Source organism: Perissodus microlepis, chromosome 14 (assembly GCF_051167445.1).
Source record: "Perissodus microlepis isolate ML-2025 ecotype Zambia chromosome 14, ASM5116744v1, whole genome shotgun sequence".
NCBI lineage: Eukaryota > Metazoa > Chordata > Actinopteri > Cichliformes > Cichlidae > Perissodus > Perissodus microlepis.
Genome location: NC_140474.1, coordinates 22812132 through 22882603, shown reverse-complemented (window position 1 = coordinate 22882603; position 70472 = coordinate 22812132). Strand labels below are relative to the sequence as shown.

The 70472-nt window shown below is 41.5% G+C and overlaps 2 protein-coding genes and 1 pseudogene across 10 annotated transcripts in view; 1 reads left to right on the top strand and 2 right to left on the bottom strand.

Moving 5' to 3' along the window:
- The window catches only part of ets1 (ETS proto-oncogene 1, transcription factor), a 34688-nt gene extending 16273 nt beyond the window's left edge, over nt 1–18415 (bottom strand). For 2 of the 3 annotated variants that reach the window (XM_084950767.1, XM_084950768.1), the window contains exons 1-3: nt 18343–18415; nt 16845–16921; nt 13056–13203 (exon numbers count right to left, since the gene is read on the bottom strand). In XM_084950767.1, the coding sequence (XP_084806893.1) occupies nt 13056–13203; nt 16845–16913 (217 nt within the window). In that variant the 5' untranslated portion in view covers nt 16914–16921; nt 18343–18415. Of the gene's footprint in view, nt 1–5103; nt 5498–13055; nt 13204–16844; nt 16922–18342 lie in introns of those variants that run through there. The other variant, XM_084950769.1, reaches the window with a different exon arrangement.
- Nucleotides 18416–31973: 13558 nt separating this feature from the next.
- Nucleotides 31974–62305, top strand: fli1 (Fli-1 proto-oncogene, ETS transcription factor). 6 transcript variants are annotated; one of them, XM_084950593.1, is made up of 10 exons: nt 31976–32171; nt 33859–33945; nt 42969–43180; nt 43907–44058; nt 44927–45130; nt 51726–51794; nt 57458–57517; nt 57916–57975; nt 58819–58866; nt 59021–62305. In XM_084950593.1, exons 2-10 carry the CDS (start codon nt 33907–33909, stop codon nt 59548–59550), a joined length of 1374 nt encoding a protein of 457 aa, XP_084806719.1. In that variant the 5' UTR covers nt 31976–32171; nt 33859–33906; the 3' UTR covers nt 59551–62305. The 6 variants fall into 6 exon arrangements, with proteins under 6 accessions (XP_084806723.1, XP_084806719.1, XP_084806718.1 ...); XM_084950592.1 differs by having other exon boundaries at nt 31977–32171; nt 43904–44058; XM_084950597.1 differs by lacking the exon at nt 51726–51794 and having other exon boundaries at nt 31974–32171; nt 43904–44058.
- A 2199-nt stretch (nt 62306–64504) lies between these two features.
- Nucleotides 64505–68142, bottom strand: LOC146373956 (ATP-sensitive inward rectifier potassium channel 1 pseudogene; annotated as a pseudogene). The gene is made up of 2 exons (XR_014802306.1): nt 68040–68142; nt 64505–66427 (listed from the first exon to the last, which is right to left on the bottom strand). The product of XR_014802306.1 is annotated as an ATP-sensitive inward rectifier potassium channel 1 pseudogene (transcript).
- Nucleotides 68143–70472: the final 2330 nt, after the last annotated feature.

Here is a 70472-nt window from a genome sequence, read left to right as displayed (position 1 = left end):
ATTCTCCCTAGACCGCCATGTTTTCATGTTGCATGCCTCGCATTCCACCTCTGTTTTACAATCGCCAATGTGCTTCTCACAGCTTTCTTGTTTTCCTCTAATGCGACCAAAAATGACTCGCGGTCTGAGTGGCAAAATGGTCTCAGCTCAAGAAGATGAATCGCTCTTCTATTTTGGGCTCCGTGTCAGCTCCACAGCTAATAGGAGCGTAAAACATCTGGCCACATCTTTCTTCCTTTATCTTTTTTATAAAGATATGCACGCTTTTCACGATGCTGTGAAACTTCTCAGGTTTGGCTGACTGTACTGATTGAAAGATTTAAACTAGGATTTTGATAGCTGGAAAGTTACAACTCAGGGTTTTGCAATACGAGATGGAAGTGATTTCAAAAAACACGAGACTAACGTTGCAGTTGTGTAAACTGGTGCTCAAAAATGTCTTATCTCACTCTCTTTAGTTCTCTCTCTTAAACACACACTCACATAGACAAGCATACATAGACAGGGTGTGACTCATTTAGTCAAAGGATGACTGGACGTCAGGGGATATCGTGCTGCTTCATTTGACAATGTGACTGGTCATGATTAAAGCAATGACCAGATCTTGTAAAATTCCTGCTGGTGATTCAAAATGTGGTCACAGTTACCTTGAAACCACACGTAAAACAAATACACGTTGCAGAGCAACAAAGAAGTGTCTGCAATAAGAACTTACGTGAAGCAAAAATAACAATGGTCTACAATCCCAATTTCTATGACAGAATGATGGTGATGAAATGTTTAATACAAAAAAAGTACTCTAACTAACACAGCCCATAAAACACACACTCTGGACATGTGTCTTCCATTTGACTGTGTCGCTCATTACAGGCATCGCAGAATCAAACTTAAACGCCAAGCAAACACCACCCCTCTCTGTCATCTGTTGCTCTGGCGGGCTGGTCGATCTACATACATCTGACGCTGTGGGTCTGATACGGGCACACTCGGTGGCTGTGCCCCATTTGCTCACCTGATTACAAAAGCAGCATGCTATGCACACCAACTCCGAAAACAGGTGTTGTGAAGCAAGCATAGACAAAAGAGAAGAAAGTGAGCACAATGTGGAGCACACGCCGAGCAAAATAAGTTATCCGACTTCGTTGTGGACAGCCGAACATCTGCACTGAAACAAACCGACTACCTTTAAAGACAGTGGACTGATCCCCAAAGCAGGCGTGTTCCTAAACCAGCCAAGTTTCCATTTTATTATAGGAAACACAGCTACTAAATGTGGAAATATAAAACAGAAACTCTGTGAAAAAAAAGATTTTCAAGACAATGTAGAGATCCGTGGGCAGTTGTTGGAGGCCTTTCTGGACAGTGTAAAGCTAGTCAGGGTTCCCTGTCATACTAGTAATGAGGGGCAGAGGACTGTGATAGCTGTAAGCTAATCAACACCGGCGCATAGCCAGTGGCGTGTGGTGTAGCAGGCGTCTAGTCCCATGACTCAGGGATTACAAACTAGGAATGACTGGGGATGGGACAAAGTGCATTCACCGGGAACTCACTACGGTATATACCACATCAAGGGCACGAGAGAAACTCATGTGGTCAACAGAAAGACATGGAAATAGAGGGAGAAAGGGAAAGGAGGGGGGAAGAATGCTAGTGGAGGAATTGAGTCAGTGGGTGGGTGAATGACTGAAAAGAGTAACAAAAAATGCTTGTTAATGCTTTCTATTCCTCTCTCCTTTGCTTTGGTTGTCGGTGTTTTTATGTAATGCAAATAAAATGAGAAGCTGCGAGAAAGGCATTCTAGCCTTTGTGATCTCTTTTGCTTTTATAGCCATTTACTGTAGCCTCATTGGCCACACCTTGGTAGCTCCTCAACCCCTTACTCACCATATGCTTATTATTTAGTCGACTGCTGTCTGTGGAGCTAGCACACCTTTTTTATGACTAAGCTTTATAAGCAAATATTAAGGTGTGTAGTCACGAGGGAAGCATCAAGAAAGACCCACGCACAATAACGGTTTTATGTTTCTATGGGCAACGCAACAGATGTAGGAACCAGTGAATGGTTGGCTGACTGGATGCGGGAATAACCCATTTAATGAAACAAAGTGGCACCACTGTGCAACACTGGAAAGAAAGAAAGAAAGAAAGAAAGAAAGAAAGAAAGAAAGAAAGAAAGAAAGAAAGAGTCATTGTGAAAGCCAAATTGTCACAGGGAGTCCCATTGAGCAAACTGGTATCTGTTGCCCTCTAGGGACAGTCGAATCCCATTCAAATGAAACCTCATGTTAAGTAGGTGAGGCTGGACTAAAGTTTTGATCTCACAAACCAGATAGTCTTCAGTTCGACACGCCAGACATCAGAAGAAAAACTGACCCATTTGCTCTGTTTGGCCCAGTTCATTGACAGACCACATCAAGAGAAGCACAGATCACCCAAACAGCGTTTGCACAGCTGCTAGCCAGCCACGCACACTCAAACACTGGCATATATTACACTGTGCTACTCAAGCAGTGAAAAAAAAAAGCTTATGTAATTCCCTCTTTCCTGACTCAAGCTACTACTCCTCTCGACAGTGCACCAACATGAGAGGAACCATGAAAGAGAAAGTAGGTGAAGTCCTTCTATGAGTCTACTGTTTTTGCCATGGCCTGTATGTGCTTGTGCGTCTGCTGCCTTTTTTAAAGTGTGGATTTGGATGCCATATAAGGTCTCTCGGAAGAAACGTCAGAACTGCCAGTTACAACAAAGTGCAGCATTTTTGATCAGATAAACCTGAACCTTGCCAAAGCTATTTCTATGCTTCTATGCATACCACCCAGCAGGGCATGTTCACAAAACATTCCTGTCTTTCACTGAACCTCGACCTTCAGGCCTGGCAGAGACATAAACAAAACAGGGACTGCTCATTCAGGTCTAAAAACTGTATTGTAAATAATTAACTCTGTTGAATATTAAATCCATCACTGGGCAGCCATAATAAATGTTTCTCAAATGTACTACAATACGCCTGGTGAGGTAATGTTCTACACTATCTTTCAAATTAGTCTCTGTAGAAGTTTCCTCGTGGCTAGAGAGTGCTTTCAGCAACAACAACCCCACCGGCTGGGTCACAACAAAGTAAGCTTGGGGTGCTTCGAAGTGAATCCCGTAACAGTGAAGTAAGCAGTGTTATTTTGGGTTTACCTCTGCGCGAATGACTTTTAAAGAGTTACCTCTGCTGTCACTTCCGTCAAAAAAAGAAAACAAACAAAAGAGCAAGGTGGGCTAGAAACCACTTAAGCCTGTTAGCAGGGTGTGCATGTATGTGCAGTGTGTGACTGCAGGTGTTATTCAAAACAATGCCATAGACCTGACGGGGCTAAAGCTGAGCTGCCATCACCACTTGCTGCAGAGCTGCTTCTCACAGTAACAGTCCAAGAACTTGACCTGTGTGGACTACTTTCTTTCAGTAAGCTGTAAGCAAAGGGCGAGTGCAACTTGGTCATGCCTGTAAATTTGTTATTTCTTATCAGGCTGAAGAACAGCCTTGGGCATTGTTAGTACATCTATCTTGCGACTATGGTAACACCAAGAAGTAAACAAGAACAGTGTGCGTGAGTTTGTGCGTGTATGCATGCGAGAGGGAGGTGAAGAAAGGATGTGTTTGTGTGAAGTTGTGAACTGCTCCTTGGCAGGCTTGGCTTGACCTGAGTGCACCCAACTTAGCGTTAGTAGGAGCGAGAGTTGCGAAATGCTTTTGCAAGATTGTGCTACGCTTTGGCAACAATTCTGCAGCTGTCAGCAGAATTTGCGAGTTTTGTGTGATGTGCATGTATGAATCTATGCTCTGCAGGTATTGACAGCAGGGAGAAGGCGGTTAATGTGGTGAGTCACAACCCCTTAGTGGGTCAGCACTAGCAATTAGTATCAGATTTCCATGATGCATCAGTGCTGCTTGCTACTCTGCTAATAGGTTCTCTGCACCTGAACTGCAAAAGCACAGGGGGATTGGTTAATGTAAAAAGCTGCTGAATGCAAATCCTGCAAACATGCCACCATATGCTATGAAAAAAAAAGATAAAGAGAGAAGTGAAACCACGCAAAGGTTTAAACCCCAACACGAAAACAGCTTACAGTTGCGGCCTCCCCTGCCTGCGCCCTGGACTACCCCTGGAGCGATCCAAAGGGTTCTGGGCAGTGGAGTTAAGAGAGAGGCAAGCCTCAGCACTGCAGATTCATCACCTCAGCCTGCCTCTCCTGATTTCTGGAAAGTCAGTTTCAGCCACTAAAGGAGGAGGTGGTGGGAAGGGAGGCAGAGAAGAAAGGGAGAAAGAGGAGGCAGTTTGGTTGGTGGGTGAGGGGAGGGGGTTATTAGGCACCACTGCCTGTCTCCCATGCCGGCTGGGCAATATGCCTTGGATTTCTCCAGCATGGCATGGAATATATGGGTCAGTGTTAGGTGAGATCAAAGCAGGATTAGAGAGATAGGGTTACCATCTGTACAAAAAGAGGAAATGTGGCAAAACTTAACTCGGATAGCTGTTCATGCTTGAGATCATCAGAGAACTGTCATAAAACATACAGCCTGTCTTAAAGTGGCAGCTACACACATACATAAACAGTAAAAGTCACACTGCTGTTTGCATGTACTAGTAAAAATTGCCAATGCTATGCAAAGCAGCACGCTTTGTGATGACTGATCACAAATGTAAAAAGTCCAGTGTCCTAACTTTTTTTTTCATATTAGCACATCATCACATCTGAAACAGTCACACCTGTCAGAGCCGGATTTCTAGCAATACGGAGCACACACACACGCACGCATGTATGCATACAGTACAGTCTATTGCAAGACTCTAGACCCTCAGGCATGATTTCATCTTTCCCAAGTCTTGCCTGTAGAGTCCAATATTGAGCAACCAGCAGCGCCTTCATCAAAGAAATGCGTTCAGGACGTTATGTCCCTCTCTCAGCTCATCTACTTGTTCTCGAGAATTAACAGCGTGCTTTACTGTGAGCGTAATCCGAAGACAGCCGCTTGTGTTACAAGGAAACATTGAGGAGTAATGTACAGTAAGTCTCGTGTTAGCTGTCAAAGCGCTCAGAAGAGTTGAGATTACTCACCGTCCATTTTTTCAGCCTTTATGATTGTTAACGTCGGTTTCATATCGACAGCTGCCGTCATGATCATCAGATCAGCGTGAATTAATAACGCCGCCTCCCTCTTTAATTCTAACACCTCCAAAAGCGCAATATATTTCAAAGGAAAAAAAAATCTTCTCCTCCTCCTCTGGCGTCCCGATCAGTTCTTGATTTTGTAAAAAAATATATATTTATATAAATATATAATATTCTCCTCTCACACTAAAAAAAGAAAGGGAAAAGAAAAGAAAGAAACGATTCAGATTATTTTACTCCTAACTTATCTTTCTCCCTCTCCGGTACACACACTCCCTCTTTTCCTCGTTCTTTCTTACTCACACACTCACTCACTCACTTACTCCCTCCTCTGTATCTGTGGCTATGGGCGTTGCATTTGTGAAGAACCAGAGTGCGACGACAGAGAAGGGGGCGGTGACTGGGAATAACTTGCTAGCTGATTCACAATTCAATTACAAGGACCCCCCCCACCCCACCCCACCCCACCCCACACCCACCTCTTCCCTCTAGACACACCCCCCCCCCCCCACACACACACACACCAGCTCATGTGAAAGCTGTTACCTGTGACCCCGAGCAGCCTACATACGTCATCGCACGCACTTGGCGCCTTGCTCTTGATGTTGAGAAACACGCTGGTGATTTGATGATGAACATTTTAAATATGTATACACATATTTTTAAGAGAGACTAACGGAAAAAAACGTCTTTATCACCTAATTTAGCATGCCAAAACATTAGGAATGAATTAATGTTGATCTATAAATCAGAGTCTGAGTTATTAAATCAGAGTTATTAAATGACTGTGTGGAAATAGTATTTCTACTAAAATCTCAAAACAAATAAGCTATATAGCTGAGATGAAGTTACTAAGAGCTAAAAGAACCTGGACTGTCTCTGTCCTATATATAGGCATCCTCATAACTTGTAACTCACCCTCATAAACACCTCAGAGTATTTCCTGTTCAGGTTGCAGAGATCAATAAAAGTCAGCCACATCTGTGTTCTTTATGCTGCTGCAGCACAGTCATAACAAAGTTTGTCTTTACAAACAGTTGCCCTATTAACCTTTATTGAAAATGAAGATATAAAAATAAAATAAAAATAAGGCACAAAAGTAATGCGAGGTTTAGTTGTCTGGATGTTTAAATCGATCTGCGTTACCGAGACCGTCAATGAAAATCTAGTTTGGGAAATGCAAACTGCTTTTTCTTTAGTTTTCTGCTTGCTTTTTTTTTTTTTATCTGTCAATAATCAGGAACAATGACCATGCCTCACTGGAAATTGAATCATGTATTTGTTCTGCTGCTGAAAAAGAATAAAGACAAAAGAAAGACTGGGCTTTTTGCCACAGTAGGACTCCACTCTTCACAAGCTACTACCATCAAGGAGCACCTCCCATGGCAACAGAAGCTGTAATAACAGATGATTCATTTTTAACCAGGTTTTGTAAGAAATTTAAAATGTAAATAATTTTCTTTAGGGCACATATCCCACAGCCAGCCCCATCGTAAGAAACCTAGTTAGAATGAATCAATGGTACATCCTATGATGCACATCCACACGATACATCTGTATGTCTTGTACACTTGTACGTCTAAATGGGACGATCTGGGAGGAGGCTGGGGAGCCAGGGATATTGATCACGCATGGATTTTTTTCAACTGGTGGTACTTCACCGACTCCATTAGCAGCCCTGGATCGGGTTTCATTGCCCTGATAGGAGCCTCATCTGTGAGGAGTGCTGGTGGGTTCTGCGGTGAGAAAAGCTGCCTCACCAGGGAGGGAGGGGGTGCTGGAGGAGAAGAATGGAGGAAGAAACAGTAGCTCTCCAGCAGTCAGCACGTCGGTCTCTCAAACGCTCTGACTGAACCTCTTTGTCTTCTGTTAATGAACTCCCTTGTATCTGTTCTTAAAAGGACAGCCTGGGTCCTTTTGTGCCTAAGGGCAGCCATTTAGAGTTTAATGGTGTTGCTGACTAATATCTGGGCTGGTGACACTCTGGATGATTTTCACTTTGTTCCTGTCCATCTCTATTGGTTTACATATTTTGTTAATATTTCATTTGATTTTAGTGGTCTATTCATGCTGAAACGTGCATACTAATTGGTAAACTAATATCTTAATAATAATCCTGTTAAAAAGTGATTACAAAAGCTCTTTAAATTCTTGGCTCCGCTATGCATCTGAATATATTTATATTATGTTAGTACATTGTTGAGCTGTTTCTCAGAGCAGTGGCCATTGCCTTAGATAGTCTGGTGTACAATGACCCTTAAAAGCAAGGCGAACAGCACTCTGACATGAGGAAAGGTTAAATGCTAAACAATCAGCTTGTCATCATCAGTGGTACAAGCTTATTATAACACAGTTTTGAACAAATCTGAATTCCATAAGCAACTGCTAAAACAATCATGTCATTTTCTTTTTAGCAATAAACATGAAACGATCGTCTCATGCATGTACAGTACCCCCAGGACACATGTCCTAGATCAAACAAGTTTTGGTTGCAGTGTCTCTTTTTCTTCACCTGGCAAATGCTGTTTCCATGGTTTTGACAGTTAGCTGCCTTCACTCATTTGTGTTGCTGTATAGCACCCCCGGCAAAAACAGCCTTCTCTCTCTCTCCTCGCTGCTGCTTGCTGTCAGTCTCTTACTGGCACATCTGTGCTTTCTGCCTGTCTATAATCCTCAGATGTAACCGTTGCACCTGCTACTTTTCACAGAGTTAACTGAAAGGTTATTTGATTTAGAGCAATCCATACAGCTGTCAAGTGATATTTGTCTTTGATGGCGGCACCCTCGCAGTAGTTGCAGGAGCCTTGGATGCTCTGAGGCTTTCGATGTTTGGCGTGTGCATTCTCACACATTTACAAACGTGAAGTCTTAAAAGATGACCGGGATAAAATCCCAAAGTCCCAGAGAATGTCTATGATCTGATGGGTATGGTATGTTGCGTGAATAGAAGCCATTTAGCATGTAATCAGTCAGTCATTTATTTACAGCCACTTAAGCACACACACACACACACATATGGGACACGCACACACACACACACACAGGGCAGACAGTCAAACAGTAAAACAGTGGGGTCCTTGTGGCTTCTGTCTAACAGCTCAGTCTCAGCTCTATCTGTGGTGGCTGCTGTCTGAAGGTGCCACAGGCTGGATGCACTCCTGCTGAGATCAGAGGGTTAGCTGGGACAGGAGTGCTGTGTCCCTGTATGTGTGAGTCTGTCTCTGCTCATAGATGTCTACTGTGCTTGTGCACATCTCTTTCTTATGCCTCGCATTCCAAAATCTTTTTCTTCCAGAATGTGTTTGTGCGCGTGCATGTGTTTTTGTGTGTATGTGTGTGCGCACACGCAACTAAATTGTGTGGATGTAAAGTGCACTGGGAAAGTAGCAGGGCCTCCCCGAACAAAGGCTCAGCTCTTTTCTGAACAATTAGCTCTGCTAAAAAGGACATCTCTCCCTCCATTAGCGGCACCACGTGCCCCCCATCACTCCATTGTGCAGATAATTCAATTATCCCCACCCCCCTCCGCGTCTCTTTGCCTCCCAGACCTCCCTTTACTTGTCTTGCATTCTTCTCCCTCCCTCCCTCCTCTCCGTTATTAGCACAGTCTCGCAGTCTGCTAGTCCTCACAGCTAAAGAGATCATACATCAGTGTTACTCTATGTTTCATATGAAAAATGAAGGTTGTGTATCATAGTAAATAGCAACGCCCAAAGGAATGGTCCACTCAGTTAAGAAACAAGCAGTTGTTGGATTCTTCTTTTTCTTCCTTTGCTTAATTGTTGTATAAATTCAGTTTATATTAAAATGCTAAAGTGAGCAACTGACCATTAACTATTACAAAGAGGACTTGACTCAACAACCAACGCAAATTACGGGATACGGTCAGAGGAATTCACTTTTACCGCTGCTGGTAAAGTACGCTCATTGTTGTTAAAGGCTCTGCATATTGCTATGCTCACGACATAAACATTAAAACAATGGGAGGTCTATCACAGGATTCATTAGAGCACCACCTTTCCTGGTGAGCTGGCATCTGTTGCATCATCACCCCCGTCAGTGATTGCATGTCTTTCAGAACTGCATGTTCTCCTACTGAAGTGGTTTGTAATTAGTCACTGCGCTATCAAGAGGAACTTACCACACGAACACTTCCTAGAAATATGGCCTGTAGAACTCTGGGAAAGGGAAGTTTAAAAAATGATTGGTACTTAAAAGCAGAGCATTTCCAAAAGAGAATAAATAAATAAAATTAAAACGCTAACAGGGAAGAAAGCAATCATTTTTCAATCAGGGTACAATGCCAAAAGCTGTAGGTGAAAAGGGGAAAAACGCATTTCTGACGATCTCAAGTGATATTTTAAAAAAGCATTGGAGGAAATGGCTCATCAAAGGAGAAGAAGCGAAAAAATAATTTCAAGATTTCAGTTAACCAAAGCAGAACTTTGAATTATGGGATAGAGATTCCAGAGTGGCTCTATTGTAAACTGTGTCTCAGAAGCCTAATGTGGAAACTCATTCAAACGATTCAGACATCTAAAAATAAAACTACAAATGTGCAGTGTAGTAGAAGCAGATGAACTCTTCACTATTTTTATTGACTTGCATTTCTTGCTTTAGCTCTATCACCATGCCATGCGCTTCAAATGTGCACAGTCGTGTAGCCCATTCCCCCGCAGTTGTCTGCCGCTTTTCCGTGTTTCCACTCTTGTTTTGTTTTATTGTTAGAGGGGGAAGTGTGCGCTGGCCTGATTAGTATCAATGTTTCCTCCTTTCCCATAACCCTCCAGACCCCCGCAGGCTGCCTGTTTACTTTTAGAAAATAAAAAATGGGCCTTCGCCCGTGAGGACGTGCCCCTCATCAGAGGCGAACCCCCCCCAACTCCACTCAAGGCCCCACATCTTAGATCCTCCTCCCCTCATCTCTTCTCCTCCCACCACTGCAGTCCCACTTCTGTGACTTCTCTTTTTCCCTATCCATATTCTCTCCTAAAATTGTACTCCACCCCCACCCCCCCAATTCCCCTCCTCTTGCAACTGTCCAGCTGTCAAATCACATCATATAAAACACAGGCCAATGGTCTCTGAGTGCCAGATCACAGCTGTGTCTGCGTGTACTAAATGGGAGTGCATGTTTAAATGTACAGTGAACTCAGGAGAGCCTGGGAGTGAATGTATGTGTGTGTGCGCCTCCCTGTATGTGTGTGTGTGCCTGTTTCATTGAATGGAAGGATGCTGTAATACAATACACACAAGAGTGCAGGGTGTGAATTTAATGAATGAATACGTGAGTGTGTATCACTCCAGGATGTTGGTGGAGCGTGTTTGCATGTGTGTGATTTCTGTGCCTGGATTTTGGTGAGATTGTGCAGAAATGCACGCTCACTCTTTTTTTAGCACACACACACACACACACACACGCATACTTAACTCACACATGCACATAAAGTGAATTTCCTCAGTGGGCGTTTGCAACAGATCCTTTGGTGTGAGTGTTGGAGAGTATAGAGTAGAGCTGGGTTAGTGTAAACATTACCATGTCATGGCTGTTGTCAGGAAGCAGTGTGTGTGACATTGGGCTCAGGGCCAAGCATGTAACATCCAAAATCCCTGCCTCACATCTGCTCTGTACTCTTTTCTTTCTCACAGTAACACGTTTCATTTTAAACACACCCGGTTCATTCACAAGGGGAAAAATAGTGACTTCAGTTGCAAAATCAGGCTCTAACCACCTTAAAAGACACACAAAATATTTCATCCCAAATATCCAAGACAGACATGACATGTTTGCATTTATATTTATAGCGCCAATGGATTTGTTACATGAATATACATAAAGAAGGGGGTTTAAAGATGTGAAAAAAATAACATAATTTAAAACTGGCAAAACCTCAGTGGTCTGAAAAAGAACAAGTATGCGTTCAAATATGAGAAATCTCCAAAGCTCTGCTTGCACAGCACCAGAAACTTAAAATTGTTTGCACCTGTATTTCTAAGTCTACACAAATCGTTTGCGGGTATTCAGAATTTGCAAATGTGAAATTATTAAGAGAAGTTTCTCTTTGTTTTTTTCAGTTTGAAAGAAATGAGTCAAATCAACGGCTCGGGGTGTGGAGACTGTGTCAGAAGTTATTGAGCAGCTTTTTGAGGTTAACGGCAACTCATAACAGCGTATGGTGGTAGGACAGAAACCAAAGCAGTTCTTATGACACTGCTGTTAAGAGCTAAATGACTCTAACCGCATCTCCAGGTGGCTCAAATGCTCTGAGACCTGCGGTCTCCATGGATTTTGGAGACGAGAACGAGAAAAGGAAAAAAAAAAAAAGAAGGTCAGCACTCGGTCATTTTTTTCCACTTAGCAATGTTTATGTCAATGGTTTAGCGCTGGGAGGAATGAAGTGAGTGCTCCAAAAGAGTGTGTCTCTGTAACAAACATCAGCAAATCCCATCAAATCCTGACTCCCTCTTGTACTGGCGTATGCAAGCATATGCACACACACACACGTACAAACACACGCACATACACTCTCTCTCTCTCTCTCTCTCTCACACACACACACACACACACAAGCACTTAGCCCCCCTCCACCTCTTCAGAGACCAAACCAGAGGCTTGGGAAAAAGATGGCCGCCCTTTGGCCCCCTGTCTTGCCCCTGCATCCAGCTCAGGGAGGTGACGGAAGAAAGCCTGTGCCCCCCAGCACCCCTATCTTACTCCCGTGGCGTGTGTCCCAGTCCAACAGCATCAATCACTTTTGAGAAGTAGAAGAGGCCAGAGTCAAACGCAGGCAAATGCACTGGGAGGAATGTTCCAGTTTAAAATAAAACTAATTTGAAAAACAATGAACAAAAAAAAAACCTAGAAAGAGAGGGCTGTTAGAAGAAAAATGAAGAGCATTTGCCCCCAGAAACAGAGTGGGAGGAAGATAGAGAACGTAAGAGAGGGGGGTATGAGGGTATCTGGTAAAGGCATTGCCCTCAGGGTCAGCATCACCAACATCCCCCGTGCAGCAGACGCAGAACAACAGGCCAAGTTGAGACTCTGCACGCGTGCATGTGTGTGTGTGTGTGTGTGTCCTTAAATGTGTGCAATACTGAAGTTGTGGAAACATAAATCTGCTCCACTTTGGGGTCTCTATTAATAGGAGCAACGCATGTCCACAGTGTAAATCATCACATTTTACTTTTGAAAGCTTGGTTTAAGGTTAGGTTGCGGGTTAGGGAAGATGACAATCAGGTTAGACCCTTGTCCTGAGCTCCCCTTTTTCCCATCTAGCATACAGCAGGGACTTTTTTCACATAACTGGAAATACTCAGTTTTATTTAAGCATTGATGCCTCCTGCATAGAGCCTATGCAGGCAGCTAAGCACATAATGCCCACTCAGCTTGGTGTGAATTTTCCAGACAATTACCTTCACTATTCTGTACCTGGAAGATGATAAGTTAAAGGCTGTCAGCTCTGACTGAAACAGGCATCGGGGTTTGACATTCATGGTGACAATACTTGTGTTAAAATAGCTTTATTGTGCTATAACAACAAAATGAGCAAGATTTGGTGTGCCATGATCGAAGAGATGAATCCATTTAGCATACAAACTCTTTTGGTTGCTCTTTGTTGTTGTAGTGCCAAATCACATACAGGAAGGAATAAAAAGGAGGCAAATTTTAATCTCTATTTTCTTACAGATTACCACTTCTGCGTCTTGTGGTTTCATACAAGCTATGACAATGTTTCTATCAAGCAACTAAGGGTCTATTAGGAACATTAACATTTGATTGTAAAAGGTTAACTTGATCAAAACGCTATCACAATTAAAAATTGTTAAATTATGGGTCCTGGTTGAGAATCAGTTCATAAATACTACATACATTTGACATCAGACTGATGATTTCTTACCTGTAGGACACATTTCACGTCCGTCCGGAACCTCCTGCAGGGGTATATCGTGAGGGTAAAGGGGCTGTGATGGGTAATACTGCTGATGAGGGTGAACCACACCTGGGTGCTGGGTCTGTGGGCCCATTGCCACACCTCCACTCTGCCTCTGGAGAACAAATGCACAATGGAGACAAAATTTAATTTGTAATCATTTATCCACAAGATGACGAACAGAATGTGCAGTTGCATGCAGAGACTAGAATCTTAAAAGAAATCTTTTTAAAAATCACCCAAACTTCTCAAACGAGGGATGGGGACTTTTTATTTGATAAACATTAAATAAATCAGTTAGCAGCACAAAATGTGGTATGGGCTTAGTTTATGCCTCTAACAGTAAGTTATACAGTCTTCCTAATTGTGATTTTGGTTATAGTGAGCTCAGATAGCATAGCTAATGAGGATGTATGTGGAAAATGCTACTTTTAAAACTTCTGTAGTGTGTGAGTGTTAGAATAAAAGATATGGTCAGGGTTTAAAATCACCCAAAATCACTTGAACCCTTGAAGAACAAGAGGAAAAGCCTGTTGTTTAGTGTGTCTTTCCGTGGAATAATTATGCAGCTAAATTTGATGTGTTAACCAATGAAAAATGTTAACGTATGAGCTTATCAATATAGCTGTCCGGTGGCTTTGTCCCAGAGTTTAACCTTGTATTTTGGAAACATTTTTTCATTGTACTCACATACAGATAACCCCCGCAGCTAAATTTGACTCATTCAGTTTATCTTTGCTCTGTTGTTTTATCCCGCTTATCACAGAACTGTTCACGTAAGAGGCTGCACTGGGGGGAAGTCTAAAGTCAGCACTTGGCAGCAGAGCTAAAGAGATATGAAATTCTTTGAGGAAACAAGAGACAGTGGCGAAGAAGATAGCCATTTTTAGTAAATCAAAATCTAACTTTGACCACTCATGAAAAACATCAGGAAATAGCATTCTTTAAAACTGCCGTTTTTCTCACAGGCACATGACGGCTTATATAACTGGATATATAATTGGATATAACTATCCAATTCATCCAGCCTAGAATGAGCTTACATCACTGTCTTATAAATACTGATATACAGTGTTTAGCCTGTTGATGCTGGAGTAATACATTCTCAGCATTCACGCTACAACATGCAATTTATGTTGAAATGAAATTATGTTGATTTCATAGATGTCTCACTTACAGTGTCATTCAGTACAAGACAGTTGACTTTGTAGCACAAGGAAAGAGACTGAGAGCTGCAGCATCCTATGATTTATGTCACATGTGTAAGTGACAGCCCGAGCAGACAGAGTGACTGGCAATCTGATAAGCAGCTCCTGTTTAAGCACTGCACCATTTATCAGTAGCTATCTAGTTTTATGGATGACTAACATGACCAAAGAATCGAGGAGGCCAGTTTACAAGGTTCTTGAGAGATTTGCATTTTCTATCAAGTCAGTCAGCAAAGGAGGGAAAGTTAGATAGGGAAGAAGGGAGCCACATGGAGGATTTATGGAGTAGACAGGCTGTCGCAGATACCAATGAAGATACCATCGACACCATAATATTCTTTCAGCTCATTCAGCTCATGTAGAACAACTTTAAATGTCGGGGTCAGCCTATATTTGGAGGAGCCTGCCTTTATAATGCATGCTTTTATATGGCCTACCTGTTATTTTAGGGACTAAAGTATTGGGAAATCTAATAGAAGTTTAGGGTCAAGTAATTTCTCAGGGGGAAGACTACTGTCGACTGCTGTAAATGAAAATTCATATATTTTGGATGTGGGGCTTGCAATGCTCACCATTTTTGAGTATGAGTATTAGCAGCATCCTATTTGTTTTAATAATCTATGTGAAGCACATTGAGTTTATGTGTAGTGGAATGTGTGAAAATTAAATTTTTTTTCAAAACATTATACCTATTAATCAGTGAGAGCATGACATGCTTACTGTTGTTGCAGAACTGAATAGTCTTTGGTGTATAGGACTTCAGCATTCTTATATAGCATGTATGTGACGCAGTTAGATGTATTTTTGTGTTTGGCCTCACTCCAGTAATCCAGTTAGACCATTCCATGTACAGAAAGGCATAACTTTAGAATATTGCAACATATTTTGCAATATGGTGAAGAAATCTTACAGTGCACATGTAAAAACAACTGAAACGCCCACTGTTACAAGACGCTACATCTGTGTCACAATCAAACATATGTGCACAAACACATACTCAATTACCACCGAGTGGTTTTAAGAGGAAAGCCCTTGCCTATTGCTAGCAAACCAGGCAGATTTAATTAAACATACCTTTGTGTTACTTGAAATGTGGTCTATAAGGGTTCTTAATATACTTAATACAAATGATGTGTTGTTAACAGGTTATAATTTTTTGCACTTTTGCTTTTCTGCAAAGACAAAATGTAAATTTCCAAAAATAGCCGTGTCTGAAATCATACATCCATATGTCCACGCAAACAACTTGGAGTGCACAGATATCCAAAATCTAAATTTGCAACTCACTTTTGAGTAAAACAATGAGTTTTCTTCATATATTGTGGCGGTAATGAGTGATTCTGGGCACAGCCCTTGCAACCTGCTGCTGTTCACTTCATCCTTCATGTCTGGGCTTCTTTCATTGTGTTCATTATTTGTGTGAAAAAGATATGTAAAGAAAAGGACTAATTCAATGCATTACAAAAGGTAAGGTTACAAATGAAACTATTTGCATTTGTATCCATTTCATTTTCAACAAGCTGTGTGATTCTTTGAGTTTTTCTTTTTCTTTTTGCAGCTGTTTTCTGAATACTGCCTTTGTGAAATACATAGAACTTAGATATTGTCTTAAAGAGAGAAAAAAATATCAGAGCCTTTGTTTTTTGCTGATAATTTATGTAAATTCAAGAGAATAAAGCTACCGAGATGACATGGGCTCACCTTTTGACCAAGCTGCCCTTGTATACAGTAGTCTCAATTTCAAAGGCAAGCCCCACCACCTGAGCCAATTAGGAAACAGGGAGAGGCATCATTCTGTGTTTTGTATTAGAACGGGGTGGGGTTGCCATTTGCATGTAACCTCAGTCTATTATCCTAATGTGCTGGCGCTCTGCATACAAATGGAGCCATTTATTTTGCAGCACACTGGCCTTCACCCTTCAAATGCTCACCTGACAGGAATCCCAATGTTCCCAGCAACTGTCTCTGACTTTGTATTCAGCGCTACCATTTGGAAAGTGTTAAGGGTTCTTGCAAACACACTGCTGCAAAGCACAGTGCGGGTGGCTCAGCTGAGAAAAGTGCTGGTCTGCTGGGATTGCCTGACTCCAGTTTGATTGGTTAGTGCCGAGGCTGGAGGCCTAGGTCTCATTATTTACAATATTACTTGCTAAAGAGAAGTACACGGTGCAGGCTTGTTGTGCAACACAGAGGAGCTCGAAAGGGCAATTTCACAGCCGTGTAGAGAATTGTCTTGTTCAACAGCTCTGTTTCCTAACTTTTGATGAAATCATGAGGAACAGCATGTACAGATACAGGCACTTTTACTGCAAACCCTGGTGGAGTGAACTGAAAAAGAAATAGAGTATCCTCCTGTAAGGTGATGGAATCCAGAGTTGCTAATACACTGACAAGAACACCACTCTAATGCTCCTGCACACATTCCTGCACTTAGCAGTTTGCACACACACACACACACAAACGCTCATTCGCTCACACTCGTGGACGGCTGTGTGGTAGGTAGCCAAGGCAGTCTTAACACAGAGATAATTTACGAGGGAGGTCTTACCAGTGTGCCCAGACGGTCACAGGGGTGAAGGGCTGGGTAGGAAGAAACTGGATCCATGTAGTAACTCATCACGGACACTGTGGACAGGAGAAGCAGGGCCTGCTGAAGGGATCAATGTACAAACAGTGCAGGCAGAGAGAAGCAGCCTATCCGTCACACGCTGTTTACACTTTGTGTGTGCAGGTCCGTGGTATATGTGCATGTATGCATAGGTGTGTGAGAGAGGAAAAGCTGGGAGAGGGAAGGGGGTCAAAAAAGAGACAAGATAATACGGGGAAATAGAAATTTGAGCTGGTTTTTTTTAAAAATACAACATCCTGTTTTCATGCCATTTTTTACATTTGTTTTTGATTTACAATATATATTTGCGTTACTTTATTTCTATTGACACGTAGTCAATCAATCAATATCTCACATTGCGCTACTTCATGGTTTAAGTCTGACAGGATGTTATTTTTTTAAGAAAATCTTGGTATGTTCTCAACAAAAATGGATTTCAGCTGACGTAAATCCATCCACTAAGGAACATTTCCACCACTTCTTCCACTGTCTTCCTCCCTCCCATTACACCAGTCTGCCTCCTCCTTTCATCTACCTCGCTTCTTCCTCCTCTTCTCCTTCACCCTCCTTCCTCCTCCTCCTCTCCTTGCCGCCCTCCTCCACGCTTCTGCTTATCACTTAACATTGTTTACTCAAAGCAGCACCAACAAAAGAGACTGAAAAGTGAACTGAAGGACTGCATTAGAGGTGGGTTGTGATATGGGCAGTGTTGTGTTTCATACAGGTCTCATCTTCGTCACATTCATATGTTAAGCAATTTGGCATTTCTAGTCTGTGGCAGCTGCTGACAGAAAGATGTGCAGCCGCTCAATGCTTGCAGATGTTCGGCATATCAAAATAAATAAATTAATTAATTTAAAAAAAAAGATTCAAATGCTTTTATTCCCGTAGAAAGAAAAAAATAGCACAAAGTGAATAATTACTTCTGTCAATCAAACGCATGCCTTTCTTTTAGCCGTTCAAGTCTCTCTGATTTATTGAGAAAAAGGCAAAAAATCAATAAAAAAAATCAATAAATCAATGCTAGATAAAACATTCATATAGGTCTAACTCCATATTTAGTCATATAAAGAGATGCTATTTATATATGAAGCTACATTTCGGAGCTCTGTTAGAAGTCAGTTTAAAGCCCGTTAATTGAAGGCAATTAGCAATCCTGAAATTTCTCTTGTTCAGAGAAAATAAAATAAAACAAAAACGTGAAGGCAACTTTTTATGCGCAAAATAAGTAAAGGTGGAACAGGTCGGAAACAACGCGTCACGCATTCGGAAGAATTCCTGACGGGAAAAAACTAAAACTTTAAAGCCAACACTTTCCCTCTCGTGGATCAAAGGAGCGACGAGCGCAGATAATAACAGCGTCTTCTTATTCTACCACTGACCTGTAAGAAGATGCAGAAAGAAAAGAAGAAGAAAAAAACAACAACTTTGCACTTACCGACTGCGGTGTTTAAAAGTTTCCTGTGAGCGCTGGACAGCTGAGTGTGACAGCTGAGCGGTGGACTGCAGAGATGCTGTACCTGCCTCGCAGCGAATCCCACGGAGGAAGAAATGATATGCACACTTTTAGTCCCTCCCTCAGTCCTACGGTGATCCTCTCCAAATCCAATTTTTCCTCTGTATGTAGCCTTTGGACTTCACATGTGGTTCACATGCAGCCACAGTAGGTGTAAACTTGTAGAGAACCTGTGCTGCCATGTGTAGCTTTTCCTCTATTTTCAGTCAGCTTGTGTTTCAAATATCTATATTCTCTTTCAGTAAATATAATAGTGTATTTTTTTTTTTAGCTAAATTAGATTTAGGTTTGTTTATTTCCTTTTTTTTTTGGTTTGTTTGTTCCTCTTCCTCCGTCAGAGTCATGACAGGGAGGAAACAGCAGGGAGGCAAAAAACAAAGGTTTTGACTATCATTGCAACTGTTGACTTTCCTGTGATGTTGTCCTCTGACACCGTTATTTGTCTGACAAATGCAATTTTTTCTCTCTCTCTCTCTCTTTAAAACAAGAATATCAGATGTCTGAGCATGTGTGTCAAGCAGCAATTTTACATTCTTGTATTATCGTAACCTGGCACAGTATCCCAGACTTCTTAGATCTGGCATCAGCCTAGGCTGAAATTACCTTTTAAAGGAAACTGTGGCTGTTAGATCAGTTTGTCTTAGCAGAAAGCACCTGCATATTTATTTACTGTACATCACTGACCATCATATCATCCTCCAACCTTTAACTGCAAGCGTCGGCCGGTGCATGCGGGACACTGATTAAAGCAGTGGTAGGAACACTGACTGCTCTTCTGTGAAATGAGAAGCCCCCCCACTACAAGGCAAAATCTACATCCACGTGTTCTGATAGAGGATAGTGATAAGTAATCGAGATTGGGCAGTGTTATCTGTCTATTTGCTTATTCATTGCTGCATTTGTTTGCTTATTTCCACGCTAAAAACTCACAAGCTTTCCACGGCATTGCTCCCTAACAGCATGAAGCGCCAGCTCCCCCCACACTGCTTCTTCTCCCCTCTTCTCTCTCTCTATCAGCTCAGCACTCAACACTTGCGAGGCATCTGAAACACCTTGTGGCTCCATGATAATAGCGTGACCTCAGTGCCGCATTTGTTTGAATTAGAAAGTGCACGGTCCAAACCTCCTGACAACCACTGCTCTTACCAGTAAATCTTAAGTCTGGGGGGTAAAGAGGTGTGTGTGTGTGTGTGTGTCTGTGTATGAGTGAGTGAAGAGCTGTGGGGATGTGGGGTGGGGGTCAAGTCCAAGGTGAGAGGCGTGAAAAAGTACCATAAGGGGCTTTCTCAAGACCTCATCTGAATCCCTTGGCGTTCTCAGGGCCTCAGCACTCTGGGCCCCCAGGGGACACAGATGGGCAACACGTCGAGGGCAAAAGGCGAGGGTATGACTTATTGCCATGTGGAGAGAAAAAGCACGAGACGCGCCCCCGTGATGAAACCAAATTGAATAAAAGCGGGGGTGAATGAGATCCAGATCTTCAGCCGATGCCCTGGCAATGCTGTTTCAATTAGCCGGCTCACCAGTTCAAAGGCGAGGCCCCAGATACACTTCTGCTCTGCATGAAGCTACTATCATCACTTTGCCCCTTGCCTTTCACCTCCCCATTACGGTGCCATCTTTTTCCGCTCAGAGCCTCAGCCTGTCTGCTTGCTTTGCTCATGTTTTACATTAAACAGATAGTGAACGCCTTGCCATCGCAGTCGGTGAAAACCATCAGTCAAACAACCTGCAGGATTTTACGACCTTTACAATCACTCTCTTGGTTTGAACTGCATCTGCATCAGCTCTGAATTAAACTTATGTTGGGTTATTTTTACCAGAAGAACAACATTTAATACATTTTTTTCTTGTTTTTATTTGATCTAAAACCATGTGAACTTAAGGTCATGACAGCATTATGTACAACCCATATTGAAACACAACCCCTTATATAAAATATGCTAATATTTATACTGAAATTACACAGTTCTCAAGCATCACTTTAAACTATGTTTTTTCCTTTAGTTACGATACATAGGAATATTCATCATCCTTCTTGTTTTCTTGATGGTTTCCTGTCAGCTCACTGCTCAAGCGCTGCAGCCGTTTGTCCTCCACTGGTATCCCACATCTTGTTGAGCAGCTCCAGACTGAATCCTTTTGTCTCATTTTCTCGTTTTGGATCTTCCAAAGATAGCACTGACAGGTGATATTAATGGTCTTTTATTAGCATCGTCCTGATTGCTACAGATTTTTTGGAAGCGCAAGATAAAAAAAGCGAGGGAGGAGAACAAAAAAAGAAGGAGAGAGACAGACAGAGAGGGAGAATATGGAAGTCCTCCACCCACCACTTCTCACAGGAGATCGCCTCTCTTTGATAGCCTGCCCGAATCTGTTCCCCCCATAGAAACTGCCCTGCAGATGTTGTTGCTGTATGTCGACTACAAAGAAGGAGCCCTTTATGAGAGGAACATCTATTTTGGGCCTCAGCGTTTCCGAGCTGTGGTGCTCAGCGAGAGAAGTGCAGGCCTAATCTTTCTGCTGTTGAAAACTCTGTTTTATTCTCTGCCCATGATATTTTTAGATTAAAGCGCAGTTCTAATGAATAAAGCAAGAATGTAATGTTTTATGACAGTATCAATATGCCATCACTGTGGTGGACTTGGGCCTAGAACAGCCTACGTTGCTATTGGCATCAGCAGACAGAAAAAGGGGTGGGGGGGGGGTGGGGGGCACATGGGAGAGTAACCTCAGTGAAATCACGAATGTGGAGAAGCCTTTGTTTCGGGCCTGACTATACTCGTTTAGAAGTGCTTGTGGCTCAGATTTTCATCTTCAGCCACAGAACCGTGACTTTGTTGCACTGTTGACTGCGAGGCAAAGGTCTCGGGGGCAATATTAGCTCTTGATATTATTTTTAATTAAGGCACCAATCCTTCAGCCAAGTTGTCCAAACAGTTCTAAATAGGCTCTGTAAATCAGACAAACATCCTCAATATTTGATGGGTTGAGAGTGTGCACTATAGCCTCCAGATGGTTTGTGTTTCTCAAGCGTTTCACGAGGGATGGTACGGGACAGCAATCTTCTGTTCGAGTGTGCCTCTTGACAGAGCAAGTTCCTCCAAATCACATGCTGAGTCGCTGGACTTCTGCCTAGGTCTTCTCTCTCTCTCCCTCTCATGCTCTCTTTCCCCGCTGGTCTTCTGACTCCACTGTGTGTGGATTTATCTGTAAGCTATGTGTGTGCACGAACTGTAGCTCTTGCTTTTTTGCCAGTCAATACTTTGTTTAATTAATTCCATGACAAACTGATTCGTGCTGAAGCTAACACTATGCATTTGGTCTTTTACACCCCCACCCAAAAAAAGGCCAGCACAGCTCACGATATCAGGATATCGAGCAGTTGTGTGTGTCATAGTCAAAGCTGTTCAAAGCTAATGCATTCTTTGATAAGTGTAAATGTAATGGTGCTTAGGAAAAACAAATCAAAACACTGATGTTTTACACTAAAAGAAAAAAAAAAGATGGGAGTAGAGTAAGATGAAAGGCAAGCAGTCTGAAGATGTAGGGAGAGGACTAGATGCACAGTCCAACTTTCACTGGTTGATAAGCTGCTGGCCTGGCGCCAAAATCCCCATCCCCACACCCCTCAAACACACACATACTCACACACACATGTTCAAACACCCCACCCAGTGGTGAGCACTGACCCTCACCTCCCTCACAACCACCACACCAACACACACACACATACGCAGCACCACCACTCCAGTGGCGTCTCCAGCTCGCTATCCCTCTTCATTAGTGTCCCAGAACAAGATGCTTGTCATGTAATTAGCAGAGGTTTTCTGAATGCCTGCGTAACGCACGCTCTCATTAGGAAAGCGAGAAAAAAAAAGGCTGGAGCGAGAGAGGAGAGGTGGAGAGGCAGGCCTGGGAGGCACGTAGAGGGAGAGCAATCAGGGGAGACAGATGGGGAGAGAGACGGACAGAAGGACAGGGAGAACACGGGAGGGGGGGGGAAATAACGTGTTTAGAGCAACAAGAAAAACAGTGACTTACATGTCGAGGGGCAAGGTTTCTGACTTTCAGTGTGCCAGCTAGGGACACAACTGACAATTACTGGGGTCTGGACTAAATTATAACGACTTACCTCAGTCAACTGCTATTCTCGTTAATATTCAAAAAGTCTTCTAGAGGTCGTTTAAGCCAAGCCCTCCTCGGTTTTCTCTCAGGGTCATCGTATTTAAATGTGATGTAAAACAAAACAGATAAGTCAAGTATGAATAATGACTATAAGTGTAAAGGGAAAGTTACCTTAGCTGTTGAAAAACATGTAATTGTGCTTATGTTTGAATGACTATCGGCCCTGGTGACCTGTCCTCGGTCTCCATGATAGCTAAGATAGGCTCCAGCCCACTTATTAGTCAAAAGAAACAGATGAATACTGCTGTATTTCCCAGCACCTAATTTAGCAGAAGTCTGGAGAAAGTCTCTAAAGTATAAAATGTTATGATTCTTGTTGAAGCCATATCAGGTATGAAGCAAAATTGTACATGTGTCATCCGGAACATTTGTTTTTCTGGTGGATACTGTACCTGTGTGACCTGAGTTTTCTTCATCTGACACAGGTGGAGCCAGCTTAGAGGCCTATTGTATACACTTAGGCTGGCATCACAGTACTTAAGCACAATTATAGTTCATGGAAGGCTAGGCCCTCGAATTTGGAATAAGGAAAACACACAATACAACCTACTAATCCATAACTGGATTAGAGCAACACCTTTTAGCATGTGCACATCTGATGTATTAACACTTCTTTAAGTGTCCAGCACACTTAAAATGTAGTGATCACATGAAAGTTCATGGAGATGCCCAGTATGGTGTTCCATGAAAGATTTCCTTCACTGCTATTCCTCTGAGGAGCGCTTTGTGTAAGGATAAGAGTCTTGCAGAGTGCATAAGGTTGCCCTATGGGTGCCCTGATAGCATCACACAGTCGATGAGAGAAACACTGTTTTTACAGACATTTGTGTCACGTAATAAATGATAATAAGACAACATAAGTGGGGGTGGGCACTAATAAAACACATATTCATCCTCTTTTAGCCTCATTCAATGCTACAATTCAAAGCCTTTTGAAAAAGAGTTTGGCTATCTTGAAGAAGGGTTTTAATCCTCAGTAAGAGAGTTAAACCCCACGTAGGTGACCAGAAACCACTGGCCTGTTTTGTGAGCTGCTTCTAAATACAAATAAGAGGCAAGCAATTAGCAAAACATCAGCAAAGACAATTACAGCCTGCTAAACAAAGCAGTGGAACATCATTGCACATGTTCTTGGAGACCAATAACCAGCAGTCTGTTGTGAGGCAAATGTTCTTAAAATTTGTTCTCATTTTTTATTAACTGTGCCTGGGACTCGGGGGGTGTACTGAACATAAATTAAGGAAAGGAACTGTTTGTGAAACCTGAGACAAGGTCTGACAAGTAATTTCAGCAGCTGTAACTATGTTCACTGGTGCCATGATTTGTGTCTCTTCATGCTACAACAGTGGAGTGTAAAGTGTATTAATACTATGCCAATTGCAATTACAGTTATTAAATGTATGTCTGTGAGAATAAAAGGGATTTGAGTATGTTTTTGAATGTAGACTCAGTTGTAACTGACCTCAGGTCAGCAGACAGCTTATTTCAAAGAACAGGACCACAGTAACCCTCAGCACACTCAGATATATTTCTGGGAACAGTTAAAGACCTGGCTAGAGAGGCTTATACACTGAACCATTCAGAGATATACTGAAGGGCCAAATCATTGAGACCTTTATGAACTAATCAAAGGGTTTTAAAGGTAATTCTTTATTGAACTGGGAGCCAATGAAATGTCCTCAGTACTGGGGTAATATGTTCAAATTTCCATGTATGAGTGACTCTGCTTCATTCTAAATATGCCGGCAATCCATGGACCAAGAGCCAGGCTGAGAAAAGAATCCTCTAACTTTTGACACATATTTTTCTAAGTGACAAAAAGCTGTTCTGGTGACTTTATTAACATGATCATCAAAACAAAAATCACTGCCCATGCTTCCTTACTGTTTTAGAAATAATTGTGATATATATGAAAAAATATTTCTGTCTTGGCTAAAAGTCTAAAACGTTTCTAGTCATCCAGCAGTTAGTGTCATCAGCGGAGTTTATAGATCTTGAGAGCAAAATAATAGGTACAACTGTATATCATCTGCATAAGAGTGAAAGGAGATGTTTTTATATATTACAGTACCAAGCAATAGCTTGTAAAAGTTAAAGAGCAATGAACGAAGAGAAGACCCTTGAGGAACACCTGTTTTATTTGCGCAGTTCTAAAACTACTTATTGAAACATAAAAACTGCTGCCCTTTAGGTATGAAAGCGGTCGAGAACCTGACTGAATCATGAAGCCTTTGAATTAAAATGTCAAGATCAGCAGAGTCGAAGGCAACAGTGAGAGCAAGCAGAAGTCAGAATGAAACTCTGTGAATCACTGTTGCTCTTCTGGTCACTGATGACTTTGGTAAGAGCTGTTCCAGTTCTATGATTTGTTACGAAACCATACTGGTATTTATACATACTGTCAGTTCAAAAATATTCCTTCTATATTTTAAAAACTTTTTCTTTTTTTTTAATTTGGCAGAGGAAATAACGATTAGAAATATATCTGTAATTATTAATTACCACTGGATCAAAGTGTATGATTACAGCACAGTTACAAGAACCAGGAAAATTGCCTGTCTGTAAAAAACTAATGATAATATTTCTTACTAATGTTATTAATGATTATCTTAATATGAGAACATGGTTTGGAATTTGGTGCTCAGTGCTACCAGAAATAAACACAGAGAGATTACACGATTTTCCTCCGATAACTTGAGATTTGCACATTCATCCTGAGCTGTTTATGAGTGCAACACTATGCATTGCATATTGGTGTATATCAAGGCAAAGCAACCCAATCAGGGATATGGGACCATTAACCAGCTTCCATCTGATTTAAGAGGAAAGCTGTGACATTAGAAGCCTCACATTATGCTGTATCATAGTGCTGCGTTACAATGGGCAAGGCTGTGAAGCCATGTTAAGGGTCATGATGGCTGTCAAAGTGTCTCTGAAATGTTGTCGCCAGCCCACGTAAAACAGCATGGGCTTAGTCACCAAAGGAAATGTCATGTTGTAGATAACCACTTTGTTAATCTGCTTCCATCTGTTAGGTAACTGAGGGCTTGAGTCTGCAAATCTACCTTTGTATTTTGTGGCCACTTTTTGACCACAAAATGCTCATTAGGGTCTTAATACTGATAATAATGCAGCCACTAGGAGCATTGCTGTTCAGCATATATTTAGCCAGTGATGGGCTGTGGAGTAACCTGCAGAGGAGGGGTTATCAGGGTGATGAGAGCAAAGAAGGAGCTGCTTTTCAGTGGCTCGTTTTCAAGGGGTTCTGTGCTGTTTTCAGTCCTTCCCTGAATGTGTGATGTAAATCATAAACACAGGTGTCATTAATTGTCTCAGTTAAAACAAAACCGGAAAAAACTGCTAATTGCACCAAGTTCCTTGTATGCCACAGGTAAGCAATGGTTTGATCCCAGCCAATTTCACTTGACTATTTCCAGAACCAAAGACAGTTTTACAGGGAAGTCTTTCATCTCAATCGGGGTCGTCTCTCATCCACTTTCACTCTTTCAGTCCTGCACACTTAGTCTCTCTCTCTATCTGAGGCCTCTTATTCTCTGACCCACTGCTTTTCACAGCTGTCTTGCAGGTTGGTGTTTCTTTGTTTCTACCATTTCCAACTGCCAGACGCCACTGCTCACCCTCACCTCACTCATTCCTACTCCTACTCCCACTTCCAACTCTTACTGTGCAGAAAAAGGGGGCTATTTTTAGAGCACCGTTGACAGTTTAAGGATTTCCATATTGTGCCCTGGATTTTAAGTGAGGAAACAAGCTGTTTCTCTTTTTGCCCCCCCTCACTTCCATTCATTTCCTTCTCTGCATCCTCTCTTTCCATCCCAGTTACCCCTCTCTGCAAAACGCCCTTGAACCAACACACTTTCTTTTTCTCTCGCCCTCTCTGTAACCGATTGTCAACATTAACACCATTACCGCTCTCTCACCTCTCTCCTCACACCTACACCGTTCTCTCGTTTTCTCGTCTTGGTTTGTGCTCTTCCTAGCAGTGAGCTTTTTTTTCCCTCTGCATGTAAACTGGGCCTGTCATCTTCAGACTTCTCAAGCCACTCTGCTGTCTGTATGTTGAGTGAAGACACTTTCAGAATTAATACTAGCTTCTTGTATGTGCCAGTTTTGCCACGTTGTGAAGGATTTTAGCTAAAACTACAAACTAGATACAAGAATACACCTCAGTTCACCTACCTAGAAACCTCTGGAAATTATAATTCTCTGTGTAACATCAGGGACTAACATGGCAGTGCTAGCAACACACAAATACTGGTTGTGTAGTTGACCTTCTGGTATTTTTTTTTTATTTTTTTTTTATTTTTTTTGGCAATGCTTAAATCAAATCTTTGTGATTGATACAGAAAAAGTTTCAAACACAAGCCTGCCTCTGCTCGTGTGTGGAGCTCTCCTCTCCTCGCACTTGTTTCACGGCTCAACTCTGCCCTCTGTAGTGTCTCCGAAATGTAGCCACAGTAACCTGTGTTTTTGTCCCCTTTTTCTTTTTTAGCCGCAGCAAGCCACAAGCCACAAGTCTGTTTGGATTTCAATCAAAAAGAAAAAAAGAGTCCAATTTTAGTGAAACTAATGTGAAATTTAAAAAAAAATGCACAAATCTGCACTTTCTCAGAGATTACCTGACACCCAACTTGAATGCCATCGTAGTGCTGGCATAGCCACCTACTGATTCTGCGCCTCTCACCAGCTGTCTCAAATAGCCCTCTCCATATGTTAACGCTTTACGCCCCAGATACCCACGATGACAGCGTCGCTCTGTCTCTTTAAGACTTACATGGAATGCTGTGGTTTTGCCTAGGCGTTTGGGGTAGTGCCCTCACCGACACGTAAACACAACCCTGAAAGTAGCTCTGACTCATTCTCCCTGCGTCCCATTTCATTCTTAGATGCTTCTTCTGGCTTTTCTGTCAGTGTGAGGATTTTCCCCGTGCCTTCACTCTGCTTCTCTCCTAATATTTAGAATGAAATGACCTGGAAACGACATTATCGATACATAATACACTTATGGGCTATTTTATTTATTTTTGATTCTACACAGCAAAATCTCCAGTGTTAAATTAACACTAGAGAGTGTCTATATGGGTCCACACCTCTGAGTGTTAAATACAACACTGTTGAGTGTTAAATTAACACTTTTGACAGTGTTATATGTTTAAAAGTAACCTAGTCAGTTTTGAAGATTAACAATGGCTAACACTGAGCAGTGCTGATTTTCTAACACTGGAAAATAACTCAAAATGTTAGAAATATTCCAGTGTTAGAAAATCAGCACTGCTCAGTGTTAGCCATTGTTAATCTTCAAAACTGACTAGGTTACTTTTAAACATATAACACTGTCAAAAGTGTTAATTTAACACTGGAGATACGTGGTTGTTTGTGTCATGGCTGGAAAAGGAGGAGACTGTTGTTATCTTTGGACTCAATAACCCCACAAGTTCTGTTTTTTAAGCTTCAAATAGTCCAGAACAGGAATGTCTTATCTTGCAGATGCCAATATCTCTTTTTTTTATCTGTGCTAACACACATTTATATAAAATACTGCCTTTAGATAAAAGACATTTAAAAGAAAATCAATATGAAAAAAGTTATTAAGACAGGAATAGATGTTGTTTTAATAACAAATCACATCAGTTTACTTAGAAGATTTCGCCCTTCCTATCTCCTATGATGAGCAACTGTACCAGAGTGATCAAGAAGCCGTCACAAACTTGAGCTACAGAGCCCCCAAGTGGTAAGAGTTTGCACTGCCTTCCCTTGTAAATAGGATCAATAGGCAGGCTCCCTTTATTAGATCCAGATTTGACCGTCTGAAGCCACAGATGAATGATTTTTGTAGTCTGGTGAGCAGCCCACATCGAGTTCAGCCTGTCAGACATGTCTGGGGGGACGTGGGGGAGGAACGAGAGAGACTTGGGCCTCAAAGCATTGAGAATGAGGGACAGGGGTAAACCCTAAACCTGAGAGCTCAGCTCGGACTAGCAGCCTTCCAGGGAACAACACTTTTCTTATTGAGCTAGTGGGCCAGACCCAAATGAGAGGTGACAGCATATTCATTTCACTCAGTGTTTTTCTTTAAGGGGTTTTTAAAATGCTGCTGAATGATGAGTGGTCACAGGATTTATAGTTCAGGGGATGATTTAGGCTTTCTAAATGGCACTGCTTTCCTCCTGCTCTCACTCTCCCAACTGTTTTTTTTTCCACAGGAGCTGTCATTTTCAGGGGCTTTATTTCAGCCTCGTGTTGTTCATGTAGGGATGACTCCCCCCTTGGCAAGTGAGACTGATTTAAAATGTAAAGCGAGCACCTTGGTTTCCCATGTCCTGTCTGGACTATAGAGGCAAGGTGTGCCAACACTTACGGCTGAACTGGCATGGGATAGGTGGTCTGGAAGACCAGTGTGTATGAGGTCGTGAATTCAGACCAATTTGTGGTGTTGGGAAAAGCAATTATGTGGACAAGGTGTCTCACAAAAAGACACCGACCACTCTTCTTTTGATTAAACACATACCAGAACACACTGTGTGAAGTGGCAGCGTGCGTTTTGTCTCAACACCACTCCCAAGCTCTGGTCTCAGCATTATTCCCGGGAGCGAAAATACCAAGACTGAACAGGTGGGGGTCAAATAGTTGAAGTATCAGTGCTTTTCTCCGGACCCGACGAAGGGGAAACACATCAAGAGACATCGGGAGGTCGTTAATTTATAGGGACGCTATTACCTTCATAAATGCTTGGCTCATAAAATGACTGCTTTGCTTTAATTTAATACTTCCCCTCTCTAATTATCACTACACACACGTGCACAGAAGTGGGCTGCTGTCTGCTATGGACCTACAGAATGCAGCTTTGTGATTGTTTCTTTGTTGTTTTCACTCCACACTCTGGTGCTGGTTTAGTGTCTTTGCCCTTGCAAGCAGCTGAAAAGAAACTTTTACTTTCTCCTTCCTTCAGCTTGTTTTATTCGAGAATCCAGAGAGGGTAGATGGTTGAAGTCTTCCCGAAAGAACCTCATCTGTCACTTTTCACATTTTGCCATCTCCTTGCTGTTGTTCAGCGTACTCACACACACACAGGCATACACACACATACACAAGATACATATAGTGGCTTTCACTCTTTTGAACATGAGCCCAGTGCAAAAGCACCGTTCCACGTCTGGATCATAAGTGCCTGGGAGCTTGCGTGAAAACATTTGAGGTTCTGCCCTGCCTTCCCTGGTGCCACACTGCCATTTTCTCTCTCCCCCAGGAGCTACAAAAGAAAGGTTTGGATTGGACCAATAATCTCCATCTTCAGATCATCTCTCAGTAGCCTCTTCAGCTAAATAAATAACTCATTACAGTTCAGAGCGAGGAGCTTCATTTACTCTGAGCGATGCAATCACAGATGTCTGCAGGTTTGCCCGCATCATCTCAAATAAAAGTGTTTCTGTTGTGAATCCCAAGAGAAGAGGCGCTCTCAAATGTTAACATACCAGTGCAGAGCGAGGACTAGCAGTCGACTGCTTGTGGCAAAACTGCTGATGGCAGATTGCTCGGCACCGGCGGCAGAGAGGGGTTACGTCTGCTTGCTTAAGCACACAATGAGATTCTGTTTGCAACATTAGGGCTTAGATGCTAAACAATATTAAAACAAGACACATAAAGCTGCCAGCATGTTTGCCTGGACCATTAGCAGGAGGCATAATGAGCCACATTACACATTTACTATCAGTCTCAGGGAAACCCCCCCCAAATAAACAACAACAGTGAAAAGTGCAAGATAGCGCAACACTATAGGTGTAAAACTGTCCCCCAGTGTTAATATTTGACAACTTCTGTTTCCTGTTGTTCACAAAAATTTGATTTCAGTAAATATGGGAGCCATTCAGTGTTGATTTGAGAGTGAACAAAATAAATAAAAGCCTGGGCTTTCTTTGGACTGAGACAGCTGGATGTTAATAAAACCCTGCACTGTGCAGCATATAGATGCACATATACTCTGTCTTTGTTGTTGTTGTTGTTGTTTGTCTATTTCTTTTGTAAAACTGTAGTAGCTGCTGTTCAAATGTGTTAGAAAAGTCTTCTGCTGTACCCTGAGGAAGGCAACAAAGCAGGAGCATGAATGCCATTTTTCAGTAAAAAGGATGTTGGGATTTCCGCCAATTGTTTCGTGCTGGGAACACTATTATCAGCGTTGTTGTTCTTAATCACTGCATTAGGAAACGGTGCAACAAACAGAAGGTCTAGCCGGTGATGAAAGACGACCTTTTTACCAGATGACCCCATCACTGTAAAAGAATGAGTGAAGGCGCTCGGTAGGCCATATCTTAGCGTTTTAAGACTGTTTTCGGACGCCTGTCATTAAAGACGTGTCAGAAAAAAACATAAATGTATTTATTTTCGTGACCTCGTTTTATAGCCTGAAGCAATCCCATCACAAAAGTAGGCTATGGAGGCTATGCGGACATTACACCTCTGCTCTGACAAGTATGTAAGTATGTTACAAAGTATGAGAGGTCTTAAAAAAGCCGCATCAGATCCAACATTTCACACTCATTTTAAGCATATCTTATAGGCTCTCGCACGCAACAAGTTACAACCAACTTCTCTGTTTTACTTTGATTGCCCTGCGTGAAATAGCAACCTTGATGAGGCTATAAAATGCTATGGTTGGGCGACTTTCCTCACCGTGAATTGCCCCCACACCCTTTGGAGGACTCCGGGTCGAAGATGAGGGCAGAGACGTGAAGGAAATGAATTTAGTGAAGCGAGTGGGGTCAGATGCAGGAAAAGGAACTCGTTTTGCTGTTTTATTCCTGCGGGGACTGTCACCGTGAGGACAGAGAGGAACACGAACGGAAAAGCTACTCCTGAGAGATAATTGATTATTAATATTAGCATCAGTATTAATAACTGGAGGGGTGCTTGTTTGTGTGGCAGAGGGAGATTTCCTCACTAAGTCAGTTTCTTGTGGATAACATTTTTAGGCTTGCTCAGTATCTGTCATATAAATTGCTTTATGTTTTAATTCCACCCACGAACGAACTTTGTTTACAACTTTATTCTGGATAGGTAACAACAAGTTTGTCGAACACAAAAAGTGACTCTGGTTTCTTTTTGAAGTTTGCCCAATGTGCCATCTCCGCTGATATTTGCCTGCTCGTTGTAATAAATAATAAAACTGCTCAAAATATCTTTTTTTTTGCACTTAAAAAATATATCGACACTTTCTTTCAACAACAGGCTTTATAAATCAGCTTTATGACGCTCTTTCCCTCTCTCTGCTTCTCCCTTATTTCATGGTTCAGTGGCCTCACACCGCCGGGCGAGGGGAGGTTTTTCTCTCTCTGCTCATTGGTCGCGGCTTTTCAATCTCTCTAACATTTCCATTCATACAGCCGGCGCTCCTTTTTGCCCCTTTCAAAATAACTCACTGTCATCATCATTCGGAAAACGGTTTTGCCTGGACGGGACTAATTATTTAAAATTGGGGGAGTGATTAGCTGCAATCGGAAAAAGGAAAGCAAGAAAGAGAGATCAAGCGTCTGGCACAACAACGACAGGTGAGTGAGGAAAAATAATCCTCAAAATACGGAGTCGTGTAAACTGTGCACAGCGTGGGTGAGAATGCGGGAGGATAATAAATCACTTCTACTTGTTTTATTGCTTTTATTGATGCCCAGTCACGTCGTAAACGGATGTAGAGTTTGCACCTCGAGCGAGAGTGGACGTTTCGGAATGACTCCAAAAGTGAAATGAAACTGCAGCAGCTACATCTTAATAGTTGCGCTAATCTTTGTGTATCGTTGCATCAGACTTTTATTTTTCCCACTTAAGGGTCGAATTATATCGAAAAGCAATGACCTGATCATCTTTTGTCAAGCCACGTCTTCACAGTCTAACTTTGGGGAAGGTAAGACAAACAAAATGGAATGCGTATTAGCCGAAAATCAGTTGGCTCTCGTTTGTGATGGATAACAGCAAGGTAAGATGCTTAAAATGTAACACTAGAGGGGTCCCGGCCCACGGGGCTGTCTCGGAGGAAGGTTCACGCCGTTATTCACCAGTCCTCCTCTGCCTAATTGGCTGCAGATGCGGTATCCTATGGTCTTTTTACCGCGTAGAAATTGGATGCATTTGGGGAACTTTATGAGGCGAGCTCTGCTTTTGCCCGAAGGAATCGAAAGAAAAAAAACAAACTTCAAAATAAAGGGATTTAAAACCGTGCCACGTTCATGTATAATGCACTCTTCCTTGGTCAATTTATCACGAGGCACGAAAAAGAGACTCAAAATTGCGCTGCACATAGAGAGAGTTTGTGTTGCTGTGACTCTCTGGTATAAACATGTTTTTTTTCTTGGATTTTTTTGACAGGTGTTTTCTACAAGATGCCAAAGGCTCGTGGTCTGGAGTCAGCATCAAAAATAAAAACGTGTACAGCAGGAAAAAAAATCGATTATCAAAATATGGCCACGACTGCATGCTTCTAATCATGACACATGGCAGCATAGCTGCTGAATAGGACGACGATGTCCCGTACGCTTTGTTAAAATATGTTAAGCTTTAATGGTGCGTCCTGCAAGTCCATATACATTTATTTGCTTTATCACGTAGCACAAGAGCCATTTCTGGTGCCGTGTGCCGTTGCCTTCCTAATAATTACAGAGGGAGGGAATGGACTAAAAAACACCGTCCTCTAAGTGCCCTTTCACCCTAGACTTTGTAAGCTGCACTTATTAAAGCGAAAAGTGTTTCAATATGTGGTAAGCTTTAGGGGGAAAACGTGATGGGGGTTGGGATGGGGCCCTCCTTTTTCTTTTTTTTTTCTGCCCAACTCCTATTGGGCGACATGAAGTAATTCATCCATGTTAGCAGTAGGTCAGTGGTGTAATTTCCGTCTAATGGTGTTTCTGAATGTCAGGACAGCGGTAATTAAAAGGTACCCGTATCTAATACCGCTGACCACTGGTGAAAAAAAAATGAGAGCTTTATGAATGAATCCAGCCATTATGCGTGGAGTCTGACGTGCACGGGGGCCATTAAGCAAATTTGACTTTCTCTTTATTTTGGTGGAAGTGGTAACCCATGTGTGCACTACGCCGGAGTTCTCAAAACACGTGAAAACACGCGGTACTCTGTGGATGTTTGCAGTTCAGCAAGTGTAAATAACGTTTAAATGAAATAATAAAATCAATAAATAATGGTGAAAGAAATCTCGATAATTGTTTGTCTTCTTTTCCTTTTTCTCAGGGCCCATTGGACACTGAGCACCCTTGGGCCTGTCTCTGTCAAGTAGACATGTTTCAAACTGTCCCTGACACGTCGTCTTACGTCAAGGTAAGACACCACCGTCTCTTGGATCAGGTAATGTTTGAGGGACAATTTGGGGTCCTTTCATTGAAGACTGCGCTCAGTGAAATGATACTGAATGTTAAACCCTTTAGCAAACCACTGTCTTTATTTGTATTTAAAACCAGTGTTTCTACCCCCGCCTGTTGCCAAAATAGGCTTTTTTTATGCTGATTTTATGCGCCTGTTGTAACTTTTAAATGATACTTATTATTAAGTCTGACACCTGTAGCCTGAGTACCTGCCGGGGGGCATTTTATTTTTCTTCGCGTGGAAAAAGCCTACATGTTTACACTGTCAAGTCAGTGCTGAAGTGTGGATATGGTCTGTGTGATTTACCAAACTCGACTCAACTTTTTTTTTCCCTCTTTACTCCAAAAATGCTGCTATTACGGGTCATAAACATGTCTGACGTCACGAACTTCTCTCTCCCTCTCTCTCTGAGTCTCTCTTTCTCTTGGTCCTAAAAATGTAAATAAAGCAAACAGCGCACATCTGGTTTTCACATAAACCTGCATCACGTCACACATGGCTCGGCGTGACTACCTGCAACTGCTACAGCCGCATGTCTGTGGCTGAAACCATTAAGTGTTTCTCTTTATTGCAACGTGTGTGTGTGTGTGTGTGTGTGTGTGTGTGTGTGTGTGTGTGTGTGTGTGTGTGTGTAAGACTAGAAGATGTCAACAAGTGTAAGTAAACTTGGGTGGCTGCGTGACGTTCACTCCCAAATCCATCAAAATAATCTGCGCGGGTCTGATTGCCTGGATTGCGCCTCATTAAAATAAGTCATTGTGCAGCAGCAAAGTTGCTGTAATATCTTCAGAATCATGGTATTTTTTTTTCACGGGCTTCTTGTTAATGTTTTGAAGACCCGTTCCCTTTTGAATAAGGGCTCCTTTCATCCAGGCCACTGCTGAGAGATCCTGCGTTTCGGGGCTCAGAACAATTCCGGATTTGTTGTGAAAGAGTTAAATAGCAGGGAATGTTTAAGGAGAAAATACGCATTTAAAAGAGTCTTTCTGCTCCCTTGAAAAAAAAAAAAAAAAAAAAAATTATATATATATAGAAGAGGGAGTGAGACAGAGGAGATCAGTGAGGGAGAAAAGTTGATATCGGGAGTTAACTTTCAATTTTGCTCGCCTCTTATAGTTTGCAGCCCGGGTTGCTTACGTTTGCTTTAATCCCATTGTTTGTTAAATGACAGTTACTATTCTCCTGTTTGGGTTGAGGGTTAGCCTGTGCCTTTCTTTTCTTTTCTTTTTTTTTTTTTGCGTGCAAGTCCAGCACTCACTGGCTCACTCGCACTCAAAGAGATGTTGGTCTGAATGTGGCACGCCTCAATAGAAAATTTAAAAAGAAATATTCCCCATTCAAGCGGATCCACGGCCAAGCATTTGGTTTTGTTTGGTTAAGGCCAGGCGAGACTGGAACTCTCCAATAAAAATAAATCTCAAATTAATTATGGCCTAGAGCGAGGGGCCAGACAGTTCGTGCTTATATGTGCTGCAGACTCCACTTTTTGCCCTCAGTATTTTGACTCGAGCTGTCTTTTAGCCCCAGAGAAGGAATGATCTGAATACAAGTCTGCATTCTAATAAGCAGCAACCCCAACAGACTCGCATGGACCGGGACTATTTCTTCGCTGAAATAACACTCTGAGAACAGTTGTGTTTCTCACAACACTCAGTGGCCCGCTTTACGTATTTCCCACTTCAAGAATAGCCAAATGGGGTTTCCAGGTGCACACCATTGGGCAAAGAGTAGCGAACTCGTGTTTAAAAATTGTTAAAGGATATATATATATATATATATATATATATATATATATATATATATATATATATATATATATATATATCACTCCTTTCACAGACTGTTTGTCTTCGCTCCAAAACCATATTACTCAATTGAACTCATTAACTAACTGTAAATCAGATTTACATAAGACAAATCTCAGCAGATCCTTCTATAAGCTAAAGAAAAAGGATGGGCCTAACAATTGAAAAGCTGCAGAACATAAACTCACCATAGTGTCCGCCCACCTCTGGCTCGTTGCCCCAGCGGAGAGACAGAGGAGCTACTGGCTCGTGGTGTAAGAAGAAATGTCTGGCTGTCTAGTTCCAGCGTCAAGCCAGATGTTCTGTGGCTCGCTGTGTAAACCAACTTGCATTTGTTTATTGGCCTTCCAAAATGTTTGTTACCACAGTATTCATTATGATCTATGTAGATTCTGCCACCACCAACCCCCCAGTCTTCTTGATAAATCAGAGTGGCAGGTATGGCCTTGAATCAGAAGGACATGTTGTTAACTTCCAAAATCACATATTTTGCGTCATTTGATAATGTCCTGGAAATTTGCAGCTCTGTTTCCAAAGATATTTCGTTTATTTATGTTACCTAAACTGATTTTGGCACCACAGCGGGATGAGTGTATTTTTATTAATGGAAAGTGACATAAATCCAAAGATGCACATCACACACTGGTGGGATGGAGTGTTTCAAGAGATCTGTTTCTTTATTGCTGATCATAAAACCTTATAGTGAGTCACTTGCTCAAGGTCGCAGCTTAAGTACTTCTTTAATTTCCCCCCTTTATCACCAGTCTCCCAACAACAAAAAATTGAAAACCTTAGACTTTGGAATGTATAAGAATAACAAAAAACAACCCAAGCCAGTCACTGAAGAGTTAAACAAGGTGTCTCCCTTAATTACACGAGTCTGAACTGGCCTCAGGCAGGAGAAGCCTTGACCCTTAGCAGGATCCAGATGTGGTGGTCCCAAGGGTGGGGGCCCACAGCTTCACCAGACCCCCAAGCCGAAAGCAGACAGGCCGGCCCTGCTGCCAGTCTTCGCTGGCAGCAGCTCCCAGCTTCTTTTTTGTGCACACTGAGGCCGATCCTCAAAGCGAAACCACCCCTCAAAATCACAAGAATATTCATAATCACTATTATCTTAATTACACTGTAACCAGGTGCATTCAGTTTAGCAAAGAAAGTCTCTCATTTTATTTTATTTTGTACTCAGACTCCTGCAATTGCGCAACCTTGGTTAAGGTGAACATTTTAAAGGCTTCTAAAGTTAGTTACCTGTTTTGGTGGATGTAAATGTGTCCCGTCTTTCAGAATTATCAAATGTAGTGTTATTAGTCTGGTCATATTCAGACCTGGTTACTCGTCTAGCATGTGCCTGAAATTGGGTCTAAATTGATGAGGAGGAATTTCGTGGGGTAAAAGAAGAGGAAATATATGTGGGGGTGGGGATCTGGGGTTTCTTTTTTAGACTTAAGCAAACATGGAGTAAAACAGAAAGTTTGAAGTTTAAAAAGCTATGATTAAAATGACAAAAACGTAAATATATCGAATAATAATAATAATCCTTTTTTAGTGGGCTTATGTTGATGCATTCTGAGCTTCATCCTTTTAGCCCTGTGCTGAACAGCAGACGCACACGTGTAGCCCAGACCCTTAGATTATAGTGCGGTTGGAGCTAAATGCTTGGATTTTATTAATGGTGTCTCAGGAAAAAAAATCCACAAAAGGCTTCATAGAAAAAAAATGAGTTTACAACAATTCCTGTCAGAGGTGTTCAGGTTGCTCTCCTTATTTGATTTAGAGCTACATCGAACCTAGTCAGATGTGTCCAACATCTGTCTAGGTTCAAAGACAATGTTTATTTAATGTATCACTTTAACTATGTATATAATAAACATATTTTTTTAAAGAGAGAATAGGGTGATTTATAGAGAATCGGAGGTAGTGGCCAGATGTAAGTCTGAAGTGTAGGCGTTAACCAAAAGCGCTCTAAAACATGCAATCGCATAACTTAAATTGTCCGGCGACAGTAAAACCTCTTTCCACAAAATCTCAGTCAAATATGAGCAGGAATAATTCATAAGCCGGAGAAATAGTAAACCATTCCACACCATCTGTGGCATTACTGGGAAAGCAAAACACACAACACAATTTTACTGCAGGCTACACAGCAATGGCTGTGCACAACGCAGGCAGTCATCCTGTAAATATTTCCGACCAGAAAAACATAACAGCGGAGCGAACACTCAATTGTTTTCCCTGCTTATCTCTCTGGGACAGTATCCTGCTTTTTTGAAGGCAGGGCTTTCGGTGACACACAGCTTCCTTCTCAACCTTCTCAACAGTGGTGACTTCACTTCCCAAATTTAGAGGAAAGAAAAAACGCAATCCGGTAAAAGTGTCTCTTTCTCTCCGCCACATACCGGGGACTGGAATTAATTCAGGAGCGTGTCATGTTTGGGGTATCGTCCGGGTCCGCTGAAAATTGCGCAAAATGGACGGAACTATTAAGGTAAGGGTGGAGAACGGGGTGTATGAGTTTGTGGGAGACTGCTTTTTTTCGAAGTTGCGCCTCCTTTTTTTTAAGCAATGGTTTGAAATACTCCTCTGTGTCGTCTGTGAGCTGGGATCTCCAGTCAGGCAAAGATGAGCGGCTTTTTTCTGTCGGTCTGAAAGCGGGTAACCCGATTTCCTTCTTCTTTCTTTGAAAGTATCCTTCTCGCTTTTTGTATATAAATATATATATATATTATCTAACTGGTTGCGAGGGCACTGCTGTGGTGTGGATTCGAGGCTAAATCAGAGATCACCCTTTGGATTTGGGGGACCGAGCGCATAATTACGCGCGTCTGGAAAGGCACAAAGGAGCGATGAATTGTTTCATACAAACCCATGTAGACTGTACTTTCCCGTAGTCATAAGTAATACTTGTGTTCAGCGATTTGGTTTAGTCTGGGCAGCGGGGGCTGAGCAATAGCCATGACTGGATGTACCGCTGGATAGATGTGTCGAGCTGCGCAACAGTGGTGTGGCACATCGCCCGGCTCGGTACGAAGATCTCGTCGTAGGTTAAAAACTCTGACGGCTTAGAATTTACCACAAAAGAAGAAGAATCACATTCCTCCCTGTATTTCTGTTGGTTGTTGTTTCTGTTATCCCCTCCGCTGCCGGACAGGGAGATTTGTGAAAGTGTAAGGAAGGCTGTCATACGGTTACTTCACACAGAAACTGCACGATTTGCGACACTTTAAACCGCAAACCTTCACAACGATACCTTGGCTTGCTCCTCGTGCAGTTACACAACTATTTTGAAATGGTGCTGCTGCTGGTCTACATTAACACTGGCTACCGGCCCCCCCAACAGTCAAATTCCAGATGCATTATGGCTGAAGCCACCAGATGTTGAATGGCAAAGTCCCTATTAAGTTCACCCTGCAACGCGTTTAGTTAACAAGTGTGAGCTGGGAAGAATGAAGCATCTGTATTCACTCTTATTGTTGCAAGAAAACCTAATGCGATTTGTTTTCTTTCGGAAATTTAAAGAAGCTGGTTTGTGGCGGCTGGGTGTGGTGTGAGTTTTGGAAGAGTGTAAACGTTGGCCAGACAAAAAAAATGTCAGTCTACATATAGCCTTAAATCGCTCATCGCTCACAGCGCTGTGATTGTTTTGTAGCGCACTTGAAGTAAATTCCCCCCCCGGCTGCAAGAGGACATGACTATATCAGCCTGGGTTTTCTAACAAAGTAAGAAGCTGCATTACAATTAATGCAATCATAATTGAATCCTTTTGGTGTAAACGACTGGCTGCTACTTGCATTCATGCTCGCTAAAGAAAGGAAGGACTCTCTAGCCATGAGAGCTTCCTGTTCTACACAATCTTTTCCTGACAGGTTTCCTCTTCCTCCTTAAACAAAAGACAGGAATGCCCCCCCTCCCTCTCCGTGGGTGGCTCCTGGTAGATGGCTGTGTGTGAACGCCAAACAGATACACGTGTAGTCTGGATGTGGAGTTATTCCACGCAGTATCCAGCCAGCTCCCAGACACATAGTGACGCATTTGCGGAGATAGACTTGGCTGATGTAAACAGAACAGAGGTTGCTCCCAGCAGGTGTCACACTCACACAATGGTCATAATGGTGCGTGCTGATCCACAACTGAGCTATGATTTATTTGATGTTTTCCCCCTTTGTCTGGTTACTGCCGAGAGCTATAGTGAAAAAAGCAGAAAGCATGCTTTGGGGAATTGACTTTAAAGGATTAATTTAAAAAAAAATCTTTAAATTGTGTGTGTGTGTGTGTGTGTGTGTGTGTGTGTGTGTGTGTGTGTGTGTGTGTGTGTGTGTGTGTGTGTGATTATAATTTTTCAGGAAAAGTTCCTCTTTGGTGCCTAACACATTTTCGACTTATCTTAGGACGATTTCAAGCAGACAAAGAGTGTGTAATCACTGGTAGTATGTGTGTGTTCCTAATTGGCTCTGTTCTCTCATCCTTTCAGCTTCTTATGCGAGAGTGCTGTACCCCTATCTAAAACAAAACAAAAAAAATAAAAATAAAAAGTACTCCAATCCTGATGGGCACACACCACTTGCCAATCATTGCTCCAATTGTGCAGCCTGATATGTCATTGTAAATATAACGTGCAACAGTCATAGTAGTTAACAAACCCTTTATCAGGCTGCAATGAGACATTCCCTCACTCTCTTACACTTTATCATCCACAAACTAGCTGCTGTGCTCTGCTCAGATAATGTGTCTTGCTGCCAGTGTTCAGACTATGACAGATCCACTGATGAAAATTGCTGGAAAGTCTAATTCTGGCAGACGGTTAAGAGGGTCAACTTTTCCTTTTTTTCTTCTTCTTCTTCTTTTTTTTAATCCACCCATTAACCTGAAGAGTCGTATATTACAAAATCCCTAGTTTGGTCTACAGTTGCCATAGCCCGTAGACCTGACGTTTCCTCAGCGTTTCAAGGAACACCATCATTGAGGCTTGCTAATCCAAATCATCACAGCGTTAAACACAAAACTATATATTCCAGTTTGCGAAAAGCCCGTAAAGCTCCGGTTTATTTGCCACAATGGTCTCCATGCACCGTAAATCGTTTTTATCCATGTTTTGCATCCAGTTCTGTAAACACAACCAACACAGAGGCAACAGATGGTGCTAAATGGCACATACAAATGTTAACATTTTTTTCCACTGCAGTGAGTATCAGACACTATCAAACATCTCTTCTGATCATTGGATAAGTTTTATGTAACATATCATTTTTCACTGCAGTAATAAGAAAAGCACCAATACAACAGACACCCCGATTGTTATTACTGAAGTTCTGGAGAAGGTTGGGACATTAGGTCCCTTATTAAGCTCTCAAACTGTAGCTGATGAGAGAGTCTTCTCACCTTTTTTCTCTTTTTTTCATTGTTGTATTTAACCTCCTGGAACCTGGCGTCCACATATGCGGACATCACATTTTGGGTTGTCTAGACCAAAATCCTACATTTTGCTCTACAGGGGCCTGATATCCACTCACGAGGACATTTTACTGCTTCTGTTTTATCAAAATTCAAAACGAATGTCTTCATATGTGGCTCTCATTTTTCTTAGAAACAAAAATCAGGTATACAAAAAAAATCTGGTGATTCTTTATCAGGTCCCAATCGTCCAAATAGCAAAGAGAAATTAAAAATGCATGCCATGAAAGAGTTCGGGTCTTAGGAGGTTAATGCATGTGCATACATGCATTTTATATATTAGTTAGTTATGCCATTGCAACAAGAGAAATGTGTCCTACAAAAAGAAAGTGCACTGAAATGAGGGCAAGTGAAAACTTTCCACTCGCATGAAATGCCTTAGAAGTGAATAGTAGTGAAGTTATGTGAGATCTTGAGGATTTCACTTTCATAAAAGCAACATTTTTGAGAATGCAACGGCTGCATGTTGGAAATATTGATCAATGAATATCAAGTAGCATTTTTTCCCCCCGAGGCAGATATCTGGCATGTTGGAATGAAATAATTCAGTCCTTGGGGATTAGACACGTCTCAGTCTAAGCTGTGCCATCACATCCTATCAGATCCAGATGCGCATCAGACCTAGGCCCGATCCTCAGAGGCATATGGCTGTAATGATTTCACTTTAAACTTTAGTTTTATTGTTTTGTTTTTCTTTCATTGTATTTGTTTGTTTTATTCTTGTCCACAAAGATAAATGGAAAAACGAATATAAAACTCATTCCATTCCTGTTAACATGTATACACATTCTGAGCACAGATCTGACTTGGTGACGTTGTCTTTCTCTGCTCCCTGTCAGACACAAACCGGTGACATCTTCATGTTAAAATGTGACCAGCAAACTCCATAATCCAGTCTTTACTTCCAAGACATTACATGAGGAGCATGTTGAAGCCGCATAGCGTTTCAGAGTTTGTTTTCTTTAATAAACTTACATTGCTCCAGCTGAGTCAAAGTAGAGGGGGGGTCACTGGAGCCGTGACCCAAATGCTTCTGTTGAGTCTTCAGCTGTGGGGAGAAGCCCAGCACCAGACAGGGTAGCCACACCAGGGCCTGACAGGGGGAATTTCAGGGTGCAGTGAAATTACAAAGATGGCGATAAGAAAAAAAATGATTACAGCCCAGGAATAAGAATTATTAGATTAGGATGCTGTTAACTGTTAGTTAGAAGACCCTTTTTTTTTGTTGTTGTTTTATATGGGAGCCACTAGGTGACCGCTGCTGGCCGTGTGTTTTGATTAATATTATTGTTATTATTGATGTTACTACACCAGAAAGCCCTGTGGCATCCTATCTGCATCTCCCCTACTCCACTGTGGGCATGATTGAAGTCATCGTAACATCAACAGGAAGCTGCAGCCACTACTCCTGTAAACACAAACCGCTGAGGATGCCAGACAGCGATATGACCCATAACTGCACATAATTACTGTAAACAAAAAATACACTAGAGATTTGAAATTTGACATCACAAGTTTCTGGATAGTGTCACCTAAGAAATTTGAGTCGCATTTGTTCATGTCAAGTAATCACTTTGATGTATGTGAAGCCAGAAGAGAAAGATATTTAGTATAGTGCAAAATTGGGATGCTAGAAAGAATAAACCCTACTATAACACCTCTACAGCTCACAAGCATTAAAGAGTTTTGAAAGAAATACCAAGGATTTGTTATTTTCACCTCCAGGAGGCGCTATCAGTGGTGAGTGAAGACCAGTCCTTATTTGAGCCTCCCTACACTGCTGCTGCCCCTCTACCCAAAACAGATATGACTGCATCTGGCACACAGGACTACGGCCAGACCCACAAAATCAACCCCTTACCCCCACAACAGGAGTGGATCAACCAGCCAGTGAGGGTCAACGTCAAAAGAGAGTATGAGCACATGAACGGATCCAGGTAATGACATGACAGCCACACCCTGTGGCATGCATTGTTTAGTGGAGATGAGTTTTTATGCACTTTTATCAGACATGCAAGCGGGTGATGAATTAAAAAGCAAAATCGACACAATGAGTTTCAGTTAGGCGTGGCTTTGGCTTTCATTCTCCAAGTCTCTCAAGCTCTCCTGGTAAGATGGAGTACCATTCACTGTTAGGTGTTTTTTAACTGTGTTGAGATGTGGTGAGTGCATTTCCTCAAACCATCCAGTAACTCCTTGCTCCAGATGGCCAGGGCTATTGTCATCGTAGAAGAGACCCCTCCCTTCATAATAGAAATGTTCGGCGTAGGATAAACATGATCTCTCAGATAAACGCTGTATTTATTTTCAGTGCTCCTTCCCTCTAATGGTACATGTGGACCCAAACCATGGCACATTATGCTGCTATGTGGATCAAACAGATCCACACTCATTGCAGGTTTTCAGGTTTTGCTTCTAATTTGTCACCCATTTGTATGACACTTCTGCTGCTGTTGTCATTTGTCATTCAGCGGGCCGTTTCTTTACCACAGCTAACCTTCACGTTTCACATCTAATCTTTGATATGCTTGGCTCAGAATATCTCGTGCCAAAGTCAATGGCTGGAAAGGAAATTCAACAACACCCAATTTATCTGCTGATAATATTTTTACAACTTACTTGGTGTGCATGTGTGTGTGTGTGCATGCATGTTTGTGCAGCAGGGAGTCTCCAGTGGACTGCAGTGTGGGTAAATGTAATAAGCTGGTGGGGGGTAATGATACATCTCAGATGAACTATGGAAACTACATGGATGAGAAGAACGCCCCTCCCCCCAACATGACCACCAATGAACGGAGAGTCATTGTACCTGCAGGTAAGAACAGATGTGTATAGTTAGGAAAAATTAATCAGGACATAAGAACAAAATTGATTACTATTGTTAGATGGCAGTCACTTGCCTGTTCTGGTATGATGTCACTAATGCTGAGGCACAATCTAATGAACCTAAGTAGATATATATATATATTTTTTTTACTATACCCTTTGTTTGAACACTTAGTTTAAGAAATTTGTCTTTCACTCAAAGTCCAAACAAAAGGCGTTTCGGTACGTTTCAGAATGCCAAACAGTGTGCCAAAAATGAGAACATCCAGATTATTTAATTAAAACTGAATGCAGACTTGGTAAATTTTTCATTTTTTAGTGTTTAGCTGATGCCAAAGGCCACTCATCTATTAACCTAATAGGAGCTCACTTGGATGCCACTCCTTAACCACAAAGTGGCAAGTTTGGGGTTTGGTTTCCAAATTGGCTGTGCTGTGTATCAGGCATGGGTCAAGTAACATTTGCAAATACTGAGTTTTCTTTGGTATCACAAAGTTAGGTCAATTTAATGATGAGATTCAAAAACGAATACTATTCTATGATAGATGACTGAACTAGGAATCTGCTCTGTTTTCATTTTACTTAATAAAGTAAAAGCAATATTTAGTATTCTGTCAAAACCACACAAACTGAAGTCTGTTCACCTCAGCATTATTATATGAAGCTAAATCACAACAACAGTTGCCTGAAGGCACTTTATATTGTGAGGTAAAGAGCCTGCAATAATACAAAGAAAATAGATACTGCCTTCAGTTTGTTTATTACTCCTCCTCCCTTTAACTTAGAGATATGTCTTTCCTGAGGTCTGCCCGCAACAGTCAGTAAAACCAGTCTCCTTTCCTTCTGCCGTCCTGCAGACCCATCACTGTGGTCCCAGGACCATGTGCGCCAGTGGCTAGAGTGGGCCATCAAGGAGTATGGCTTGTTAGAGATTGATACGGCAATGTTTCAAAACACGGACGGCAAAGAGCTCTGCAAGATGAGCAAGGATGACTTTCTACGGCTCACCACCATGTACAACGCAGAAGTGCTTCTCTCTCATCTCAATTATCTCAGGGAAAGTAAGTAAACTTTGGTAATTACTCGACGGGTCTCAGGCACAAATATAGGAGTGCAACAAAAAGTGTTTAACAGTTGAAAACAGAAGATAAAAAATAAATCAGAAAGTATTAAACACAGTGAAAAGTCAGCAATGCCATGCTGCGCTTCATTTTCCTTACTTTCCTTGTTTGTGTCTAAACCTGCATCACCATCCACGTTTGCCAAAGGGTGAAAGTCATTTAGTTCTTTTTCTTCTAGTTTTTGATTTGACGTGTGAATGAAAATGACCTTGTTTGCTCAGCATGAAAGAAAAAAAGGAATGTCACCTTTTTTCATTCACACTATGCTTGCATTACTAAATAAACAATGAAATTACTAATTTCTCTACGATAGCTAACACGTCTAAAGCACAGCATAGAAACCAAAAGGGTTTCTTTTCCCCTCTCCAGATAACCATCATCAACCTCCCCCACTACACTTTTATACCACATGGCCCACAGAAAGATGAAGCCCAGGTGCATTGCCTCAGGAATCACGCTAGGCTTGTATGTCCAGAGCAAAGAAAAGAAAGTTGATCTGCAATTTGCAATGGTGGCAGCTAAATTTGAGCCCCTTACCTTTGAAGAATATCTCGCCGTAATCCCCGCTTCATATGTTTCTGTGAGGAAGCGAAGCCAATTTTCTGATGCGGTATGCAAATGACATTTTAATATAAAATGTAACATCTGGTGAGGCTCTGGCTTGAATACATGCAGCGTGGTGTCGAGTTCGCATACTAAATATCAGCTGTGTGCTATAAAAATTAGCAAACGAGTGGCGCGATTGATGCACGTGTAGGGAACGGTCTGTCCCCATCTTTAAAAAGTTTGGATACTGTAGAATAGTTAGAGCTGCTTGTACCGTGGCTGCAGAATATCACGGGCAGCACACTGGGTGGAGTGACTGATGGCTTGACTAAATTTAACATTACTCTCAAAAAATTGCGATGGGCCTCAATGTGATGTAATGGGAACTGTATTTTGTGGGTGTCAACAGTTTTCTCTATGCACTGCGTCTGGGCAGAGAGAGATGCTTGTCATGAGTATAACAGCCTCATTGTGCAGCGGTGCAGCGGGTGGATCTGTCTGACCGCCACTGGGCACACTCCGCAGAGCAGTTTTCATTATGGCCAATGGCTGTGGGACTTAGCCACGGCTTAGGCGTGCTGCATCACGATTTTGCCCCATTTTTCTTTCTTTCTTTCTTTCTTTTGTGTGCTTTGGAGACAGAAAAGATGTCTTGGGAATCCTCTCCACTTGCCAGCTGAAATTGCTTTGTATTAATTCCTAACAATCAGCGAAATGGACGCTCCCTTTCCTGAGCTGAGTAACCCGTTTTAGCGCTGCAAGCGGGGTGAAGTGCTGATACTGTACCTGCATTACACATACAAAATTTTCCGTCTATTACAAATGTGATACAAATATCCAAAGCAGATCAGGCACTGAACACACTTTAGCCTACCAGCTTTCTGTTGCAAAGCGCCTGTCATGTCCTATTGCACAGTTTTTCATCTTATGTGGGACTTGCACAGATTTTACAGCTAGTGCTGCCTAAATCAAAAAGAGTATTTCCAGTTGTGAGACCATCTCCTGCCACGTGCCACGTATGAAAACATCAGATGGCATCCTGATTCTCTTGATACTGTCCGGAGCTCAAGTGTGAAAACAGTTTGTGAGCAAAGGAAAGGGGTCAAGGCTTTATGACGACCCTCACGGGGTGATAATTTAGAAATGAAAGGCTTTCTCTCGTCTCCCCCCACAGCACAAACAAACACAATCAGAGACTAGGAGTAACCCTGTCCAGAAAATAGACCTCTGTTTTCACTCACAAGAGCTGGAGCTGGGACTAGTTTCCAGGAGGCAGAGAAACAAAGAGAAAAGGGGAAAGGCTCAAGCAAGCCCTGGAAGTATTAGTGATTACAGGTCATGTGATCTGATTCACTGAATCTTTTCATTATCACCCCCCATCCTACACCCAAAAAAAAATAAAAAATAAAAAATAGATGGTCCAGAGGGATACTGCAATCATTTCATACACATCTGTGTGCACCATATCTGTGATTGGTTCTGTTTATTGAACCTCTGATTAACATTCCTCAGAGTCATTAGACCCTGTATGTACACTTGGTGAAGGGCGGGAGATGCACTTCCACACCCTACAGCCATACCATAACAAAACATTCCTGCCACGTCACACACACAGAAATACCGCTCAGACATCCATACTGGCGCAACCGCTGGCACAACCTGAACATCTGTCTGGCTTCCCAGCTGCTTACAGTAACAAGGGTAGTTGCCCGTGCATTATTTTGGCCTCGTTGTTGGTCACTTATCCAGATTTTCATAAGTGATGGCCGCCCACGCCCCAATGTGCTTTCAATTTGGGGCGCAATTTGAGAATTTGTTCAAATTAGTCTGTCAGGGAGGGGACTGCTGACTGTTTGCTTTATCGCACCCATGTAGGTCGGTTTGATACCACATGTGCTGGAAACGGAGCAGAGCAGCAAACCTCAGACAAGGAGAGACTGTATCTTCTGACACATAGAGATGCGAGGCGGAGAGAGAAGGGAGGAAGAGGGGGGAGAATTCAAAAATGAGCAGAGGGACTGGGGAGACAGAACAATCCAAAGAAGCATGTGAAGGAACATAATAGTAGGAGTTAAGAAATATGTCACTGACAGATAGGGTTGTTGCTTCAGGACAAAAACAGGAGTGTGTGTAAGCAAGAAAGGCAGTTATAGAAAGGGAGTGCGAAATTTAAAAAAAGAAGAAAGAAAAAAATTTGGTGGCTGAACTATTCCTTTTTGTTTTTTTGCGAAGAGTGTGGAAACGGTCCGAGATGGTCATGATTGAGTGCCATTGGAGAATAGCAATAGTTCTGTTTCCCAGCTGTCGCCGTTGCTTGTGTGTCTGGATGGATTTACAGCGAGGGAGTCCAGAAGGAGAGAGAGAGAGCGAAAGAGAGAAGGAGAGAGAGAGAGTGATAAGTCTGGGCTTCTGCACTGCTGCTGCTCGCTCGAGAGTGGGGGACATTCTCGAGCCCTCAATAGTTTATACAGACCATAAACATCTGGGCTCGCAGGCTGAGTAGGGAAAAAGGAGGTCTGGAGAACTCTCTCTCTCACACACACACACACACACTCTCTCTCTCTGTCTTTCACTCCTCTTTCTCCCCTCACAACATTTTTATTGAGCTCCCCTTGCATTAGTTCTTTCTATTGGCAGATTATCACTGGTGCAGAGGGGCTCAGCAGGCTGGCTCTGCGCCTTTTGCCGTTTGCTGTCTGCTGTTAGCCACCATTACAGTGCAGTCTGCGGCTGCTCACTCAACTGCTGGGGTTCGGCCACTTATGAGCTTCGCAGGAATTTATGTCTATATCACATTAGCATAAGTGGAAGTGGATAATAAGCAGTTGCTATTCGTGTAAACACTGAGATGAGCCTAGCTGTAATTGAAGCGAGATGTAGATAATACTTGTAAGTTTCCAGTTAAGAATACTGATGCCAGCCAGTTCTGCATATCTCGTTTTATAGTCCTGTTTTTAACATTAATGCTAATTGTTTTAAGTGATTTATATTTTTCCCATCATATCTTGGACTGGTAACTGCATGATTGCAGTTAGGAACAGCATATAAACTGTGGTCAGGATATTGTTAAAGTTAAGAATAGCGATTAAACATTTCTGAACATTTCACCTCTCACTTGTCCAATCAGATATGAGAGCACTGGATCCAGATCTCTCTAACGTTTCTAAATGGATCATTTGATGTTTGCGCCCATTTCACGCAACAAACTATCAGATATGTGAAGGTGTGTGGAGGGAGACAGGGTTGGATTGATATGTTATAGCTATTTTTGGCCCTTTTTTATGGCTATAAATACCTTCAAGCGGAGTCTGTCTAAAAGTGTTGACCATTAACCAATAAGCACTTTCACTTTAATACATAATGGAACATTTATAACCATTCTCTGGATTATTGGCAGGATGGGACGTAATCTTGGTGTCAACTTCACATAGTTTGACCTTTTTTCCACCAACAAGTCTAATCTAGCACTAGTCCCAAATATTTTCACTCAAAAAGGACTGATGCTGCTGGGCCCAAAGCTGAACACCCTGATTTCAGTGGCTGTGGGCAAGAATTTCAGTTTGTAGATACAACCCAAAGATTGCATCCACCATGGTTATCTTCTAATAGAAAACATTTAACATTTTGCTATTTGGCTCTGAAAGGGCATCACTGCAGAACTGGCTCCACATGAGCACTGGGACCAGAACTGGAACTATGTTGATGGAAAAGAGGCACTTGTCAGTCCATCAATTCATAACAGCCTCCACATAAAAAAAAAAAACTTTTGTCTGTACAACAATACCTGTGCATTTGATACTACCTGTTTTACCAGGGGTTTAATAAAGAACCTGTATAACTCTTCAGTTGGCAGACTGGTTTGGTAGCTTGAGGCAGTCTCGAAGTGTGGGCAGGAACTTCAATCTGTGCCCAACACAAATGTAATTTAATGAGAAGAGTGTTTTCTTTTTCTTTCAGTTACTTGCGAACAGTGCCATCGTGAAAGGAGGGTCATAAGTTAAAAAAACAATTCCAATACTTTGTAGTGGAAGACTCAGAAATGCCTCATATGAAATATGAAGCCAAGCAGCAGCGTTATCCAGTACAACTAAATGGGATGGCTGAAACTTATGTGCCCCCCTTTATGTGGCAAGGTGCCTAAAACAGGGTGACTGGGGACCCTGAGTTTGTTGACAAAGCTCAGACCACATGTTGAGGCAATGGTATCGTATAGCTACACAGAATAAACAGTACAGGGGGCTTGCCAGAGGTCCTACGCGGCGCTGTACAAGGCTTTAGAAATATCGATCAATGTTACGTGCACGTCAGGCGGCGCTTTCGTGAAACCAAACAGTCATACGAAGGAGAGAAAAGAAAACTGTTTGCGGGTGTTATGTAATCTTACAGAGTCTGAAGCAGATGTGATTGGAAAGGGAGAGCAAGAGAATGAGGGTCTCAAAGCTTGAACACTGGCCAGTCCTCCCACTGCGCTGTCAGATTACCGGGATGTGTTTGTTTTCGAAGAGAGGAAGAGGCCATCCAAATAAATAGGCAGCCCAGCCAAGGCTCCCTTCACCAAAACCGTCAGCTGTGGTGTTTCTCTAGCTCGCTCTCACTCACTCACTCAACCCTCCACTCGCTCTCACTCTCTCCCATACAGCAGTCCCAAATTTCTCTGTGGGATGGTTTGAGGTTTTCTTAGCAATGCTGCCTGTTTGCCTGTCTGGGTCAGACCACATATGTGGCACACAGTAGGAAAAGGGTTAACAGCCCCTTCCTCCTTCCTCCATCCCCTCTCTGTTCCTCGTTCTCTTACACCCTCTCCCTCATTCCAGAAGTCGGTGCTTCGGAGGCTCGTTTGCCCCTGTGAGCTTACGCTCTGCGTGTGGAATTATTTTTGTACGGGGGAGCTGCGTTTGATTGCCATGCAGGGACCCTTCCTCATACAATGGCTCCCCTGTTCTGAGGCCCCCATCCTTCTAAACTAGACCCAGAGCCTTGGGGGTGCCATGGAGTATAGGTGGAACTGGGAGGGGTGGGGACATTTGGAGGGTTAGAATACATTTGTGGAGCACCCCACATTACCCCACAGCCACCACTCTCCCCCCTTAAAAAAACAGACCCCTAGTCTGCCACTATGAGGCCCCAACCCACCACCAGCAGCACAGCACGTTAGTCGAGGACCTTGCATCAAATCTTAAGATCACAGACTTTCTGGATTTTTCTTTTTCCATTTGTACTTTAGCTCATTTCTCAGATTTCTCTGCACCACCCCACCAGAAAAGGTACGGTCCCTACTCAGCAACTTGCTGTTGCTGGCTCAGTGCTATATCTTGTCTACACTCTCCATGTAGTAACTGCTCTCGTGTTTTCTCTGTGCATTTTTGGGTCTGTTTTTCCACTCACTGATTTATGCCTGGGGGCAGCTAAAATTAAGAGAGCATTTTGGTGCCGCCCAGGGTGCCTGTGTAAGTGGAGGAATGCAGTGCAGAGTTCTGCTCCATAAGGTGAAATGAACAGGCAGCCATACAAGGACTCTTAACTCACTGTCTTGCTTTATTCAGGGGCAGTGGTTCCAGTTAAAATGTTGACATACTACAGGGCTTCCCCACCACTATTCAAAGGACAGACTGTGTGCTGGGTTTGCTTTATTTGAGAATAGAGTTCTTTGTCATTAATTAGCTTTCCTCTTAAAAAAAAAATAATTTAAGAGCAAAAGGTACAGAAGTGATCCAATGAAAATGGCTTCAGTGGCATGCCATAGATATCGAGCTGAACCTTCTACTGCCACCTGCTGGGAGTATTAGAAATTTGAGCTTTTTGTCACTCATACAAAAAACCTCTCATAGCAAATGCAGCAAATTTCAGTTCAAATGAAATATATTCTGCATGTATTCCTCAAGATACTTTATTCTAAAGTAAACACTTTATAAAGCAATGAAGACTCTTTAATTGTTTAAAAAAATCCAACAAAAATAATCTTACCATGCTCTCTTCTGTCTCATTGCAGGTAGCTCATCATTATCCTACAATACAACATCTCACACAGATCCATCACCACGCCTGGCTGCCAAAGAGGGTAGGGAAGTTTAGAAATTTTCTGTGCATTTCTCTCCACATATTTAGAGTTGTTTTAAATGCTGTATACAGACTGAACAAGGTGGGAATGGTGCAACCAAAGCTAAAGGTGATCGTGTAAGGCAAAAATATAAAATCCCCAAACCTGCAGGCTTCGCATGAAGAAAAGCACGCACATGTGAGAACAAACGCCACTTAACAAAAAGGAAGCACAATGCAGCCACCGATTGTTTCTGATGAAGCTCTGGGCAAGTACACCTTTTGTTTTGAGTCAGGCTGCTATTGCTATTCGGGACTACTACCTGAACCCGAAGAATAAAGGCATGTTAACAATAAAACAAAAGCAGAGTGCTGATGAGTTCTTTCCATAGCAGCGGGAGCATGAACAAACTGTAAATGTAGTAATTATGGAAAGAATCTATGTGAATGAAGCTGTTTACTGGAAGGACGGGCAGCACAGACAGGTGCCCGAGCAACAATGTGCTTGGTAAACATGACAGAAAGGGGCTGATTGGCTGCTTTAGACTAGACTAGAGGGGAAATAGGGGTTACATGTGTGAGTCTCTGATGAGTGAAATAGTGGCAGAAATCATGATAAGAGGTTAAGGGGACACTACACATAAAATATGCTATTGTAAGACAGTGTCCAGCAGCACTGAGACCCTTTGACTAATATATGTAGATATATATAAATATATATATAGCTTTTAATGAAAATCAAATGATAGTAGCCATTTTCAGCTATTTTATGTAAAACGTAGGCTTTAACATAAACTGTTAGCTGGTTTTATTAAGAGATTTAATGGTTAAGGAACCAATGTCTGATTAAAAACAATAGTGAAAATGGCTTTTTAAAAAAATGTTACCATACAAGCAGCTTGGCGTTCTCCACATCTTAATCTGGCCAAAATTTAAAGGACACAATGAACTAATTGAATTAGCAATACATTTTTAATAAAGCAGAAGAGGAGCGGTCAGAGGGACCAGTTCTAGTGTGCTAAGCCGAGAACAATGCCCCAAGCAGCTCAGGATGACGGTCCTTTTCCTCCCGATACCTTTTTCACCCTACAAACACTGGTGTGCTGACACGGTTCAGACAGGCGATAGCTTCGTATCTGTTTAGAAAAAAAAAGAAAAAACTACACATCCTTCACATAGGCTATATGGTGTCACCACCAGAGTCGAGAGAAAAGACTGCAATAACAATGATAGCCTTGCTAACAGGATGAGAGGCCCTATCAAGGCAGCAGCAGAGGAAATGCTAGGTCTGATAAGTGTCAGAGAATGCTCTCTGCCTCTCGCTCTATCTGCCTCATTGGTGAGAGTTCCAGGCCACGTAGTGGTTCTCGCCCAGCTTCATACTAATAGGCCATTGGGCAGGCCAGATAAGATTCTGCTCGGTCACCCCCGACCTTGGTCTTCCTGATTCTCAGCTCCAGGTATTTGGACTGGCAGGAATAGAGGGTCACTCCCATCAGCAGCATTTCCCTTTCTCAAGAGGTGATTTCTATTAAGTGCTCCTGTAACACTGCCTTCCTCTAACTGTGGCCTAAAACTCTGGCCTTAAGTAGAACACTTGTAGCATTTAAAACATGCTAACTTTTCCAAATTAAGGAAATACGACAGTGTTTTTGCTCGCACAAGTGTTACTTTCGTGCAGAGTTTCTGCTTCGGCAATAAAAGATGCGTTGCTTCAGGAGAAGCCTTTATCAGCGTTTGCTCAGATCAGCACTGCCAGATGTTCCACTTCATATTGCCTTTCGAGAGCAGTCAAATACCATACAGGCTCTTTGGGGTAGAGTAAGCACGAGCATACAGCAGGAGACAACCCTTAATCTGCCCCAGACTCTGCGGTGTAAAATGCAATGTTATGAATAAAAGAGAGCATATAAAACACGGAATGCAGCAGCTATGAAAGGACTCGTGCGCGCCGATGTGTGTGTGTGGCTCTCTCAAAGTCTGCGTCTGCTATTTGCCTGCTGATCTGCTTGTAAGTATGGGTTTCCTGCATATATATATATATATATATATATATATATATATATATATATATATATATATTATACTATGCCTTTGCATATCTTTTGGACGTGGACTGCATTATTCATGAGTGTAAGAGTTATAGGGTGTTGCTGGGAATTAGACATCATGTGACATCAACTAAACACCTACACTTCTAGTTGTAAACTACTTTTTTTTTCCGCCAGATTGATTTTTTTGTTTTTGTTTTTTTTTTCTCTTTTGTGGTTTCTGATCTATTAGCACAGCAATAAAATGTCGAAATGTTCTAAAAGCATTCATATCCTCCCCTGGCATGTTGAGGAAAGGTGATTCACCTTTTGAAAAGCATTTCCTCTGGTGCCAAGTCAAAGGCAAAAACAGCTTGAAATGCTTCATTACGTGCACAAACCATCTCAGATTTGTGTTTTTTCAAATGCTCACCTTGCTCTGTGCTAAATATAATGTAAGATAAACTGCGGACTTGGAAGCGAAAGCGTTTAATGTTAAGAGTGTTGCGAAGATGTTCCCCCTTTTTTTTTTCTTTGATGGTTTTCTGTTCCAGTGCACCCACTGTCTCCTCGCTGTGTCTAACTCCTGTACTTTGCCATCATTCTCCTCCTCTTATGGCTCCTTGCTCACACAGATGGCTTTTAAAGCACCTGTATTATGGGTATTAAAAAAGTTTACCCTGTCTGGGTTTCTCTCCTTGGCTCGGACCCTGGGTTAAAAACAGTCCACAGCTCAACTCTCTCTTTTTCTCCACTCATTCTCTATCCCGCTCCCGTTGCTCAGTTGCTCTTTCTCTCCCAGCCTACTTGCTGTCTTTCTTCTTCCCTCTGTGTCTCTCTCTCTTTCTCTCTCTCTCTGTCTAGCACTCGGGCCTTGTTTTGACTAACTGGTCCTGCAGTTGAAGTCTCCCAGGAGCGTGCACCACACCCGAGACCAGAGTGGAAACTGGCTCAAGTCGCAGTCAGAGCGAGGCCTGGAAAAATGAAGGCGGGAGAGGGGGGTGGGTGGTGAAGGGTGAGGCGGTTCTGTGTGTGCACAGTTGAGTCTACGTTTGTGTGGTTGCCCCCCCAAACCGCCGTGCATTGTGATTCTTCCTCCTTCCTCATGTTCACTTTCACTCAATCAATGAAGCTAAAACTTAATGCACAGTAGTGGTGAAAAGTGTATTTGCTGAGATTTTTCTTTGGCCAGAGAAAATAGTTTTGGTGGCAGATGCTACCAACCACTCAAGGTGTCTTAAGGCAGAAAACACACCCAAATAACACAGCTTCCCCTCTTCTTCTTCCACAGCTAACAGTAGCTGAGTTTGCAGCCATTGTTTTCTTTCCAGATTCCAAAGTTGTGTTTTGTCTGACTCTTTTTTTCATCATTTTTCTGTCCTGATTTTCTTCTTCACTTCTTTCTCTTCTGTACCTCTTTTGTGCTTTTATACCCTGACCGTAATTTGTCTGCTTCTCAGTACGTCTTTCTGCGATTTCCTCACTTCCACTCTCATCTCTCTCGTTCATCTGTGCCTCTCCCCCACCATCTCCTAAACCCCCTCTGCACGTAGATGGAGGTAACCCCGTCGTGTTTTTTCGGGGTGGTGGTGGAGGGACTGGCGGTGAGTAGAGGGGAAAAAAGGGCCAGTAAAACAAAGAGAGGTTGTCTGCAGGCGAAGCAGGCAGGAAACGCAAGTCTCTCAGGACTCTCCCCCAGTCACTGCTCCTTGGCTATCCTGCCAGCCCACACCAGATTGAACCTGACAGCCCCGTTGAGCCACAGCAGCCCGCTTGTTATTTATCCCTCCTCTCCTTCTTTTTGTCTTTCTCTCCTCATATACTGTCTTTTCTTTTATTCATTTGATCGTGTTCCAAATTCTTTTCTCGTTGCAAGCTCATATATGTTTAGCTTCATGCATCTGCCGTTGTTAACTCTGCAGGGGACACAGAGACAGGGACAACCTCTCTTGTTTGCAGATTGTAACGAGTCCTTTGCTGAAGCGTTTAAGGTTAAAAGTTGATATGATAGAACTTAGTGAAGAGAACAAGAGGTTCAACATGAATATAAAATGTGTTTAAAAAGAAAAATAACTAGAACCAGCCAAACTTGGGAAACGTTGTTTGTTCGCTCTAGTGAGATTAGGTTGTGCTCAGATGAAATAATCATTTGATGATGAATGTGTCCTCATTATTTATTATAAGGAAAACACCGATGCTAACATATTCTTGTCCACTGGAGGGCAGTGCCGCACAGTGTGTAGAAATGTCTGTCCCTGTAGTGAAGCCGATGATGCACAATTTGATGTCACTGGATGTTTTGTTTCTTGGTTTAGTTTGGTTTTTTCCCCCTTGGACTATATGAGGTAATATGGGTCAAGATGCTATACCCAAAACACATTTTTAAAAAAGCCAGGCACACTTACATTAATTACTTGATAATGTGTGATTTTTTTTCCCATAACTGAAATCTACAGACTTAGAAAAACACAGGAAATTACACTAAAATGAATTTAATAGTTTTATGTTTTTAATGACTGATATCTTGCAAGGATCTGATGAAATGGAAATGGAAGTAAATTTCCCATTACTTGTCAGACAAATCTAAGTCAAAGTTAACAAAGTCCCAGTTTAATGTCATCAGCTCTATACAAGCATGAAGAGAGATGAAATTGTGTTCAGTTGTTTTCACTTTAATCAGCATAGGAATCGTCTCAGATCTTTACAAAAACCAGCACACGATAAGCTTTCAAACATATCTGGTCTTAAAAAGTATCAATTCAGCATCTGATTTATCAAACAAGACAACTAAAGACTCGTCCCTCACTGATGGGAAATAGAATTGCCTCTTGACCTTCTAGCAGCTTGCTACTTCAAATCCCTTGTCATCGCCATTGCACCATCTCTATCTGCGGCCCTCTGGGAGCAGCGCTGCCGACAAAAAAAAGAATAAAAGAAAAAGTTGGCCGATCACGATAACACCGTTGAGCGCTACTCAGCATAAAGCACGTCTGGCCTCATCATATTTCCCCCTCGTGTTCTGACAATTGTTTGAACTGTTTTACTCCATAATAATACAAACCATCAAGGGTGCTGGCCAGGTGCACTCTGAGTATACAAGGGTGTTCACTGCCAGAGGAACGACACAGCCTCTGTTTTATCTGTTTGTGTCAGAGTGATTGATTGTTACTGGAAACTGTCCAGCTTCACACTCGGTTAGTTTGAACCACAGACACACACACACAGCAGGTAGAGCCCATGGAAACCGGGCCAGTTTGGCTGTTTGTCAAGGTTTCGTGAAAGCCGCATGTGTGGGAAGAGAGGATGATAGTGGATATCATGCACATGTATTGTCTTTGTGTGTCTCTCTGTTGTACGTTAATTTGCATCAGTCCCTTTCATTTGTGGTCGGGGTGTTGCAAGCTCTTTAACCAACTGTATTCTCTATAAAAGATTGTGCCATCTACATTTTAACCACCGCAGCAAGCCAAACAAAACCACATTTCCATGTCCAGATATCCTGTGAAGAACATTTTAACGATGTTTTGATGGATTTATTAATGCCCTAACTGTTGGCCAGCTGTAATTGTTAGGATTGGCTTGTGCACCATGGCATTTTATGAATTGTACTTAGCATGTTTAAAACTTTGTAACTTTGTCCTTTTGTTGTTGTTAGACCCTTCATATGATGCTGTACGGCGGACAGGCTGGTCCAACAACATGCACAGTGGCAAAGGTGAGGGCACACAAATCATCAATAATCTCTTTAGTTTTTTCACTGAACAGTAATGGTAAGTATGAGTGGAACAACTTACTGAGCAGGGGCATGATTCGTGACAAACCCAATCATTTGTTATGGGGTGGAGGTTAAATAGTTTTCAGATACCCTTTAATGCAACTCTGCAGCATGCGAGCAGCCCTTCCAGAATCCACAGAGAGTCTAGACATGTGGGACAGCCTCCTAAAGATTACACTCGGCCAAAAGAAGCCACTCATACCACCAGCTACTGCCTTATTTACTTTGGACCACTGCTGGCATTCCTTTAAGATGTGTATATTGGTTATCTGCAGAGCACCCCTACTGATGTTTTCTGTGTCTCTCTTGTCCCCCACTTATTCCATTTCTCTCTGCAGGCTCGCCAGTGGTTATTCAAAATGTGACCAAGTCCACTGAGCAACCCAGAGCTCAGCCAGGTACTGGCTTACTTGGTGTCTTTCTTGACCTACTTAGTATAAGCACAGACTCAAATCCGAGTCATACCAGCTTGTCTGTTGTGCCGCTTGTTCTGACAGATCTTTCTTTTAGTCTTTCAGTCGAGACAGTGAAGCATAATCACTCTGTGTTTATCATAGCATTATATATTCTAAGATCCTGGTATTTTGTGTTTGTTTACTCGACTGATTCTGCTAAAGCTTCTCTTTAAATCCTCCAGCCTTAAGCAAAGTGTTTACTGACACTTACCAACAAGTGTAGTTGCTTCTTCTACTTGCTTTATTATTTGACAAACTTCAGCGTGTAATACTAATTTGTTTTGTCAGTGTTGCTGTTAGTTGTGTTTACTTCATTTCAAATGTAATGACATGAAAAAAGCTATAAAAAGTGAAATTGTATCGATTCATCCAAATCCACCTATTTGAATGGTTGATTCATTTGTTATGGATACTAGCATGATAGGATAGATACTTTAGAGTATCTACAGACTAAGTTCAGTGTGTCATGCACTATGACAATTATTTGAAGTTGAAAGGTGTATTTTATTGTATCAACTAATAATTGTGGAAAGTAAATATCATAATGATTTATTTGTCATTGAAATGTGTTTAGAATTTGCAAATTAATGATGAATCATTTCATAAATCATGAAACATAATTTATGGTATGGGTAATGGTATCAGCAGTACTGGCCCTGTATTTACTTGGTTTTACTTGATACCAAGTAAATTTTGGAGATAACCCAAAGAATCTACAGTATCGCACAGCACTAATTGCCATAATACTAGTTGTGATGACTCACAAAGCTCTCCTTTTGCCCACAGACCCTTACCAGGTTCTGGGTCCCACCAGTAGTCGTTTAGCCAACCCAGGTAAGTCTCTCACCATAACCAGGTTTTCAATTCAGCAGCTGTAAAAACACACTTTCTCCTAAACCTTTGAACAGCAATGTTAGTATCTAACTGTGCTTCCAGATGGATGAGAAAGCAACCATGCCTGAACGTTTGCTCTTGTGTTGTCCAATAGGCTCAGGTCAGATCCAGCTGTGGCAGTTCCTCCTGGAGCTCTTGTCTGACAGTGCCAATGCGGGCTGCATCACTTGGGAGGGCACCAATGGCGAGTTCAAGATGACAGATCCAGATGAGGTGGCGCGACGCTGGGGTGAGCGCAAGAGCAAGCCCAACATGAACTACGATAAGCTGAGCCGTGCCCTGCGCTACTACTATGACAAAAACATCATGACCAAAGTGCACGGCAAACGCTATGCCTACAAGTTCGACTTCCATGGCATCGCTCAGGCGCTGCAACCGCACCCGACCGAGTCTTCTATGTACAAATACCCCTCGGACCTAGCCTATGTGCCTTCCTACCACACCCACCAGCAGAAGGTCAACTTTGTATCCCCGCACCCTCCATCCATGCCAGTCACCTCCTCCAATTTCTTTGGACCCACTGCTCAGTACTGGAGCTCGCCCACTGCAGGCCTCTACCCCAACCCAAATGTTCCTCGCCATCCTAACACGCATGTGCCATCCCACCTGGGTAGTTATTATTAAAACCACCCTTTCTGATCATCCACCACCCCTTGAACCTCCCCTGGCCCACACCATTTGCTGACATGCACTCTCAATGACGCCAAACCAATGAAGACTGAACTGACAGAGGTATTTTGTCCTCTGAAGAAATTTGATCCAAAATGAAGGATGATTAAACTAAAGGATTTTTTTTGTATGATTATATAAACAACTGGATATTAAGGTCCAAAAAATGGAATACTACTTACCTTTAAATGACTACCAAGTTTTTTGTTTTTTTTTATGATATATGGACATTTATCTGAGTTTCATGTGCCTTTTCCTTCCTCCTGAAAGCTGCACCTACAGTAGCTGCAAGTGGGTGTTCAAGAAGCTTCCTAAACCAAAGCCTGAAGACAGAAGATACCCCGCAAGTCTGTCTGCCTCATCTTCCCTTTACAGTACCAGACATGGGCCTATTACTTATGGGTCTCAAAAAGCATCCTTCTCAGTATGTACCTTGTCCTGTAAAGCATCTGCCTTTTCATTCATCTAAAGCCTTGACAGGATTTCTTATTCCCACTACATCTAACCTTCTGTTTTGACTGTCTATGTTTTTTTGTTCTGTTAATCTGCATGTTTTCATGTGTGTGTGTGTGTGTGCATGTGGAGAGTCTTCTGGAATTCGCTGGACAAGAAGGAGCTCTCATTGAGGTGGACTTTTCTCAGCACTGAATAAAATTTGGCAACTGGAATATGCCATTCACTATGCCATTTAACTTATCCTCCAAACTGGAAGGCTAGAGAAGAGTTGAATGCAGTTAAGAGGGAAGCGCTGTATGTTTTTGCTGATTTGGGTCAATTCAGTTGCTTAAAATGTTTTCTTGTGAGTTGTTTGCGGCGTTTGAGCTAGGCTAAGTGTTGACTCGATTGTGCCAGGAAAGCTGAGTCAAGATATAATTGCAGTAATTTGTTACAATAATTCAACGTAGGTCAGATGTTTTCACTCGGGGCCACACATTAGGCTATTAAATGTTTGCAGAGTCTTCGCATTTTTCAACCGTGCCATTTCCAGATGTGTTGTCGCTCGACCGTGTCAGTATTAATGTGAATGTCTTCTGGTTTGTGAATTTTTTTAAAAAAGGGATACCCTTTGGCAAAAATCTAAATTTGTCAGAAGTATTCATTTTTATTTTTAAACGTTTGATGAAAAAAAAGTAATTCCTTCACACTTGAGATCATGGATATAGAACACGAACGTGCCTTTTTGCAGATGTGGTCATGTTGACGTGTAGATGTTATCAACTGCCATTTGGTGGCTATTTATTTTCTATCCAAAATTGTCTTAAATGTTCTTCTATTTTGAATATGTGCTGTCCTGAAAATCCTGCCATGCTTTAACTGCTGATTTTGTATTTTTTTTTTTTTTACCATATTTTGTCTATTCATTAAAGATGAGACAGCACTTCATCTTAAAGTGCACGCAATGAATTATCACACCACAAATCTGACAATTTTGGACTTTGAAATGGACTCTGACAGTAAAAGCTGCCGTGGTGTCTCTTTACTCTTTGTAGGCCAGTCACGACCATATAGGTCAGCACAGTAGATGTGGCTATGCATCAAGTCATGTTAATAGACAGTTAAGTTGCATTTTTTTTTTTCACCAGGGCTGGATCCTAATTTGAGAGTAACATGTGTGTCTGAATGTTAGTTTCTCACTGATCGTAAAGCCCAGCTAAATGCACATGAATCTCAAGTCAGGATTTCATTACCACAATGTAAGAAGACATATCCATCTTCATGTGTTCAAAGCTGTTAATATCGGAAGTATTCCTTTAGCGTAACTGAGAATGGACACTTGAATATAAATTACCTGGGAACTTTATCAAAGAACAAATCCGATAAAGTATGACGAGACGAAGCAAAGAAATCCTCAGATTCGCAAGCGCTGTGCGTTTGTCAGACCTATTTTTTATTATTTTATAAGCATCAGTCAACTAGGCATTAAAGCAACTTACTGTATAAATTATGCAGAGTTATTTTCATATGTGAGACAGTATTAAAAAAGTCAAGAAAATTAATACACGAGTTGACCTCGGTCAAAAATGCAAAACTTTTAAGTCCATTTCTGCTAGGTGGTTTGTTAAGCCTTTTAAGCGTTTTTATATCTGTACATTTGGGCAATACATTTTACCTTTTTGTTTTTTTGGTTTCTCTTTATTGTTATTATTTCTCAAGTTAGTTATAAAATCCTAAGTGCCATTAGGTGTAAACTATATTTTTGTGTATTCCCAAAACCATGAATGCCGCTTGAATGATAACCCGATGGCCGGGGATTCCTTTACTATATATGCAACGTGTGATCATGATGCCTTGTTTCCATTGCCAATCACTTTTCTTGCCAAATGACAGAGTTTCAGGTATTTTATGCAAAATAATACTAACAGTATTATTATCCACGATTAATTTCTTTTGACGATTTATAACATTCAGTGAGCAAATTGAAAGGAGAATATGATTTGTAGTATAAAGAAATTATTCTAATGCACCCTGACTATTCAAGTTTCACAAGCATTATCAATGAAAAGGGATCTCTGCTACTTCATATATGCAATGTATTTTGGATATCAAATATGTATATATATATATATATATATATATATATATATTTATATATATAAATATATATATATATAGTGTATGTTTTACAATTAACCAATGTATTATTGTTATTATTGTCATTCCTGCAATGTATGAAGTAATACCTTTTGAAAAAGGGCTTTTGTATAGGAAAATGTGACAAAATAAATATTTTTACCTCTCAATTAATGCCCTGTTGCCTTTCTGTGGTTTCACCAAAAAGTGAGTGCTAATAAAAACAAAGACTCAAAGAAACCGCATCTCTAAAAGCACAGTAGTGTAATCTTGACAGTAGCTTGCATAATTACACAATACATCTCCGTTTTGAGTTTGAATTTTTTTTAAATATATTTTGCAGAGATGCATCTGAGTTTCATGTGTCTTATTCATCCTCTTGAAAGATGCACCGAGAATTGCAACTATTTACACACATTTCTTCCTATAGGTCAAAGTTAATGTGTTATATTTGTTTGTCATGGTGAAATCTAATCATTTATGTGTGCAGATGCAAAACTCCTTAGTTTTAATTAGGTCAGAGCAGTGTGAGACTTCTATGTGTCTTCATGGGTTTTCTGAAGGCAGCCTAAAATAATGTTTTTGGCAGTTAGCATCTGTGCATGCTGTCTGTGTCAAACAGCAGCTATGTGGCAGCATGTGGGAGCATACTGGCTAAAATGCATATAATGGAGGCGACCGTGGCTCAGGGGATTGGGAAGCTCATCTGTAACCGGAAGGTTGCCGGTTCGATCCCCCTGGTCCTTGTGTACTTGGGCAAGACACTTCACCTACAGGTGATGGCCAGAGGGACTGATGGCACGATATGGCAGCCTTGCTTCTGTCAGTCGGCCCCAGGGCAGCTGTGGCTGCAACTATAGCTTGCCTCCATCAGTGTGTGAATATGAGAGTGAATGAATAGTGGAATTGTAAAGCGCTTTGAGCGCCTAGAAAAGCGCTATATAAATACAATCCATTATTATTATTATAACAGGGAAAGAGAATCGCCATCGGTGTTGGTCAAGTTACTTGAAAAAAGTAATCAGTAACTAATTACTAATTACTTCCCCCAAAAAGTAATCCTGTTACTTTCCTGATTACTTATTTTCAAAAGTAATTAATTACTTAGTTACTTTTTAAAAACACAATTTACAACCTGAATAGGTAATAAAGCGATAGATCTTTCAGCCCAATTCTACTTTTTCTGCATAATCCATCAAATAAAATGTAATCAAATGGAAAAGTCTCTTTTTAAAACTTGTTTTATTAGTTTTAATCTTTTAACTTTATGCATCAAGCAAAAATTAAATTATATGCAACATTCTCTGACTGGAGGAAATTTGTTTAACATTTAAACCTATTTTCTGCACATTCCAGCGCATAAAATAAAATATTTTTCAAATAAATGCAAGTGAAACACAGCAGAAAATAAATAAAATCAAACACTCAGCGGTCTTGTTGCTCTATTTTCACCTGTATAGCAGGCGGATGTTTGCCCTGGTGCAGGTGTGCTGCAGCGGTCAGTGGAAGAATCTGCGAGTTTGTCTGTGAATTTCCCATGCTCGGAAGTAAAAAGAAGTTTTCTTCCCACGCAGTGAACAGCGGACGTTAATGTTTTTGTCACTTTTTACGGAATCAAACTCAAAATAAGGTCAGTACTTCCACGCTTTAAACACTGCACGCTCATACTCTCTTCCGCACTCGATATATTATCCATTGTTGATCTGCACACAGCTGTTGCCACAAACGTCGCACTAGCTTACGTCATTGTCATGAGACACTCTCGCAAAAAAATCACGGTTTAAGTAACGCAGTAACACAGCGTGCTTACGGGAAAGTAACAGTAATCTAAATACCGTTTTTGCAATAGTAATCCCTTACTTTACTCGTTATGTGTTACTGCCCATCTCTGATCGCCATCACAGACATTTTTTTTAATTGAAATATCATTCTGGAGCATGTACCATCTTTATTTTTTTCTAGTAATTTCACTTATTGATTTGCAACATCATGTTCAGACTTTTACATGAGAGCATATGCCTGGGAACAGAGAGCTGCTCTGGGGTCTACCTTAATAATGAACTGTATGTGGTGCTGTTTCTCCAAATAGTGAATTTTGGTTTCATGTTCTGACCCTGAAATCTAAATAATGGTTTTGTAAGCTCCCAGCTGTCATCTCGTGAATTCTTACGCTAGTTTGTCTTTTCCTTCCTGTTTGATGTCACAACTTTACACTGTGTACAGCTAAAACAGCCACGGTAGAGGTTGGCACCAGTCACAGTATGTGCTTTGACCTTTTGTGATCACAAGTCCTTGTAAGGAGCTTTGATTCCTTCAGATGGACAGTAGAAACAGTAAAATGGCACAAACGCTGTATTTGGGGTGATTTTTTTTTTTATTAATATCAACATTTTCTCCCTGAGAGAGAATACAAAAAGACTTTACAAACACAAATGCATACTGTACTCAGTGCTGCACGCTTGTTTCCTGCGAACTTTGTTCACTTCATTTAAAAAATACAAAGAAACAAACAAACAGAACAGACACGAAACTATATAAACTAGTGTTGAAAAGACTTGCACCAGTATCCAACCATTTGCCTGTACCTCAGAATCTGAATAGTTAAGAATATTCCAGTGTTTCAAGTTCATGTGTCAATTCTTCTACACGCTATGGCAGTACTTAAAGAAAACTTAAACTTTGATGTTTTCTCACCAAAGGCCACAACATTGCTTCTTCAACTGCATTGTGAGGGTTAAATACAGTTTTACACATTGGTTTGTTTTTCTTCATGTCCATGCTCTATGAACCTGAGGTGAGGCAAGTGGTAAAACAGAAGAGCTTTTCTTCATTTAAAGCAGGAGCATACTTTGTTCCTGCATTGAAGCGTGTTGTATAACCAGGCCTCCCTTTTTGAAAACAGGCTTATGGTCAGCAGACAGTGGCAGGTGTGGTTTTATATCTAAATAGTTCACAATAATGCTATGGAATTGATGGTGGCTTAAAAAAACACACACACACACACACACACACAAAAGAAGTGCAAGTAAGCAGATTTCTTTACTTCATATCTAAATGCTACACAATGTGCTGCCATTTCTATTTGTGTTGCTTTCCACCTCTTACATTTTGGTGGCATCTTGGGACTCAGTGATTTCTATCACCTCAAAGCCGGGATTGTCTTGTCCTTCTCTGGAGTGGTGATGATGACCCTTGATATTGTGGAAACAATAGGCGCAGTGTGCAGTGGCTACTGGCACCACTTTGGAGAAGTTGGAGAAATCGACTCTGTATTTGTTATCCCTGCTCCTTGAGATGATGGGCAAGAAGCTGTAGCCCCACATAATTTCCCGAGGAATATAGGAGGTCCGCACTTGACAAGAAGCACTTGTGGACTCCGCTGTGCCGTCCAGGAAGACGACCAGCTCAAAGTCTTGATTGTGGAGTGTGTCAACTGCAACCTCGAAGAAGGGGCTGCTTTTGTCGATTATGTGATGGAGAGTGAGAGGACAAATAAAGAAGAGGTTGTCCTTCCCAGCATCCACCATAAAATCAATGTTCACCTGGTCCATGATTATCGTCTCTCCATCTTGTGTGGTTGTCGTTCTCAGGAGTTTACCGTAGATCTGGCTGCCAATCATCAGACTCTTACGTAGGTTGGCCACTCTGATTGAAAGGCAAAGATAGTCATTTCTGGGGCTAATCACAGCCATTGGACTAAATGAGATGGTTTTAGCTCTCTTTTTAGGTAAAGAGATCTTGGCCATTATAAGACCACACATGAAGCAATTAATAATTGCTCCGAGGACTGACTGGATAGTGACAAGAGCAACAGCACCCGGGCAGTGAGGTGTGAGTGCTCGTACGCCGTACCCAATAGTGGTCTGTGTTTCAAGGGAGTAGAGATATGCTGTGGTGAGTCCTGCAACACCCCAAACACACGGAGTGTGATCTGGTGAGGGGTTTTGCCAGGTCAGATCTCCATTATTACGCACAATCCAGTACCACAGCAGACCGAAAATGAACCAGGTGAGGGTGTGAGTTGCAGTGAAATTGAAGAAAACGAACCGCCACCGGGCCTCCACCAAGGTGGTCCAGAAATCTGCCAGGAAGGCAAAGTGTTTGCTGTACTTGACGTTTCCATATTCAATGTTGCAGCGGCCATCTTTGGTCACTAGCCTGGTCCTGTGATTTCTTCTTTCATCCAGATACTTCCTGATTCTTGTGCCTATGGATCCACACATTTTGTTTTTTGTTTCGTTTTGTTTCACGAGCCAGCAGCCTAAAATACAATAAAATAGGAAATGATGTAACGTGGATATGCACAACATGTAAATACGTAATAGCAAATCATTAAACAGTCTCTAGACCAAAGATGCTATGATAATGACAAAAAAATATTGAGAAAAATAAATATGCTCTGCACTTGTTATAATAAAGAAGAATATAAAACTGACTAATAATCACTTAGTTTCCTTAATATTGACAAAAAGATATTTTTAGCACACAATTTGAGTTCTATATTCAATTTGAAACATAAAAAATAATGAAATAACATAATTGTAAATGAAAAAACAATCATTCTTGAACTTTAAGAGGCAGATTTTATATTTTATTTCAGGGCTTTTTCTACTTTTTGATACCCTGTTGAAAGATTTTACTCCTTGCCCCATGATTAGCTGAGTCTCACTGTAAACTCCCTATGCACAGCCTCAAATGTTCCAAGCTTCCCTGTCCCACAGTAAATTTAATCATCACTGAATGCCTGTAATCCTAAATGCAGCACTGCAGTGGAGTCCTGACATTAATGAGAAACAAAAGTTTCCACTGAAGCATAACATGTAAGTGTTCCAAATAAACCAAATAATTCGGGAACTTTGGTCCTACGCAAGTGTCTAAACACAAGGATCATCTTTGTTTGCTGAGTTTCAATGTAGCATAATTTAACGTGGCATTAAAATAATTTGAGCAAACCCAGCCTGAAGGGGAACAGCTCACAGGCATAACAATCTTTGACTTTATTCAAGCTTTTAGTTCTCTCATAAGTCTGGTGCTTGATGGATGGTAGCTGGCAGTGTTGGCTGTACAGAGGTTTCCAAATAAGTATGGCCTCTGTTCTTGCCAAGCCATGCAAACAGCCATTTGGATCACGCTGTGCTTGTTAGCAAGTGTGAAGTAGGACAAAAAAGTCAGTACAGCGAGTTTATTTTTTTGTTTGCAGTCCTCAAAGCTCAAATCGTGACATTTTGCCAAAAGAAATCTGATAATTACACGCTGTTGCTTGTTGGCAAGCTTTAATGCTTTTAGAAGCAAACCTAGTCATTTTACACCTAATCATTAGGTCACCATGTTGTCATGCTGTAACAAGATATGTGCTAAAGTAATTTCAAATTATACAGGCTTTTTAATTGCAGATATGATAAGTACAAAAAACAGGTAGAATCACAATTGAAAACGTGACATAGAAGAGAACTCTTGATATGCGTCCTCATAGCTTTAAATGTACATTAAAACTGCTTAAAGTTTAAAATTTAAAGCATAGTATATTAGAAGTTTAGTATATTCAAAGTTTAAATGTAATTCATGTTTGTAAAGCAGTACATGTACATTTCTGTATTTTATTTTTTCTGTAGTGAAAATTTAGTTCGTGGATTTTTTTTTGATTGAGCAATTGTTGCTGTGACTGAAATGCTGTAGCAAAAACACTTAAAGCTACCCATAAAAAAATCACGACTGGTATGTTATGTATGTTTTTTGTCTAATATGTACATTGCTGTGGTAGAAACAAACCAAAAACAGGTCACGAGTGAAGTAACCTTGTTAAACTTCCTTGAAGTAAAAATGTACATGTGAAAATTCATACTTTAAAATAAAAGACCTGAAGCCAAACTCACCGAAGTGAAAAGTTCACGTCGAAAAGTCAGTTTCGTCTCTGTCTTTCTTGCTTCCAGCTGATTGGGACAGTTTAGGCGTGTCCCTCTCTTGTGCTTGCTGATCTGTACCTGAGTGGCTTTATATCGTCCTGTCTCAATGTGCTGGAATCACCCATGTGATGTTTACGCCCACAGACACATCAAGTGTCCCCACCCCCATCCCCACTTCTGACTCAAAACATACACATGACCAAGCATCCTAAGACACACACCCATGCACATGCTTCCCAAGTTAGAAGAAATACGGTTTATTTCATACATGCTTGGCACCTAGAGCCACCCTGACCTCTGTGCATCACACTTCGTGCCTATTGTGGTGTCAGAGTTCCTCTGAATTCACAGTTTGTTGGTTCTTTTTTGCGGCTTTCGTGCAGTTGCCCTCACATTTCAATATTGTGTGGTGTTGACACCACACGTTTCGTGTTCTGGATGCTGATGACGAAACAGACTGTGTTGCATTATTTACTGTAAACTCTATACACACATAATATTATTGACAGTTTGGGAGGAAATCTTTTCTTTTCTTTTTTTTTTTTTGGACAGTGAGACCATTTTATGTGTCTGAAGTTTTTTAACAGGTATGTTGTCCATTTAACAAGTAGAGTGTATATTTCACAATTAAGTCATGCACTTTTCCAAAAATGACCGCTACAAAAATATGAAATGCACACTGCATGCGTAGTGCTAGCACTATCAATAAAACATCTGCACTCACACTGTTCACAATTCTGAGTTATCATTCTCTAAGCAAAAAAACACTTTCCCCTCTTTACTGTTGTGGTAAACCGTTCCATTGTGGTGGAATACAGCAATAAGTGCAACACATGCATTGCACTGCACCATTAGGTGTGGTGCAAATGCTGCAAGGTCAGCGGTCAGTCAGGAATCAAATGATTTCATCATTCTAAATGCAAAGGAATGATTTGCCCTCGTTCTTTCTTTTATTTCTTGCAGTGTGGCTATTAGCTACAAGACCACATGTTGGTCTGCTTTAACAACATATGAACATATATTCATATCATTACCATATGAATTTAATGGTAATGAAATTTTAGACAATTTTAGACAATTGCTGTACTAATTTGTGCTGAAACAACAATACAAATTTTTTATCCCAGTTCCACACTTTTTCCACATGTTGTTTTCACGGTTATTAAAAGATTTTTTCTAAAGATCCTGCAAGTACTGCAGGGTCTTTTTTCTACTTTTACAACTAATTATGGGGTACATGCTACATCACTGTACCAGCATGCATTAAAATGCTTAACGATATTATGCTTTACATTTGAGCCAAAAGTTCATACACAAATTTAGTCTCTGCTGCAGTCTCAAGTGACAAACTCAAACTTTGCCATGTGGGCTGATTTTGTTATTTTCTTCTTCTTTCTTTTGAATGGCACAAAATTATCACAGTGCTCTAGTTACTGGTCAGCTTTGTGGCTATTTGTCTCACAGTAAAAGAAAATAATGCCAGTTCCTGTCCAGCTTAACTAAAACATTTAGCTGACCAGTGCTTGTTTCTGGATAACTTTTGGAAGAAAAGGTTTGAAGTCATTCAGTTTGTGTCTTTGATTTCTTTAACGCCAAGGTGTAATAATGGTTTACCAGAGTGGATAATTATCTTTTTGTAATAGGGAATAGACCACGACTGGCTGAAGCCTGTCACATTTGTCATGGGGTGAGAGCCAGTGTACACCCTGGAAAGGTTGTCAGTTTGTTGCAGAGTCAGCACATAGAGCCAGACAAACATTCACTTTCACACCTACGGTGTGGAGTTAGGATTGGCTATAAATTTATGATAATCAACCCCACGCATGTCTTTAGACTGTAGGTAGGAAGCCAGAGTACCTGGAGACAAGCTTTGCAGACAGGCAGAGAACATACAAATTCCACATTGAAAGACCCCAGACTGGATTTGAATCCAGGATGTTTGTACTGAGTGGTACCACAGAAACACCATGCTGCTCAGTATGGCAAAATATTTATACTGTATTTAAACATATAAAGAAAAGAGTTTTGCGCAGTAGTGTGGATGGAGATCTGACTTTATTTCTTTATTATTTAATAAAGATGAAGTTACAAAGCCTCCTATAAAAAAGTTAAAGTCCATCTAACTATTTCAGCTGGTTTCCCCCTAAAGTTATGTTATGTGTCAGTCCAAGGCCATCATTGTCAAACAGTGTTGGCCTCCTGCTCCTCTAATGGGTGCTGTGTTAAAAAAAAAAAAAAAGCCTATAGGGAAAAAACTGTCACTTTTTGTTCTTACATCCCTGGTGGTACAAGGATTTAGAGATTTTCAAATCTCTGGTGCCTTTTGGTGGCATGATATGAAATATATAAGTGAAACATTTATTATGCAGGTTTAGAGACACCTTCTCCTCTAGCAATGCTGTA

Bases quoted from the DNA above. Each gene is read 5' to 3' on its own strand.
- fli1 (XM_084950592.1), top strand. From the start codon at position 33,907: ATGTTTCAAACTGTCCCTGACACGTCGTCTTACGTCAAG. The intron at 45,131-51,725 runs GTAAGTAAACTT...GTCTCATTGCAG, and splicing joins TCTCAATTATCTCAGGGAAA to GTAGCTCATCATTATCCTAC. The intron at 51,795-57,457 runs GTAGGGAAGTTT...TGTTGTTGTTAG, and splicing joins ACGCCTGGCTGCCAAAGAGG to ACCCTTCATATGATGCTGTA.